Genomic DNA, 68,724 nt, shown 5'->3' with positions numbered 1-68,724 from the left:
TCAACAAAGACAAGCTAACAACAATATAACTTATAAGATCAAAACCTCGATTATTTATATGATTTTATATCATAATTTGTTTGTTTTCTTGCTTTTGGTATATAATTCGGACCAATATTTAATCCAACTGCCTCTAAAATGTCTATTTCCTAGCCTTTGCTCAGCAATTTCAATTTTCAAGTCCAAATCTAACACCAAACTTGTTACTAGCATTAGTGTATAAATATATGAGAAAATCTCCATTTTTATTTTTATTTCGGTCTATGTAACAAGAACTAGATACCTAACCATGCATAACTCATGTGATTCATAACTTTCAAACCTATACATTCTAGTATAAAAATATGATTAAGTTCATGATCATGACCTTTCATCTGATAAGATCTCAATTTAATTTTTTGTAAAATTAAGAGTGATAATTAATGTTTTGGAACAATTTAATAAGCGTGGAAGCAATCAACACGTCGAGAACGATCCATATCAATCAAGATTATCAATCTCTAATGAAAAAGAAAGAGAAAAAGTGATTTAATATTTAAATTTCTAGAGAATACTATAATATTTGAATTATTTGTGAAGTGCGTTTCCAAAAGTAGCAGAAAAACCCCGTTTATTTAGATCTCTATCGATGTGGAAACCACTGTTTAGACTGAAGACAAAGTCGAAGCCTTACAGGCGAAGGCACGAGCAACACTATTCACCCAACGGCTACGAAATAAAAAATTACAAGAAAGAAAAACCCTATGCAAGTTCTGGGAGCTGTTTCTAGAGTCAACCTAACATGACTGCTTCGTTCCAACGGCTAACCCGATTAACGTCTACTTAACCTGACGCCATCACCCTATTGAAATTTCGCTGCTGCCACACATTGCATTAAGTATTAGTTTTCTTCTTCGAAGGAAAAAAAAAAAAGGGGAAAGCTTTTTGCAATGTTAAATGCTGACTCTGTCGCAGTCAGGTCAGGCTCTTCCTAGAGCTGCATGCCTGCCCCGAAGTTGCACTCTCCTATTTATTGAGGTTTCATAAAGTTGACCAAATTTAAATTAATGCATTACGCCTTTTTGTTGCCTTGCCCCGTTTCGCTTTGCCACTGTTAGGTTTGGAGGTGGCTCTCCTCATCCACCATTCATGCATTTTTCTACTCTGCCTCTTAAGCTTATTGATCAATAAAAGTTCAGAACAGTTGACCCAACGTAAAATCAGAAAAATACTTGTCTATTTCTATTGAGCTTTACTTATACAAGATTGCCCCCTTTAAACAAACAGAACACTTTATTGCTGCAGTCAAAGCTTCTTATTGCTTTCGAACCCATGACCTTCATGACAAGGATGTCTGCATATGGCCATCAAGACCCAGGGAATGCAATGATACGTTGTATCTAATAATAGCATGAATTTGCGTGTTAGATAAATAAATTTAGAATTATGAAGCCTGTTAGATGTATGAAATTTAAGTCAAAAGTCCCCGTGGAATAAGTTCCCAAACAAAATAAAAAAAGAATATTGTCACGCCGACCCATGCCATATACATACTGTTACAAGCCTTGGCTTAAAGCTATGTGTTTCCATGTGAATGACGTATTTAAGCTTCCAAGTTATAAATTATGTACAGTTGGTGAGATGTGTAGTACGCATATTACAGGGGCGTGATGAAAGGGAACAGGACTTCCAACTCTAATTGGTCACATTTTCAAGTCATTATCCTATTGGTAACCTTTCCAACAAGGGACTGTTCCAGGAAAAATGTGTTCCATAAATGTCAGTTGAGAAAGGTTGCAAGCAACTCAAATGAGTCGGATTGAGCCCAAATAGATTTGTACCTGCAGCACATTTATTAGGTTACCCGTTGTTATGATGACAATACAAATATCTACTTTTTCCTCCCATTAAAGCCTTTGCTAACGAGCTTTCATATTTGCTAAAATTAAATACTTAGTTTAATTTTTTTAACTTAAATGTTATTATGAATTTTTTATAAAAAATAAATTTTAAAATTAAATTAAAATTGTTTGATTAGTTGTTTGACAAAATAAATTATATAAATTCTAATTTTAGTTAAAATCATCATAAAAATATTCATGTTATCTTCAATCACCTAATAAATAGGAACAAAACAAATATGTTTCAAGTTTATATAAAATTTTAATAATTAAAATAAAAAAAAACTATAAAAAGATTGAACATCTCTTAAACTTGTATAATAGTAATAATATTAGATAAAGAGAGATAATTTTTAAATAGTATTTAAATGTAACTTTAAATTTTAAGTTTTTTTTTTCTCTTAATCTTTGTAAAAATAAAAAAAATTTAAATTTTGCTATTCTGTTACTAGATTTTTTGTTTTTTTATTGCTTTTTTAATAATTTTTAAATTAAAAGATAAAGAAAAAGGAGATTATGATTTTGTATTTAAAAATAATTATTTGCAGAAGCGAGGAGAGAAGATAGAGATTGATTGAGAGAGAAAAAAGTATTTTTTGAAAAGTCGATATGTTTTTAAAATAAGAGAAGAGAAAGTTCGTTTCTTTAAGTTTTTTTTTAATTTTGTTTTTTAAAAATTTATTTTTTAAAAAGCTTTTCAAAAATATTGTTTAAATTAACTTATGCTTTTAAAAAATAAATAAATTGAAAAAAATGTTAAACCAACCAGACACTTAATATTAACAAATATCCTTCTCTCATTGGAAATAATATTTTACCCACGTGTTGAGTAAGATGAAGAATATAATACAATAAAATGAGATAAGAAAGTATATTAATTGGATTAAATAATATCATCTTATCAAATGCTCAAAGATTGAAATGAATATGTGATATTCTTATGTTTGTTAAGAAAAAGATTAAGGGTTGGATAAAATAATTTCTCACAACGGATCAAACTTATCCTTTCTTTCATTGTCAGTATAAACGTTATTCTTAAGGATTAAATAGAAAACATGAAAATAAAGGTATCTAACATATCATCTTATCTTATAGGATTAAAATAATATACACTTTTTTTTTGTACGACTGAGTGGAGTCCTTCTATATTAGGACAATATCTCGTTATATTTCTCATCATATTTTTCTTTCAAAATGTATATCCAAAATAGGATAGGACAAATTTTATCTTACTTTATCCACCATCCTGCATATCAAATTGTTATTTGAGTTTGCAAAATGGATAAAAGTAAAATAAGATTGAAATGGAGAATTTAAATTATCATTAAAGTGCCTTCTTCTAAATTGTGAAATTATAATTTTTAAACATATTTTTGAAACTTTTAATTTTAGAATATCGCTTGGACTTGAACATTAATTTAGTGAATGAGATTGGGATAAAATTTTAAGTATTTTATGATCAAGTAGTTATTCTCGTCGTGTGGTTACATGTTCAAGTTAGTATTTGGTTAATGATAGTGAATAGAAACAGGAGCAGAAGCATGGACATCCTTTTATCTCCTTTTGTTTATAAAATAACCAATTAGTAATTAGAGGCTTGGTGAAAATGTTACCCCATTTTCATACAAAGGTGGGCCCACGCCTGACACATGTCTATTATTGCAGTTTTATTTTAATCTTTGATTGATAGACTAAGTTAGTCTACTCCCACTACATCATAAACCTAGCAACCAACGGGTATGGGTGCAGGTTGATATTTGAATCCGTATGTTTGGAAACCCCACCCTCATATGATTCTTGTGGTGAAGTTAAAGTGGACTCCAGGCTGGAGAAAGTAAAGGAGTGTTGAAAGAGTTAGGTTGTACGGAGTGCCGATGAGCTCACCGAGGAACACGCTTCACAAGGCGTCATTAATCATGATGAATTGCGTTTGGCACAGCTGCGGTGGGCAGTGCCGTACCCGGTACCTCCCCCTGGCACCGGCGCACCTATGACGTGGACTTGACCTCACTGTGCTTTCGGTCAATCCACGTGGCTGTATGCCGTTGGTCTTAATCGGACTCTGCTAAGCTCTGCTCTCAGCCCATGGGGTCTCTGGTGTTTTCTGAGGGGCGGGGGGGTCAGAGCACACTGGATTTTGCTTGCTCATCTTCGGCTTTTTAACCAGCTCGGTTTTCGTGTAACATTTAGAGTTTTAAATCTACGTGTTAAGTGTGGGACTAAAGGACAAAGAATAGTCGTATGGGGTCCACATATTCGGCGGGACCCGGTCCATGAAGGACAGTTTTGTCAATTAACATATAATTAGTGCTCCAGTCTTGTCAATAAAATATCCGTAATTGTTAATTAAAGAAACCACCCTGATATCAAATTTTGAGAAAATTCTTGTATTGGCAAGGTTTAGGGTTGATGATTTTGTTTTTATCCTTTTTTTTTTCTTGGTTGGGGGGACAAATTAAAAGGCAAAACTGTGGGGGGACATGCATTGCTGTAGCAATAATTCTGATCATGGTTAAGGATGGGAAAGATTTGTCACATGGGTTGAAGGGCCTTTTTATGAACTTGATGACTTGATTGCATCTTAATTAAGTATGTTTCTACAAACTGTTAAATCAATACAGGCAGTTAATGTTTTGAAATCTTATATATGGTACTACAACCGTACATGCCTCTTTCATCATTAAAAAAAAAAAGGGTGAAAATTATACTTTATTCGGTGAATGTATTTTTATTTCTTTTAAAGAAATAATACTTGTAGGACAGTCTAATTTCTCATAAATTTGGTGTAAACGTAATTAAAACACTAATAAATTTGTAGATATTTAACTTTTGTGATTAGTAGAAAAATCAGTCATTTTAACATTATTCATTATTTGAAGTATGTACTTTTTTTAATTATTGAACAAAAATGGAAACTGTTATTGGTTATTAAAATAAATTTTTTCCTCCAGATTCTCAGAAATTATTCTACTGTGAATCCTGGAGTGGTGAAACAAAGTGTTAGTGACTTGTTATCAGTTCCAGCAGAAAAAGATATCAAATAAACGTAAACCAGAAATTCAATTACATAGCACAGTCAACAATTTTAGTTTGTTCCAATAGCAGATTAGGTCCTGAAGGGAATTCAGTAACCATACTAATTGTTTTCCTGAATAAGACAAACTCTTTCTCAATCAGGACAGCTGCCATTACTTGTGATATATGTTATATATATGGTCACTAATCCTTATCAGTAACATCCTAATATCTTTACATCAATCCCACATCAAAACACAACAAGTTTTGATACTACCAAGATTCTCTTTTCTCTCTGGCCGATAATTACCATTGCATCTAAACTACTAGGCACATTTTATCGCCACGATCTCACTAAGCCAAATTCAACTCCAACATAAAAAATAATAATTGCATGCCTCTCAATAGATAAAAATGGGATCGTAAACAAGCATCAGGACATTGATTGTTTGTATGTTTTAGCAAAAATTTTCCCTTTTTTACTCTAAAAGCAAGTCCAGGTCACAGGAAGTCTGTGCATGGTCAGTGTTCACTTGTTCTAGGTGTAAACACAATCATGGCTAGGCCAAATCGAAAAAACCTTTCTCTGTTAAGTTAAGATGATGTGATCCATCGCCCCACTTTTTGAAGGGAAGGAAAAAGGAAAAAGGAGTGGGGCTGAGGGTAAGGATGTGAACCAATCGGGTTATAAAAGCAACGGTAACCGGGTGGGCTCGGACAATACCCAGCCACACTTGCATTTGGGTTAGTCTTTTTATTATTGACGTTAAAACTGAATAGTAGTAAAACACTGATCGAACACCAACAAAAAAGGCCATGAGTGACGTGTACAACTATCCAAGTGTACAAAATGTACGTGTAGGTTAGGGGATAAAATTGTCATTCTAGTAGAAGACAAGGACAGCTGGTTGCCTTCCCTCTTCGAAGCTTTGCCGGTGTATATATTACTCCTTTATAAGCAATAAATCTTTTACATTTTCTAAATAGAGTTTTTTTTTTCCAAATTTAATTACTCTGTTAGTGTTATTAGATATATACTCTGTACCCTAAAAATTATAATTATGTTTGGCCGTGGATTTCTATGGTGGAAATCGCGAAGCTAAGAAACAATAAAAGAAAAAAAAGCTGTTCATCTCACCTCCATCGTTCTCTCTCTCTCTCTCTCTTGTCTCTGCCTCTTATCTCTGTTCTGCTACCCATCAGCTTCTCCCAAAGAGAAAGAGGACGGGACGGAGAGGGGGAGAAGTGAAGGGCGTGAAAGCGTTACTCCGGCGGCGCACGGTAGCACCGTGCCCCTTTTCCAACGCCGTAGTTCATTTTCCACCGATTCCTTTGTACTATTTCTTTCCTAACAGAGGTCGCTTCCTTCCCACGGCAAATTCCTCTTTGACACAGAGCCAAGAAAGAAATCGATTCTGTACTTGGCTTCTTACTCCATATTTGTTCATTTTACCCTTTTGAACTCTGGCGGACCTAAAAGGAACCCTATCGTTCCTTCGATCCTCCCTCTCTATAATCTTAGCAGATCGCTTCGATTTCAAATCTAAAAAAAAGAAGAGGAGAGGGATTTACGGTATTAAGATGCTTTGGATAATGCGATTTTCAGGGTTCTTTTCCGCTGCAATGGTGATGATTGTTCTTTCTCCTTCACTCCAGTCATTTCCTCCAGCTGAAGCCATTAGATCCTCTCACCTCGACAGCTACCTCCGGTTACCGTCATATCAGTTGTCCACTTCACCACACTCACTGGAGGACCGCTTCTCTTTTCGAAAAGCCTCCGAATTTCGCAATGCGGATGAATGTGGCTTCACCGGCCACAAAATCACCGGCGTTTGCGATCCTTCTTTAGTCCATGTGGCTATTACGCTCGATGTCGAGTACCTCCGTGGCTCAATCGCCGCCGTGCACTCCATTCTCCAGCATTCTTTGTGTCCGGAGAACATTTTCTTCCATTTCCTTGTCTCAGAGACCAATCTGGAAACCCTGGTTCGATCCACGTTCCCTCAATTGAAGTTCAAGGTTTATTATTTCGATCCTGAGATTGTACGGAACTTAATATCTTCTTCCGTTAGGCAAGCGCTTGAACAGCCGTTAAATTATGCTAGAAATTACTTAGCCGATCTGCTGGAGCCGTGCGTACGGAGAGTGATTTATTTGGACTCTGATCTAGTCGTTGTTGACGATATCTCTAAGCTGTGGAGTACCAACTTGGGTTCACGAACAATCGGGGCACCGGAATACTGCCACGCCAACTTCACAAAATATTTCACGGGCGGTTTCTGGTCGGACCAACGGCTTTCGGGGACGTTCAATGGTAGGAAGCCGTGCTATTTTAACACGGGGGTGATGGTGATAGATCTGGTTAAGTGGAGGCGGGTCGGGTACACGAAGCGGATCGAGAGGTGGATGGAGATCCAGAAAAGTGACCGGATCTACGAGCTTGGCTCGTTGCCGCCGTTCTTGTTGGTTTTTGCGGGACGCGTGGCACCCATCGAGCATAGATGGAACCAGCATGGGCTGGGTGGGGACAATGTGAGGGGAAGTTGTCGGGACTTGCACCCCGGTCCAGTTAGCCTCTTGCATTGGTCCGGTAGCGGTAAGCCGTGGCTTAGACTGGATTCGAAAAAGCCGTGTCCACTCGACGCTTTATGGGCGCCTTATGACTTGTACGGACACTCAGAATGAAATCACAGCAGGCATAGTCGCCGGTAAATTTCCACAGGACTGCTATTTTTTGTCATTTATTTTGTTATTTTCATTTCTTATTTTGCCATTTTCTCTTCATTATTTTTGTGTCTTCTTTTTTACTATGATGACCTACTCATTCTTCTTGTTTACTTTTTTTTTTAATTATTTTCTTAACTCATTTCTCAGTCCATCTGTATTCTACTGTTCCTGCTTCTGAAAATAAAGAAAAGAGAGAGAGAGAGAGAGAGAGAGAGAGAGAGAGAGAAAAGGAGATACTCAATTAATACAATTGCATACTGAACTCTTTTTGGAGTGAATGGAGTTGTGTTGTAGTTTTAGAGTTTCAGTTGGTATATAGGTCCAAACGGAATCAAGCTACCAAAGTCTATCCTTTCCGTGGAGAAAGCAGTCCACGTGGTAATAGTGGCAACAAGGTGGAAAATATGAAAATGACCAAATTGTACTTGTAAATTTTTGTTGTATATTGTGTTTACTACTAGCATCTGGCAAGAAACATAACTTAGATTAATGGCGTCCTGGCCGGTGTGTCGGCCTACTTGTTCGATTCTTTGGGATAATCTTTCATCTATGTTTCCTTAAATGCCCTTGTGCTAGGTTATAGTGGAGGGCGATCGCTGGATCACATGGATTTTTCTTTCTTAGACAGGATGGTACGGTGGTAGGCCATTTTGGCAAAAATATGGTGCAGTGTTATAGGTAGGGTAAAAAGGCGGTCATAGCTCTATGACCATGAATATGTGCACGCTTGCTTGTTGCTTTTATAATTATACACACCACCTCACTTATCAAATTGAAGTTAAGAGAGACGAAAATTCAGAAATGAATCAGCCAAATTTTGCATGTTCTTGTAGGTGGAGTGCCATGAGCAAAGAAGTGGACTTGGAAGGGGGCATGTGAGCTTTAATTGCCAGTTGGTTGTCCATTTACAAAATATGGCCAAAAGGGACCGAATTTAGGGGGTGCGGTACCGGCTGGAGAAGTAATTTAGACATTGGAAGAATCTAAAAGAGTTTTGGATTGCCACTTACTTCATTGGGACTGTAAATTCTTTTGTTTTTTTTTTGGTGGCATTGTGCTTGGTGGCAGCGGCGGAAGACTTGTGAGCTACCTCCCCACACTGTCCCTTGCGCACTTGGGTGGCAATCACATATTCTCCCTTTGGCGTCAGATTTGTGTGTTGCAATTTCCTGGTAATTTTTATTATTTTTTAATACTTCAAATAAAAGGATACATACATACTTCTATTATTATAATAATTGTATTATCCACCGAATAAATTTATGGCAATGATTAGTGGCAACTCGAGCAATCAAAATAAAATGGTGGCATCGAAAGAGGGACCCAGATTGTCATTGTAGCGTAGGAAATGTCCAAAGTAGGAATGGGGACCGATTCCTTTTGCCCTGGCATCACACGTGGCCAGTTGTTTGGATCTTTGTAGAATCAACGAGTCATCTACGATCACTCAGCGCCATCTGATTTGTTCCTTTTAGTCTTGATCCAAATTAAAAATATGGCTATGTGGCATCAGCCTGCAAGCGGCTGTTCTACTTGGTGGCTGGTTTATGCTTTAACTATGACAATTTTTTTTATATAATTTAGTTAATTAAAATATGACCTGGACATAGTAGCAGCTGCTTCTGGGCCTACATATGCTTTGGTGTTGAAATCATAAAAGAGCGGTCTGACGCTGACAGCTTTTTATCTCAATTATTCTAATAATATTCTAATCCAGTTGTTTTTAATCATTTGGTTGGGTTTGGGTGATTCTTGAAGGAGAGGCCGGCATGGCAGGGTGATTGCACTACCTGACCTTGATTCCATATAGAAAATCCTTGACTTAGTATAATAAAAATCCTCTCCAATCCAAGTATTATTACCCAAAAATATAGGTGAAAAAGGCTGTTGCTAATTGATTTTTCGTCCGTACGGACGAGCTTCCTTTTTGTACCTTGGTTTTTGGAGTTGGTTATTCATGTGGATGGAATTGCTGGCTTATATTGTGATCAAGAGGAGGTTTTTCACGTGGAATGCCTGAAGATTACAAGGCTTTACAAATGTACAAGATAGTAGCCGGACCCATAAACCATCGCATTCAACTTGGTCCCCAGTAGGAGTCTGTGCATTTCTTTCTTATGCACTAATTTGGTTTACACCCTCTTGCGCTTAAATCTGCAGATAAACCGTAAAATAAATTGGATCTTTACCAGAAACCGAAAGCTCTTCCTCGATTGTTTGGGCATAATGCCATTGTCCAAGATGCCTGGCATCTTAACTAGTGTATGGAAGGATCTGTTGGGAACGACACGAAACAATTTATTGACATGAGCTTGTCTAAGAAACCTCCAAACACGTTGCGTGGTCTTCTTTGTGTTGCTACAAATCTGTCCCCTTTATTCCATGTGCACATAGACACACCAAGTTTGTATTGAATGTGGACAGTGATTTTCATGGCTGCCCTGATACTAGTAGCTCTGGCATTTGGAATCATGTTAGCAAAGATCAAATCAAGTTCTAGTTTCGCTGTTGAAGGCAGAATAAATTTGGTCTCTTGCAAAGCTTCTATTCTTTCCCGGTGGAGAGGTTAAAGCACAGAGACATGTTCGGTTTCTGGTTCTCTAAAACTATTTCAGTCGACTGTGGCATGTGAGGAAAGGCACAAAAGAGGAAAAAAGCTAGGTGTAAAATGAGTGTTGAAGGGCTTGAGAACTTTTACAGCTAGAAACAGCCACTGGGTTAATATAAGGTAAAGAGGGGACCATCAAGTATCAACAATCATTGGTCCACACCGCCACCCCCAGTGCCACATTTACAAGCTTTCCTGCCTAATCTCCAATCAAAGGCTCCTGCTTCATTTCAAATTAAGTGGGGCATATTTACGAGCTGTGTTTTGCACCCAAACATCATATGCGAATCCAACGGAGGAATAAACTTGAAGAACTAGCTCCTCTTACGGTACCTCATAAGAGACGAGAGGAGCTTTATTTAGACTTATTGAGGATTAAGCGTGCAAGGGATCAAACTATTCGTGAACTATTAGAGTTAATTCAATAAATACTCGAATTTAACTTATTTCTTATTGAATAGAGGTCGATTTGGAGCTATTCAAATAGTTAGACTAGTCAAATTCGTTTTTTGTAATACTCAATTTAAGTGATTTACGAATCTTATCAAATTTTTAAAATTTAAAATACTATATTAATAAAAAATAATATTTACTAATATATTTTAAAATTAAAATTTTATTTTTATTTCGAATTTAAATTCAGATTGAGTCGGATTTCGAATTTTTTATATAAGTTAGTAATGATAATCCTCAATTATTTTTCAAATCAAGTCGGAGTAAAAAATGTAGCTGGATGGAGCCTTTCACTGTATTGACCCGACTTATTGCACCCCTACTGACGACTGAAAGCAAGGTTGTTTGGGTCCCAAAAAAGCAACAAACAACCCCAAGAACGGAGTGGCATTGACTGGGATAGCAATTTCAACCACATATTTTGATATTTATTCCCCTGTGAAAATTTTTAGAGTGGCACCGACAAAGGCACCAAAACACAAGTCAGACTTTATTTATTTATTTATTTATTTATTTATTTATTTTGTTTTAGTTTTCCCAGAGTAGGAAGGAAAGTATTAAGCTCAAATCTAAGATCTTTATCGAAGTGACCTCTAATCATTTTCTCTACCTCATGGACTACAGAAATTTGTAATGACTGAGGCCGGAGCAAACAGCTCAAGGGAGTTTCTTTGACTTGGATTTTAATGATTAGCATTATACTAATATTAGATTCAAGTTTAAAGTTAAAGGGTCGTCTTTTTCTCCAAAAAGCAACCATGGCATAGCTTATCTAGCTGTTACAATGCCATATTCTTTAGTACTTCAAATTTTCACTTCCACCACACCATGCTGGATTCGCCTCCTTTTTTAGAATAATTTTGTCGACTTCTATAAAATTATTCCATGGATTTATAAATATTCAGACTCAATGAACTAGTGATGGTAATTATGAGTAATTAAGTTAGTTCATTATTTGCCATGTTACAGCAGAGATGATCATTATTTGCATATGATGGCAAATCTCCAAATGATTTTTTACCCAAACATATTTTTAAATAGCTAAGAATTGTTGACTTGTTAGGGAGAGAGACACCAATTATTGAAGCACAAAGCAATCAATTCCGCCTCCCCTCAGTAGTCCCCAACGCACAGGTGACAGGACCTTGGTGACACGTCATACAAAAGACTAATGGAAACTAGAAATTCCATGATCAAAAGTTTGATCAAGTTCCATCTTATAGTATTCAAGGAGAATCATGTACTTTCAAGAGCAAGAAGGAATTGACATATAAAATAGGAATGACAGGAACGTTTTAAAACTGGCTGCTAAAAATTGCAAGTGACCCAAGATTGAGGGCTGTAGCCTATAGCTGCAAGTAGAGAGGCTAAAGTGGGACAGATTACACATGAATGCCCTTGCCGCTCCTACATACATTATAACGATGTTTTCTACCACGACTATGATCCATAGGACCACTTGAAAACTCTGCCAAAGGAAATGTAGCTTTGACTTTGATGGGACTATTGGCAAGGCGCGCAGCTTCAGAATTTATTGTGTCTATATCTCTATACATGTGCAACGGGGAGATAGCTAAGTTAGCGAGCCGGATTGCCTTTACTCAGATTGTACATTGTAGGGCGCTAACAGCCGCTTCCGTGTGGGCATACACCTTGCATTATCAAATTAAATTAAGTGGGGCATTACAGGCTTGTTTCACAGTATATCAATGTGCAATTCATGTAATGGCAAGAAATATTCCATGAAAAGCCTATACTTTGTCATGAAATGGAGAGCAAAACACCAATTGGGCAATTGGAAATTGTTCACTTTCTAGAAGAGGATGGTTGGATCCACCATTCCGTCGTCATGGAGTGGGCTAAAGATTCATTCCATTGGAGTGCCTCGTTCTGCCATGTGGATTCAGCCAAGCCATGGGAGTTCTCAAAACTTTGTGGAACCATTGAGAAACATCGACACGGCGCATTAAAACAGAAGATAGGACAGCGGTTAGACTAGATTCTTGTGGGCAAGCATACAATACTAAGAAATCTTATAGTAGGATGAATGGAAGATGATGCCGAACTTCATATTCGAACAAATTTATGTGGAGCTGGGCATTCATTGAACAATGGTGTGGGGTATCAAGAAAATTCCTCGGAGGAAGATCAACCAATCTGTAATATTTTAAATCAGGATGCACCCCAGTAACTGAAAAGGCTCTCAGGTTGAACAATCGAAGTTGTGTCATCAATCAGGATTTCACCCTAAGAATGGATTTTGTCTGCTTAAATGTTGTGTCATCAACTGTGGAATAATCGAAGTTGCCTGCTTGTATATACTCACAAACAAGTTCCGTAGTTTGATTAACCGAACTTTATATTTGACAGCAGATTTTGTACAAAGTCGATTCATAATGCTGCACAACATTAAAGCCAACATTAAGCTACCACCTAATCTTAAAATTCTTAACACTTTGAACAAACATCAAAGCTATACTTGGAATTTAGATACATTACATTTCATATGAATAAAAAAGTATCAAAAGTAACAAATCACAAACCAAATTACATTCAACATGAAAAGGCAGAGAAAATAAAAGCTACAAAATGAAGTTGAGAAACTTCACGCCTTTTGTGTTGCTGCATTTGCACAACTGCGGCTATAACAGAAATACATCAAGGAAACTGGAACTTCATGTAATCCTGCCTTCCAGATGGAGGACTTATGTACACCCAAAGCAAGGAAATAATGATGGAGAGCAAGCCAGACCACACAAAAACAATGGTTGGAACTTTTCCCCTCCTTCCCATCAAACCCTTTGCAAATGGATAGAGATGGCTCAGGACCCAGAAGCTGAAGAACACCCCTCCAAAAAGCTTGCTCCACTGTGGAAAGGGGCTGTACATGGTTCTTGCTACACCCACTGCGATTGCAATCGAGTTTACCATCATTATTGTGACCGGAGGAACCATTAGGAAGCTCCATTTTACAACATATAGCTCGGCAAATTCATCATCTCCATCATCTGGGGTGGCTGATTTAGAAGTTAATGTAAAGGAGATGTCAACTCCTGCTATAACCTTTAAGAGTCCTTGTAGCACAGCTGCAGGATGGGCACTGGTTCCACCAATCAACCAAAACTGTTCATTTCGCCACCAATCATGAAGAGTGATTCCTGACCATTTGATTTCAAGGATAGCAAGCAGGCATAATGTGATTGTGATGGTCAACAAGAATATCAGGAAGGTCACGCTGAGAGATTGCACTATGAACTGCCCAGAGAATAGAGAAACTGCAGGTAGAATGCAATAGACTAGGAGAAACATAGAGGTGAAAGGGTACATTCCCACATTGAAATATGCTATTCTTTGCAAGAATTTCATTCGACGACTAGCAAATAGTGCATTGTTCCTCGAGAAGAATATCTCAACAGAACCAGTTGCCCAGCGAAGAACTTGGTGCAGCCTGTCTGTTAAATTGATTGGAGCAGTCCCTCGGAATGCATCCCTCTTGGTTACACAGTAGACTGATCTCCAACCACGATTGTGCATTCTATAACCAGTCACCACATCTTCTGTGACAGAACCATATATCCATCCTACTCGTTTTCCCCACTCAGTTCTATCCTCATAGAAGCAAGAGATAACACTTATTGCCTCTGCAACAGTTGCAGCATCTAAAGGCTCACGTGGAACTGCAAGAGAACCTGCTGGCCTGCCTTGGTTTCCCTTTCCTTGCAAATCCTGAAGCAGCCTTCCTTGGTATTCAGCAACTGGGATTGATGCAGCAAGAGAAGTAGAGTTTCCAAACCTTTTCGGAAGAAGCAAAGATTCAATATCTGCATCATCATCATCATTGTGTTCCCCATTAATAGGCAATACTATCTCATCTTCTGCTTTCTTTGTCACCTTGGGTTTCCTTAAAAATAACTTGATTTTCCTTCTACCAAACCACCCATAATGTTCAGTGGCTCTAGGAGGACTAAACCCGTAGAGAGCAGTTCTCCTGAAAACGCAGCCTGTGCCCACATACATTGGACCTTGCAACCCATCAAGAGCTCTCATGCTCACATCAAAGAACACGGTATTATGATTTGCATATCGGTCATTTGGGTCAATCCCCTCAAACCTTTGTGGGAATTGAACATAACAGATCCTGTCACCACCTCTATCAAGCATAAAGCACATACCTTCCCTTAGAGCCAAAGAATTGTAAATGTAGTGATCACAGTCAAGATTGAGGATGAATGGCCCATTTGACATTATAGCACTGGTTCGAACCAGCGCATTCATGGCTCCTGCTTTCTTGTTGTGATCATAACCTGGCCTTTTTTCACGAGACACATAAACGAGCATAGGCAACCTTGTATCAACTTCTGTTGTGTCAATCAAGTTATCTCCATCTGCTTCTGAACCATAAACTGGTTCTGCATTTGGTGGGGCGAGCATTGCCTGCGGAGAAGACTATGTTTCAGCACTTGGAAATTACACAAATTCAATAACCATTAATTCCATAAGTTTAATTGTGAAATATACCTGAATAATCCCAGCATGATCTCCCTTTGAATGGTCTGGCTCTGCAGAAGCCCAAGTTCCAGGCCAGTGAGAACCGTCTGACATCCAAGTGGCCTTAGGAAGTTTCATAGGGTCTGAAAGATTGCCTCCCATTTCCATCTGTTTCTTTTTAGCTCGAAGCTCTTCATGGGCATTGTAAGCGTCTGATCTCCTCCTAATCGACTCAGGCAATGAGTTAATCCTCACCTTAAATTCATCATATTCTCTCTTCACCCTCCTTCTCTCCCTAACGAAATCAAGCCTCACTTTGTTCTTCAGAAAATCACGCTTCTGTCCAAAATATGCCTCAGGATTTCGAGGTTCTATATTATGTTTCCGGCAAAAAGGAACCCAAATTCTGGCGAAGCTAGCAGTCTCAGCTAAAGCTTCAAATGTCAGAAGAGATCCACCATCATCTGAGAGATAACAAGCAAGCTTTTCTACTGGATAGTCAACAGCTAGGATTGAAAGGATGGTGTTTGCTGTGACCAGAGGGGGTTCCTTTTCAGGGTCAGCCGTGGAAACAAAAACATCAATACCTGGAAGGTCTGATCTTCCTTTTGGGTTACGAAGGTTTGGAGACTCAAAACGCTCCTTCAGAACAGAGAGGTCAGTTAATCTGTTTACAGGACAGAGCTTAGGAAGCTGATCTAGAAGCCATGAAAAGGCAAACCAGAGCTCACAGGTTATGGACATTCCCCATAGCCACATTGCATCACGGTTAGGGTGCCTAATTCTCCATGTAAGAAAGAAACCCAGGGCAACAAGACGTAGTATAATAAGCAGTCTGCATACAAACAAATGTAATTCATGATATAGATGACTAATCTTCAACATAGGATAGCACAAACTATTGAATTTCAGTTTTCACTTAACCAGACTATGTTTGGGAATATAGGATAGCAAAAAATAAGAATCATTATATTTGAAATTAGTTTCTTACTGTTAACACGCATATGATTTACAATGCAAGAAATATCAGTTTCATATTCCAGCAACCTTACTAGAGAAAATTTTTCGGATTTAGCATCACAAAGAATGACCAACGTTCAAAAGTAAATGTTAATCAAATTGACAGAAATTGAAGGCAGATAAGAGCTCTTGATTTAAAATCTGAAATTTACCTGTATGGACTGAGAATTGCTGCAGAAACTCCAACCTTCCTAGTCAAAGGCCTCTTACTTCTCTCTCCAAAATCAGGTGGATGCTCGAACCCATTAGCACCTGATCCAACCCCATATCCATCTTTAGGCCACACCGCATTTCCATACCCGTAAGTCCCTTTAGTCTCAAACAACCACCTCGTGTGATCAAAATCAGGTGGATGATTCTGCCCTTTAAATGATTTCACAAGTGAAAGCCTTTTATCCAACTTGAAATCAGCCATTGAAGGCAAAGGCAAAGCCTGATCTTCTGCTTCAGACCTAACCTCATCTTCATCATCATCACCATCACTAGCATCCTTGTAAGGCTCTTTACACCCAGGACAATGACCTCCACCACTCCCCACACAATCCAAGTAACAGTCTCTACAAATTTTAAACCCACATTCACATTTTCCTTGAATTGCTTTCTCATCACACCCTTTCATTCCACAAACCAAGCCCGATTTCACTGTCTCAGGTCTTTCCAAGGAACAATCAATGACATGGCCACGAGTGACCGAATTGTACCCTCCTGTGAAAATAGTACCCGAAATGAAACTCCTGTCAGGCTTCAGCTTCAGCCCATCTTTCCCATCTTCACTAAGGCTTGTTTGAGAGGCTGAGATGGATTGGTGATCAGGAGTTGGAGGTATGTGGACAGTGTAGCTAACGAATTCTGAATTTATCTCTTCAATGGGTTCATCTTTCGACATCGAACAATATCTTCCTCCACTTGAAGCCCTTCTATTTCCTCTACTACCGAGAGGACTAGGCGAATTTGGGTTGTTCGCAATTGAAGCACGTGGAACTGGGCTAGTCAAGCCCATGCTTCTACTCCCAGTTTCTTTGCCTCCTGACGAAACCGTTATCGTCACCGGCGAAGAAGTTGGAGAAGCGGCCGTTTTCACCATCTTTACAAATAAAATTTGGCTTCTCAAAAAAAGACCCTCAAAATTTGAAGGAAAAGATATTAGAAAGAGAGAAACACGCCGATGAAGAAAAAACTCAAAGAATCTAAAGAAAGATGAAAATTTTTTGAAAAGAGAAATGAATGTGGTGCATTTCTAAGCAAAGGTTGCATTTGAATTTTGAAGTCGGAAGGAATTTCTTCTACTAGGAGCCTAAAAGGTTTACAGTAACGGTCGACTAACGTGGTCCGTGGATCTAATAGGATCGGACGGTTACTCTTTCACTAGAAACGGTCGATGTTGTCGTAGGGGGGCCAGGACGAAGAGAAAAGTTAAAAAGCGAAGGGCTTTCTTTAACTTCCAAGTCCAACGGTCGACTTATCTTAACGGTGTAAAATATTGGGTTACTCAATTAAATAATGTCATAATTTATGTGGGGTCATTGTTCAAAATTTTGCCCCTTCATGCATATAATTCCTTGGGATCTGGGTTTCCACTCTACGAGTATTACTTTATTACACCAAATCTTGGTGGCAGAAGAAAGAAAAAAGAAAGATTTTGAAACCATACTCTTCTATTATATTAATCCGACCACTCATTGTTTTAAATTTTGGGATGATTTTTTTCCCTATGAAACATAAGAGTTCCATCTCTACTTAAATTGTAATGTCTTAAGCACTAGATACAAGTCAGAACAGCTCAACTGAGTTATCAAAGGTTCGATTAACCTTAAAACTTTCGGTCACTTAGAACTTGGAAGCTTGGGCAAGGCAAGTTCGAAAGAAGATTGAGTTCAAGTCAAAAACGAGGCCCCAGTCCTTGAATTGGCTGTACGAACAAGTTGGCCAAGTAGCTAAGCACAAGTATGTTTTGTAGTACTACCTCGGATGTTGCCCTTGCTCATCACGAACAAGCCAAGACCCTTGCACATATCTCTCTCGGGCCCCTTATAAATGAAAACCATTGACATTTTGCAAGAGATAAGAGAGAGAGCATTGAGTATATATTATGCAGGCAAGAAGTTCTTATGGAATTAATAATTAAACCTAGCTTAGGATTATTAAAATAATAATCAATAAAGTTGATGACCTAGTAACACGAATAAAGACGTAGTAGTATATCTGTATACAACTAGTGTTACATTTATTAATAACCAAAACTAAAAAAAAAAAAAAAAGGAGAAGAGACTTTTAAATATAAGACATGCACTTCCAAACAATACTATGACTTTGAACTGAAGGAAAAAAATAGCTATATAATGAAAATTTTCCAATTTAATTGGACATGTACGATAATTCAACCAAACTAGCTTTTTTTTTTGAAAAAAGAATGTGTGGAATAACAAGAAGTGGACTAATTATTTTTCAAGTTTCTATGTTATATGTTCACGCTTTCAATTTATAAAATATACTTATTAAGTGGAAGAAAGATTTTATTTATAAATTCAAAATCCATTTCATCTCTTACTGATTTAAGATTTGTAATATTTACGAATTACGAATTGTAATAATATATAGAAGTATGGCACAAATTAATTGTAATAGTTTTCTTTACCCCATAACGCATGCTAATATATATCAATATGATGATTAGGATCACCATAGTATTAATTAAGTTACTTCATTTTTTTTAATTGTTAGTGATAACTACTCATATTTCATACGATCAACATACAAATTAATAGAATTGAAAATTTAAAATGGTATAATATAAAATGGTTACTTTTGTTTTTTAAATAGCTTTTTGTCAATGAATTGTTTATTATAGAATTTACAAATTGTTTAACATTAATTTAGACATGAAGTTTTTAATTATTTTTGTTTTGAAAAATGAAATGTATGAATTTAAATATTTAATATTGACATGAATGAATTTATAAATTTAACACTAGTATTGGACTGAGTTTGCCCTGGATAATCGATTTAAGTTTGAATTTTAGTATGTAACTGAAATGAAGTTGAAATAAAATTCGAATCTTACCTACCTCTTGAATTTGAACATATTTAGATTTAGATGTTTGAATCTTTAATGACCAACATAATAATTCCGGGTGGGAAGGCTGAAGCGATAAATTAGGAAAAGGCAAGACATGGAACCGAGGAAGACAACAGGTATAGACAAAGGCACTGTATTTCTATAACTTCCTTTTCTGGTAAGAAAAGTTTAAATGGGCTTTGAGGAAATGGGAGGAAAAAGGCTGAAAGGGCCCACAAATTCAAGAGAATGAGTCACCAAACGGGAGGGAAGCGTCACGTCAAGGGTCCCCACGTCTCCGCTGTTCGAACTTTACCTGGTCTCTTCTCCGGTTTAAAATGTCAAACAACGAAATATATTTCTTTTGCATGACTTTGATGGAATTATAAACATATATACTATAAAAATAAAAGAAGGTAAACTAGTATTTCTTTATGTTATTTGATAACTTTCATTTTCCAAATTCAAATTTAAATCTCCAAATTAAATTTTCGATCAATAGAAAAAGAGTCAAGACATGTAAAACCTACGCTTTTGAAAATAGAGGGAAATAAATAAATAAAAATAAATGTAGAAGAAAAATGAAAGAAGAGAGCCAAGACCAGTTCGCTCTTTGCTTGGCTGATGCCAGCAAAGTTGCAATGAAGAAGAAAAGAACCAGAGCCGGCACTCCACAAACATTCACCATTTCCATTTCTTTAAGCCCATCCCCTGACCAAAACCAACTCCCTCTTTGAATTCCTACAGCAATTCATTTCTCTCTAAAGTTTCTCTGACAAGACCATGGCTAATAAGAAACTCCATCGCATCATCTTCACCTTCTTTTTCATTTCAGTTTCTCTCCTCAACACATCGCTTTCTCAAACCCAAACTCCAACTCCAGCTCCAGCTCCTGCTCCAGCTTCCGACTCATGCAACGGCATATTCTTATCCTACACCTACACCGCAGGCCATCCCATCCCTCCCACCGACCCGAGCAACCAGGCGTACCGTTTCGAGTCCACTTTAACTGTTCTCAACAACGGACGTCACGAGCTCAAGTCTTGGAGAGTGTTTGTCGGGTTTCAGCACAAGGAGCTTTTGGTCTCTGCCTCTAACGCTGTTTTGGCTGATGGGAATTCGCTCCCTGCTGAGGTTGGTAACGGCACCGTTTTCGCCGGGTTCCCTATGAGTGACCTTAAATCGGCTGTGGAGACTGCTGGAGACATGACACAAATGGAGGTTCGGGTCGGGTTGGTGGGTACCCAGTTTGGTGTTGGAGCTCCGAATGTTCCCATGCCGCTTAATATTAGTCTTGTTAATGATGGGTATTCTTGTCATAATCTCACCAAGCAAGGTTTGGTTACTTAATCAATTTTTTAATGCATAATTTTTTGTTAAATTTGGTTTTATAAGATTAATTTGGGAGATAGTAGGTCTAATAATCTATGTTTCAATAGTAGAAAAGGAGAAACAAGAAGGAAATTTGCATTTTCTTTTAATTAATAACTTGAAAATGATGTACGGCTTCAATTCATGAATCTTCTCAACTTCGACCTGTTTTATAGTAAACGCTAATGATTTTGACCGGGAATATTCCATAATTTATCCTCAGAATTAATATTTTTGAAAAGTCTAATGAAAAAAAAAGATTGTAATCAATAATATATGTTGAAATGTGAAACTTTTCCATTTTACTTTCCTGTTAGGCATCTGATCTGTTTTAGGAATTTAAAAGTTGGAAAACTATGTGCATTCTATTGATTAATGAGTTGATTTTTGTGGTTTTCACTAGGGAACAATGAGATGCATGTATGCTGCATTCAAGATATAAACTCTGGTTCAAACAATGCGCCAAATGATGAATTCTTGCCCAGGCAAGAAGGTGATCTTATAATCATGTATGATGTGATCAAGGCATCTGATGATAATTACTGGGCACAGGTTTCAATCTCGAACCATAACCCTCTCGGTCGCCTTGATAATTGGCAATTGAGCTTTGATTGGATGAGGGAGGAATTCATCCATACCATGAAAGGGGCTTACCCTTTTGTTGTTGATACAACAGACTGTATTTTCGGCCCGCAAGGTCAGCACTACAAGGCTATGGATTTTTCACAGGTATTGAATTGTGAGAGAAGGCCTACGATTATTGACCTTCCCCCAACAAGGGCAAATGACTCGATTCTTGGGAGCATTCCCTTCTGCTGCCGAAATGGGACAATTCTGCCACCTTTAATGGATCCAAGCAAGTCTAAATCATCTTTTCAAATGCAAGTTTTCAAGATGCCCCCAGACTTGAATAGGACAGAGCTAACTCCACCCCAGAACTGGAAGATCCATGGCACTATGAATCCAGATTATGAATGCGGGAACCCAGTGCAAGTAAGCCCAAGTCAATTCCCTGATCCAAGTGGTTTGCCTTCAGAAACAGCAGCAATTGCCAGTTGGCAAGTAGTTTGCAATATAACACACTCCAAGGAGGCAATTCCAAAATGTTGTGTCTCGTACTCAGCATTTTTCAATGATTCTGCTATTCCATGCAACACATGTGCTTGTGGCTGCAATGGCAACCCAAGCCAGACCTGCAGTGCCACAGAGCCAGCTCTACTTCTACGACCCGATGCTCTTCTTATACCTTTTGACAACAGAACTGTTGAAGCTCTGAAGTGGGCTGAGATAAAGCGACGAACAGTTCCAAATCCATTGCCATGTGGAGATAACTGTGGAGTTAGCATCAACTGGCACTTATTATCAGATTACAGAGGTGGATGGAGTGCAAGAATCACTATTTTTAACTGGGGTGAAACTAGCTTTGAAGATTGGTTCGCAGCCGTTCAATTTGACAAAGCAGTACTAGGCTTTGAAGAAGTCTACACCTTCAATGGAACTGTGCTGCTTGGTTCCAATAATACGATATTCATGCAAGGTCGTCCGGGGTTGAATTATCTTCTGGCAGAAACAGATGGAGCCAATCCAAAAAAGGATCCCCGTGTTCCTGGTACACAGCAATCAGTTATCTCATTCACCAAGAAGTCTACACCTGGTATTAATGTGGCAAAAGGGGATGGTTTTCCATCTAAAGTCTTGTTCAACGGAGAAGAGTGTGCGCTTCCCACTATACTTCCAACTAACAAAGCTGCCAGGATCAGTGCAGCAACCAGCACTTTTGGCTTTCTAACTCTTGCCCTTTTCTTGCTAATGCAGTGATAGCTGCTCAATCGCCTTAGTTGGATGAATTTGTTATTACGGCTGCTCCAAATTCTTTATTCCGTCTTCAGTTGCCCTTCTTGAGGCCAATACATGTTTGGCCTCCTGTTAGAGGTGGATTTTTTAGCATTGAACTATTATTCTATTCTCACTGCATATACAAAAGTTATATAGTTTAGTTAAATGTTTTAACTTTTAAGATGTACTAGCATTTTACTGCATATATTCAATTATTAATCCATTTCTTGGCCATTTGGTGAGATATTTAACGTTTGTTTGCTGCATAATCCTCCGAATTTCCGACGACTTGTGTTTTGATGGTTTGACAGCAATTTGGTAAACAAGTGATTTAGTTCATAATGACTCAGGATATTAATTCCAATTACTGGAGCAAGCTCCTACTCTTTGGAAATCTTAATCTTCTTTTGGTATATTAAAAACACAAGGAAATTGTTTTCACAAGATAAGAAGAAAGAAATGGTAAAAAGAAAAAGTTATCTGTCAAGGAGTTTTCAATAAAAGTAAATGAAAATAAAATTTCAGCATAGAGAAAAACCTGCCATGACTAGCTCCAGTCTCCAGAGCTTCCAAATTTCGATAAAAAAAAAAATTGAAAACTCATTCAAGAAAACCTACTCGCTGCATATATGTTCCAATTTAAAGGAACAATAAAATGTACCTTTGAAAGAAAATTTGGAATCTAATCTTCTGGCTGACTAAAACAAGAGAGAACTGCACGAGAAGTACATGAGAGAGAGAGATACAGAGAGATTACTAGGATGATCTTCTACGAAGAAGAAACTATTATGGCTAGCCGTCAGGGTTGGACTGATATAAGATATCCAATGACCGCAACCTTTTGCTACAAAAGACCATAATGAACGTAAATAAGAATTAACTATTGCTTTGATTAGATTCATAATCACCAAAAATAACTAGTGGAAGTACTGAATGTTTAAAGCTAACCTATACAAATGGTCCACGAAAGATGTCTTCCTGATCAAATTGTCTGACCAGAAAGGAGGGCTCATAGATCAACTCATCTACAGCTGGAGGTGGGTTTGAAAGCTCAGTCACGTTTCCTCCGTTTCTGTAAAAGTATTCTTCATTCGAGATGGCAACACCACCAGCAAAATCTTTATGGTATAACAAGTTTGCTCGAGAGAGATCATGCGAGGAGAATTCAGTTGGGAGACAGCGACTCGAGTCTGAAAACATTGTGTCAAAAATATTGCTCCCTTGATGATCATTTGGACCTGTACTATAATTTTCATTTGCTCTCTCAAATCTGCATGACTGTGGAGCCATGAGATTTTGCAGTGGAAGTTGATGGCATGAAGCGACAGTGGGTTGTGCTTGTAGGTTGCGCTGGTGAATTGAAGAAGCTTGCTCAAAAAAAGCATTGAGATCTCTGTTCTCAGTCGAGGGTTCACCTACCTTTTGAAGATGCATCCGGTACTTCTGCCCCATGTAATTTATATTACGAGCATGGTTTTTGTCACAAAAGAAAAAGGCAATTCACTCAGTTTTAATTCTCGAATAATCCAGAACCTGTTAAAGGAATTTCATGAAAATAGAACGTTACCTGAAGATGACTGGCAATATTTGCTCTTGTAAGACCAGTAACATTCATGGCTTGCATACGCTCCAAAATTTTCTTAGGAACAGCCTCTGCAATAACATGATCATCAGATGCGAAGAATTAACTATGCAAAAATAGACTGAAGAATTAACTATGCAATAGAGTGTTCATACTGTCACGTCCTAGTTGATTTACAGCAGCAACAAACATATCATGGAGCTCTTGGGTCCAAATCATCCTCGGCTTCTTCGTAGTTGTCACTTCATCAGAGAATTCTCCATCATCTTCATCTTCATCTTCATCTTCCCTTGTCCGTTTCAAGCTTTGCAGGCTTCCTTTATCTCTCGCGGGCATTTGATCAGCATCCTTAGCTTGTTCTAATTTCAATAACCTGTCATTGACATTGTTCCCTGGCTGCTGAAACTCTCCCAAGCTACGTCTTTTCCTACGAACCACATGCTGCCATATGAATCTAATCGAGTCTAAGCGAACTGGTTTTACCAAATAATCACAAGCTCCATGGATTATACCCTTCATAATAACTCCTCTTTTATCATCTGCAGACATCACTGTGATAACGTAAACAGAATTGGGATCAAATTAATATAGTCGATAAAAATCATTAAAAGGAATATCCAAAAGCGTGGGGATTTCTTTTGAAGAAAAAATTATTTACTTACTAACAACCGGCAAGTCCATTTCTAATCCTATGATATCAAGAAGCTTAAGTCCATCCATTTCAGGCATATGTAAATCGCATATGACGATATCAAATCTTTCATTGTCTTCTCGAAGCAAAGCAAGGGCATCCTTCGCTAGCCGACACGTGGTAACTGAAAATCACAACGTCAAATTAGAAAACCATTATAGAAAACAGGAGCAAATCACGCATAATCATCGTCAAAGTGTTTTCAGATGATCAATTTGCAGCATTCAAACGTAAACGTAATTCATCATCTCAAGAAAAAGTGAAAAAAAAATTCAGAAATTAAAGAAAAAGGAGTGTTAATATTGAAAGGGAAAAAGAAAAAGGAATTACAGCTAGCAATGATCATAAAATCAAAACCAAACTAACAACACCAATATACCTTCATATAAAAGCTTTCGAAGCATTATCTCTAATACTAGGAGACATGTTCTAGAATCATCAACTATGAGAATCTTCAAACCAGCCGGAAATTCACCAACAACACTGTTGTTAACTTTATCTGCACAACCGTTCTTCAAAAGGGATATTTGAATATTCTGTTCATCCATTAATCGAAACAACTATCCAATAATAAACTTATGGGAATAAAAAAACAGAAATAGACACTGTAAATGTAAACTAGTAACAAGAAGCCGGTGACCAAACTTTGTTCACTCTACATCTCGGATAAGTGTATCTGCGTAATAATCTCCATTGTTTTTTCCTTAAAACTTTCTTCTGATATATACTGGGGTGGTTGAATAATTTTGTTTGCTTTTCCCCCTGAACCATTGAATGAGGCAATCAGGATAGCGTCTGTTTAGGGTTTGTTTGGTTTGTTAAACAAGGCGAGGATGAAATCTAGACATTTCTAACCCTATATTCAACTTTCAAATAGAAGATATCCGGTATTTCCTCCAAGGAGGTAGCAAAAAAATCTAGGGTCCTTCATTTTATTAACATTCATATCAGTTATAAAAAAAAACATTTATTATAGATAAATATTTATAATATGTAGAACTATGACACAAATTAATTGTGATAGTTTTCTTTACTCCAAAACACATGCTAATATATATTATCAATATGATAATCATGATCACCATAGTATTAATTAAGTTACTTCATTGTTTTTAAAAAAAATAAATTGTTAGTGTTAACTACTCACATTTCATACGATCAACATACAAATTAATAAAACTGAAAATTTCAAATGGCGTAATATAAAATGGTTACTTTTGTTTTTGAATAGCCTATTGTTAATGAATTGTTTATTATAGAATTTACAAACTATTTAACATTAATTTAGACTTTAAGTTTTTAATTACTTTTGTTTTGAAAAATGAAATGTATGAGTTTAAATATTTAATATTGACTTGAATAAATGTATAAATTTAACACCAGTGTTGGGTCAAGTTTGTTTTTTAATAATTTGGATAATTGGTTTAAGTTTGAATTTCAGTATGTAATTGATATGAAGTTGGAATAAAATTCGAATCTTAACTACCTCTTCAATTCAATTTGAACAAATTTAGATTTAGATATTTGAATGTTAATGACCCAATTTAAAAATAACGGATGGGAAGGATGAAGCGATAAATTAGGAAAAGGCAGGACATGCAACCGCAAGAAGACAACAAGTATAGACAAAGTCACTGTATTTCTATAATTTCCTTTTCTGGTAAAAAAATTTAAATGGGCTTTGCGGAAATGGAAGGAAAAAGGCTGAAAGGCCCACAAATTCAAGAGAATGAGTCACCAACCGGGCGGGAAGGGTCATGGGTCCACACGTCTCCGCTGTTCGAACTTTGACTGGTCTCTTCTCTTGTTTACAATGTCAAACAACCAGATATATTTCTTTTGCATATACTATAAGAATAAAAGAAAGGTAAACTAGTATTTCTTTATGTTATTTCGTAACTTTCATTTTCCAAATTCGAATTTAAATCTCCAAATTAAATCTTTGATCATTAGAAGAAGAGTCAAGACATGTAAAACCTACTCTTTTGAAAATAAAGGGAAATAAATAAATAAAAATAAATGTAGAAGAAGAGAAATGAAAGAAGAAAGCCAAGACCAGTTCGCTCTTTGCTTGGCTGATGCCAGCACAGTTGCAAGGAAGAAGAAAAGAAACAGAGCCGGCACTCCACAAACATTCATCATTTCCATTTCTTTAAGCCCATCCCCTGACCAAAGCCAACTCCCTCTTTGAATTCCTACAGCAATTCATTTCTCTCTGAAGTTTCTCTGACAATACCATGGCTGATAAGAAACTCCATCGCATCATCTTCACCTTCTTTTTCATTTCAGTTTCTCTCCTCAACACATCACTTTCTCAACCCCAAACTCCAACTCCAGCCCCAGCTCCTGCACAAGAAGAAAATTTGGAATCTAATCTTCTGGCTGACTAAAACAAGAGAGAACTGCACGACAAGTACATGAGAGAGAGAGAGAGATAGAGAGAGAGAGATTACTAGGATGATCTTCTATGGAGAAGAAACTTTTACGGCTAGCTGTCAGGGTTGGACTGATATAAGATATCCAATGACTGCAACCTTTTGCTACAAAAGACCATAATAAACGTAAATAAGTATTATTAACTATTGCTTTGAATAGATTCATAATCACCAAAAAGAACTAGTGGAAGTACTGAATGTTAAAAGCTAACCTATACAAATGGTCCACGAAAGATGTCTTCCTGATCAAATTGTCTGACCAGAAAGGAGGGCTCATATATCAACTCATCTACAGCTCGAGGATGGTTTGAAAGCTCAATCACGTTTTCCTCCGTTTCTGTAAAAGTATTCTTCATTCGAGATGGCAACACAGCCAGCAAAATCTTTATGGTATAACAAGTTTGTTCGAGACAGATCATGCGAGGAGAATTCAGTTGGGAGACAGCGACTTGAGTCTGAAACCATTGTGTCAAAAATATTGCTCCCTTGATGATCATTTGGACCTGTACTAAAATTTTCATTTGCTCTCCCAAATCTACATTACTGTGGTGCCATGAGATTTTGCAGTGGAAGTTGATGACACGAAGCGACAGTGGGTTGTACTGGTGAATTGAAGAAGCTTGCTCAAAAAAGGCAAAAGTTTTAAGGACGCCCTTGCTTTGCTTCGAGAAGACAAAGAAAGATTTGATATTGTCATATGCGATTTACATATGCCTGAATTGGATGGACTTAAGCTTCTTGATATCATAGGATTAGAGATGGACTTGCCAGTTGTTAGTAAGTAAAGAATCTTTTCTTCAAAAAAATCCCCACGCTTTTCGACACTTATTATAGATAAATATCTATAATTTCTGGAGTAATGATCACAAGCGTGTTTTCTACATATTATTCATTTATTTATGATAAATTCAATGAGCATATGTTTATACTATTTATTATTTTCCATATTACTCTTCGTAAATATTCATTTACTATTAATAATGACGAATATATATATATATATACACATATATATTTAAACATGATCGTTACAGTGGAACTGTGGTCATAAAATATTTACCCGTTGTATTTATGCTTTAGCAGTTAAGCAAATCATGCCTTTTATAGTTAGGATTCTTGTACTTTTTGTAGACAATGAAGATAGAACTTGACAGTTTATATTATTTTATTAATTAAAACGGAGATGAACTTGACAGTTTTATTTGTCGAACCTTAGGGCGTGACAGTGAAATGTTCACTTAGTTGTCTTACATATATATAAGCTTAAGCTTTTCAACTAAAACTTGAAAAGACCCCAATATAGACCTCTGCTCAAGCTAAAACAGAAAATTTCCTGACCAAGTCCCACATACCAGTACATCTACCATATCGTAGAATCATGCTTCCATACTAGAATACGCACGGATAGAGGTGGACGCCTAAGAGGGCCTGGCTCAGGAGCAATTTGGTCTGTTAACAGGCTTCAGTCCAAAAATATAATACAAAAACTTTTTCCATGTTTATGCTACCCATAGGTAAATATTAATCCTATTCTAGAAACATGTAGTTCTGCCTCAAATATGGGAGGGAGAGCAGAATCGTGCCACTAGAATATCAAGAGTTCATAACAACCCCTGTATGCCTTCTGCTTTTCATTACTTTGAGATATCCACACAAATTTGTCTTGTTACACGTAAAAATCACCTCATTACAATGTGAAAGGAACTTTTGACAATCTAATTCCCAGGCACCTATTTGAAAAAGTTCTCTAGAATGACCTCTACACAAACTTCTGAGAAAAAAGTGTGATACAAAACTATGTACAAATTCCCCACAACCAAGGTTAGTTTATGAGTCCTATCAGGATCATTCTCAAGAAAATCATTGGTGGTTCCCCGATCTGAATATATACCTGATGAATCATGTCAAACTAGGATGCTAAGCTGCTGTCAGTACTGTATGATAATATGATCACAAGAATAACTCTTTGAGGATCAAAAGGACTATCATGATGAAGCATAAAATTACAAGCACTGTTGCACACATCACCATTCCTCCCTTCTTCTGTGTTCGCTCAGCCTGCAATTTCAAATACTCAACATGATTGTCTTAAACCTAATTCCGAAGCCAAAATCACAATAACCTAAGGACTGCCACAGCAACTAATGCACACGCCACATACATTAAGTTCAAAAGAAATCTTATACCAAATGAGGACAGGTGGTCTGTGATATCCAGGGGTTTTGGAAGGGGAAATGGTTCATAAAATATCTCCTGAAATATAAGTGATGAGTTTGTCTGTGTGTGTGTGTAATGAATGGGTGAGTGAATGAGACGAAGAAATAGAGAACCTTCTGGAGCTGTTTGAAGCCCTCCTCGACAGATGTAGCTACGTTTTGGATATTGTAGTCTATCCGATCGACAATCGTGCCCTGATAGAAGATATTAGATACCAATCAGCCAGTATCAATCAACCACAATTAATAGCATAATACTAGGATGCGTCTCAAACCTGGTCTATCACAAGGACTGAGAGATCTTTCATAATTTGAGCAAGCTCATTTACTGACTTGACAACCTACAAAATGACCATATTCATCAGAAGAGAACTACCATTGAAACAATAAACAACATGCATCTAGATACCTGAGTGATTTCTCTCTCCCTTTCTAGGGTTGAAAACTCACTCTGCTTCAGCTTGCTCATTTGGTGCTCATTAAAACCCTGCATTAGTCAACCATCATATTATATATACTAGACCATAGAACTGGTTGCATTGAATCATAAATGATTCAGGCCTTGCAATCTATTATATGCCATAACATTTACAAAACAGGTGAACTTTGTTCAAGCATACTCCAATTCCAAAAGTATCCACCATAAATTATGCTTCAGTTGAGTTTGGCATCCTTCCAATCTACATTTCTACACCACATCACCCACTTTGCAGCATAAATTGAAATCCCTTAACACCTAAATCCTAATTATAGAAATCAATTCACCTAAAGAAATAGTTCCAATCGAAAGTACAAATAAGAAAATGACATTACCACGTCACTGAATTCACTATCTTCTAATCTATTTCTGTTCTCATTCAAGTTCAACTCCAAGTCAACACCATCCTGTCCCTACACAACAAAACAAATATACATACAAAGTTAAGTAGTGCATAAAAAAACAGAGTAACAGAAAGCTTCATAGAGATTAACAAACTAACCAAATATCAATCAAAACAAACCTCTTTTTGCTGCTGCAGCCGTCTCAAATAAGTTGACTGTTTTCGCCGCAAGTCCATGGACAGGCTCTGAAGGTCAGTCGCAAGTGAACGCTGCTCACAAGAGGAATTTTAGAATAATACGGATTAGATATAGAGAAGGAACTCAATTAATAAATAACCAGAAATTTAATTAAACCAAATTCACATTATCTAAATTTGAAGCTATAAATAATCAACATTGTTCGAGAACAATAGAATTATCGTTAATTACCTGCACATTTTTTCTGAGATTGGAATCCTCGGACGATCCGTTGCTCGACAGCTTTTGCAATCTCTTTTCTGATTTCCTTAATAGATCTGTAATTTCTTTGGTTAAACCCTCAATCGCGCGTTGATCTTCTTTGCCGTCTCCAAATGAAGGCATTAAAGCCTTGGAATGAGCTTTGACTAACTCCGCCATCTTGACCTTAGCTCGTTGAATATTTGCCGCTATTTCTTCCGAATCGTCAATCCAAACCGGCGGCAAACCTATCGTAAAGGCACCACTACTGCAACAAATAAAAAAACAAAAGAAAATTTATAATTATTGAGGAAACATAGAAATAAATTCAACAGGAAAAAAAAGAGAAAAGAAAAGAAAAGGAGAGGTAGTTACCTTGAAGGACCAGGGTCTTCTTCGGTGCTGAGAGGAGTGTAAGAGGGACGATTGGAGCGAAGGAAAGAAGCGTTAACCATTTCAATAACCGGACCACCGGAACCGGACGCTGAGGAAGAGAGAGGAGCTCGAACGCTCTTTAATGCGTCTCTGTGCTTTTTGTACTGGACGGTCCGGTTTCTAGTTGCCATTGGGGAAAAAAAAGAATGCTAACGGTTTTTGTTGGGAAATCGGAAAAGAAATGAACGTGAAAGAGGACGATTTAGAAGGAAATTGGGAATTCTTTTAAGGGATGAGAAAGTGAGAGAGGGAACGGTTGAAGATGGTAAAAGCTTTGAATTGAATTACAGATCCCTCTCCAGAATCAGTTTGCTGGGACAAATGGACGCTACTTTCCTCGTTCCGTACACCTGGGCCAACTGGTTACTGGACGGCACCCAAACAAACAGATCATCAAATTAAAAGGGCCAAGGTCCAGTAGTTGGGCCGTTGTTTGGATAGACTTTGGGTTTTGTTTGGGCTTACCGGTGGATCCAGGTATTAGTTAAAAAATAATATAACAAAATAATATTTACTTTTAGACTTAATTTGACTTAAATTATCAAATTCATTAACCAAATTTCTTATTAATTAGGTAAGTTATATGTCATGTGAGCATAAAATGTTCACTAACAATGAATTTAACACGGTTAAATTTATATTAGAGTTAAGAAATTATTTGAGTACAAATTAAAGTTTAAGAGCTCTTTTTGTTGTAATAAAAGACGAGTACATAGGTTTTTTTAGTATTTGAGATATTATTTTATTTATACTATCATTTCAATTTTTTTTCAATTCTTGCACTTTTTTTTATTATTTGTTTAAAGCTTACTTTTTGTTATTTTTGTTTATATATTTTTCGATTTGTTAGAAGTTGCATTGGACCTTATAATTGATTAATGAAGAGGTGTATTTGACTATTTGAGGTAATTTTAGATAGTATGAATATATGCATTTAGAAAATATTTAATTTGTTTTAATCTAAAATTTATACTAATTAGAATTTTTCTTTTTTAACATGTTAAGGGAATGTGTGTAAAGCTATGGAAGGTCCATCTTTGAAGAATGTTGTTGAAATGCAATTCCTATGAGAAGTTTTATGAAAGACTTTATGTTCTTTCCTTTAAGCTAGCTTATTTTTATTAAGCTGGCTTGTATTATATATTGTGTTGAAATGTTATGTTGTGTTTATTTCATTATCCGGTACTCCATGTCAGTTGGTGGGATATACTTTTTTCCTATTTACATGTTAAAACTCTCTGTAGGTTAAATTTATTTTGATTAAATTATGGACATGAATAGCTCTACTTATCTTTTTCTTCAATAACGTTATCTAAAGTTGTTGAGAAAAATGTTGAAAATAGTTATAATGGACCGTATTGTGTTAATTTCGAGTATTATCAATTTAAATTTCTTTTTATAAAAAATTAATTAATTTAATTTTCAGAATTTTCGATCCGAATCATTTGAACCAATCAAATCAACTAAATTTTCACCCATCTCCAATCAAATCAACATTCTTTTGCTATTCTTTCAGTAAAACGAAAATAGTACAAGGAAATGACTTTTTTTTTAGGTAGTGTTTGGTACTTTACAATTCAATGCAATTACAGATAATGTGGTTGTAAGTAATATGATTGCAAGCAACGTGATTCCAAGGAAAATAACGTTACAGTGTTTGGTATACAAGTAAAATAATGATTAAAATGCAGAAAAATAACATTGCAGCGTTTAGTTTACAAGTATTTTACTGAGAATGTAATGTTAATTTTTAAAATTATCCCTATTTATTAAAATGTAAGTTTAATATACTTGTGTTTTTAATTTTTAATTTTTATATAATATCATCTCTTAAATATATTTTTAATATCATATATTTTATTTTTATTTCTTATTATAATTTTATATTTTTTAATATAATTTTGTATATTATATATTTTATTTTAATTTCTTTTACCTATTTTATATAAATTTTAATTTCTTATATTTTATTTTATTTTAATTTTTTATTTTTATATTATATATTTTATTTTAATTATAACGTTACAAAATATTTTTAACAAGATAATAAAATTGAAAGGTAAAAGTGTTTTTAAGAACATTACAGAGTACAATATAATGTGATTACATTGATTTTGAACTGCAATTATATTACATCTCTTGATTATAATATGATTGTAATACAATCTTACGTTATAGTGTTCTGTTACAAAATAAATATTATAATATAATTTAATTAAATACATTATAAAAAATATGATCTCACTTATCCGTATCAAACACTATCTTAAGGAAAAGCAAGGAACAAAAGAGACGTGAAAAAGACAAGAAAAGCCCAGGTCGGTACCCGCATTTCCATAAAACGGATCTGAATTTGACAGTTCCGTAAAAACCTCAAACTTTAACGGACAAAAATGTAATTAAAATACTTAATCCGGAAGGGTGCTTTTACAAGAAGGTTGTTGAGTGTAGTTCCTGATAAATACGCGGGAGTTGCTGGTCATTTCAGAAGTCGGAATTCGTGTTCGCTAAGAATCCAGCTCTCTTTACAACCTTGAAAAGGGCAAACGAAAAGTTTCCCAGTTTGTTCCCCGAACTTCACTTCCTCCCCTCTTTAACTCGCTCTTTGCCCCTAGCCAGAAAGCAAGAAGGAAATCTAAGAAGCACCCGTGTTCCAAGATACTTTTGCTTTTACAAACAAAAGGCAGCTGCAGTTTTAGACAGTGATCTAATTTCAATGGAGGATGATACTTGGAGCTTTGGTTTCTCAGCTTCATCAAGGAGCTATCAATCCACTCTTAAATCCCAAAGTGGTTAGTTTTTATTTAATTAAAAAAAAACAGTTTCTTTCTTTCTTTCTTTTTCCTTTTACTTCTTTTGTTTTCATTGTGGGGCGTTTTTTTTTTTTCTGGATTTGGGATGGTTAGTGAAATGGGGTGTTGTTCTTTTTGGAAGCAGATCGTTGTAATGATTTTGAAGAGATTGAAGAAGACGATGAATTGAAAACAGAATATCCCTGCCCATATTGTTCTGAGGATTTTGATTTACTTGGATTGTGCTGCCATATTGACGAGGAGCATCATCTTGAAGCTAACTATGGGGTACGTACTTCCCTTCTGAATTTCTTGTTTGGCATAAAAGTTTGTTATTTTTGGAAAGATTGTTAGAATTGATACTTAAAGTATGTTTTTGCTCTTCCTGGACATGCTTTACTTTAGTAATTGTGAATAATAGTTAGATATGAAGGAATCTTTTACTAGCAGTGCATAAGTTGACTCAGCACAAGAATGCCTTGAATCTCAGCTATATGAACTTCGACTGTACTGATCCTTCTTTTAATGCTATGTGTTTGCCACTTGGGGGGAAGATGAAAGGCATTTGAAGTTGTTTGGTAATCAACCTGGAAAGCTTGGATTGATGAACACATGCTATCATAACTGGAATTCTCAAATCTTTTCCCACCCTTCTTTTCAGCATTACCACTCTTTTGTGTATCATTTTATGAACTTGTTATTTTCTTTATGTGCAATATTTTCCACCATCTTGCATTTTTGTCTGGCTCAAAGTGTTCTTGTTTACACAGTCTGACTCACATACGCTTGAGAAGTGTGTATTGACTTTATCCAGATTGCTCAATTATATGGCTTGTATTTTCTTCTGTCACGGTATTGTATGGATGATTGCTAGGGCTACTGGATAAAATTTGTTTTTGGCTTCACTGGATTCTGTTTTTACTATTATGCACAGTTTCTTTTACGAAACTGACATTCATTCTTAATATTCTAGAGCTCCTTTTGTTTTCCCTTCTTTGGTTTCATTGATTGAAGTTAAAGTGTCAGAGCATATTCTCTCTCTCCCTCTCTCATTGTGTGTGAGTTTGCCTATTGGCGGGAATTGGGGCTTTATACGTTGTCAGGGTATATTCTAGCTTATAGAACGTTTCCTAAATATGCCTCATTACATAATATGTGGTCTTTTGTTTAAGAAGAGCAAATGCAATGTGAAACTCACCAAAAGGAAGTATTCTTATCGAATCTCAGAATAATTCTAGATAGCTTGATTTTAATTGCACTTTAGAGGCAAATGATGTTTAAAATAAGTAATTCGATGTTGCTTATAATTGCGCAGGTATGTCCTGTCTGTACTTTGAGGGTAGGGATGAACATGGTTGACCACATAACAACACAGCATGGGAATCCTTTCAAGATATCCTTTTATTTCATATGAGTTGAAGATGTCACTTCTCTTTTTTATTTTCTTTCTTTTTTAACTCATTTTCCTATTGTAGGTTATGTCATTGTGTGTGAAAGGTTTCTCACCTCCACTACTTTCTTCTAAGGAATCTCTCAAAAAGTCCCTTTAATTTGTAATTTTGTTTGTGTGACCATGATGATGCTTTGAGGTTTATGACCTGTGTCCCTTGACCAGTGATTACAGCAACCACAAATTAAAATTTTGTAAAGGCGACTCGTATTCAACTCTTTCCTTGAGAAAGGAGTTGCATGATGCACATTATCAATCTCTTCTTGCCAGGTCATGGTCTTCACTTTCTTCCTCCAATACAGCACCCGACCCAGTGCTTTCATTTCTTTCGTACGTACCTCCAGCTTATTCGTCTGAAAGTGTAAAGTCTGCCTCTTCTACTGAAGCAACCTTGGAAGAGAAAGGCTCAGATGTGAATATGTTAGAAAAGTAAGTTATTCTATCATGTGTTTAAGGTATTGTGTTCATGATTCATGTTCCTAGCCCTCTTCCATGTGGTTGAGCTAATGCTAAATCTTTTGGAAACTGAGCTATAACAGCATGATTATGCTATTTATTTTAAATGGTAAAGATGTGTAGTACATGTGAAAATAATCATGAAAAAATAAGAATGACAAAGAAAATTTTTGTTTTTATAAGTTTTGTAGCTTAAACAAATGACTACACACTTTAATCACATTGACTGGACAAGAAAAAGAACCAACAACAGTTGGTGGGAAACAAGAATGGAAATGATGTTTTTTTGAGGTTTTGCTTCCATTTTATCTGACTTAATGCAAGGCTGATAGCAAGTTTTAAGTGTATTATTTTCTAACTGATTTCGCTTGCTTCATAACTTTTGAGACATATAAGAATGCTTTGCCTTCTGCTTTAAATGATATCAGGATATGGTTTTACTTTTTCTTTCTCCTTTTTATCCATGATAGTCTTCCGGTGGACAGAGATGTTCAACCACCCCCTCTGTCAGATAAGGAGCACTTGGAGAAGGCAAAGAGGTGCGAGTTTGTACAAGGACTATTGTTGTCCACCATCTTTGATGGTGCCTTATGAGCAAGACAGCGTAGATGGTCCTCTACTTCAAATTTTATCAAACGTGCCATCATCGATGTTTTCTTGTGTTGAACATGCTGATACTTTGATAGAGAAAGCTAGGATAGATTTATGAATGTAATGTAATTTATCTTACAGGTCCATGTTATCAATTTGGCCACAAAAGAGTTAAGACTCTTGTATTTTTCCTGTCTTTAGTGCATAATGCCAGTATCAGCTTTGTTTACTTCCTCTTCCATTCTTGCATTTGCAAGTTCATCTGATTGTAAAGCTTCGTAGGCACTACCAACTTAGAACAATGTTTTATGTTTTTTCAAATTTGTGATTCAAAGGCTATCTATGACTGATTGTGGTTCTAATAGGATCTATGCTCCTTTTTGGAGTTTCCTTAATAACCTTAAAATATAAGCATTTTGAATACAAGTAAAACAAACAAATTCTGGATGTTGATGGAACATATGAAGTATGGAACTGTTGGAATATATAACATCTAAGCCATTTTCACAAGAATATTGAAACTTGCTGAATGTTAATGGTGCCAATTTGCTTATAAACAACTCTATTCAACTAACTGAAATTTACATTTGCTGTGACACAAATCTAACTTCCTGTCTGGCTCGTAGCCTAATCAGCTAAGAATAAAATTAAACTCGGTTAAACTCACTGCTGAGGACGAAGCTTCCTTAACAACCACTTCTTTCTTAGTTTGGCATCCAGCGCCAGAAATGTTTTTGCTTTGATTTCATCCTCCAGTAAATCACATGCATCTAATATAAGGTCTTCATCCAGGTCTGGTAATGCCTGTACAGCTATAATTACATTCTCTATTGAAATGGGGTTTGAGCTACCGTCATCCTTCTTCTCTGTTAATGAAGTAACAGCAGTTGCCATCTCTCGGAGAGCACTGGCCATACTGTCATCTTCACCTCGTGACTTTTTTGAATGTGCAGAATTTAACTGGTTTTCTAATTGACGTTTGTACTTAAGTTTAGACCCAATTGTCTTTGAACCAATATGTGCTGGCTCCAGCACATTACCAATTTCATCTTCACTGGAAACTGATGCTGCAAGCGACTGAGAATTCTTAGCTTCTCGCCTGGGCTTCACTTCTTGGACTGTATTTTGTGGTTCCAAACAATGAAGGGAAAAGCAGTCACTTTCATCAGGATCTGGATCATTGCATATCAAACACAAGTCTTTATAGTATGGCACTGGCCGCGTCATGAATTGCCGAGCATCCTTTTGGCCCTGTATGTTAGCCATCAAAACTTTTAAAATCTCATCGAATGAAATGAGTGTTAAAATATGCATCAGAAGGTTCCATTACTTCTCAAAAGGCTTAATAGTTAACCATACAAAAATATGAATAAAATGAAGAAAGAATGTAACAATGAGCACCGTTTTCCACTTCACCTCTTGACCCTAACAAAATAAAATGACACCACTAATTCTTGATGGTGGATATTGTCTCTGCCTAAGTCCTAAGGTACATGTGACACACTGACACTGATCCTATGTGGCTTCCAAGTAGATTATCTAAGCTTCAGGTATGATAAAAAATATTCAAACGTATTATGGACAACATGGCCTAGATTAGAGGAACTGGTGCAGAAGGAACGTGTAAGAGGACTTAACTATTTTGCTATTAAGATGAAGTTTGAGTTTACACATAGAACATACCTTGATGTAGTCTTGCCATACACTATCATCAGCTGTCACCATTTGACGAGCATCATCCCAGGCGAATCCATCCAGTTGAAGAATATTCTTTATGAGATTATATTGCCTTCTCAGAGTTTTATACCGATTCTTTAGTATGTCCATGTCATAGTTAAAACCAAATTTAGCATTAAATGAAGCAATCATCTCCACCCATGCCTGCTTGCGGAATACACCATCAACCTGGTTCCCTTTGTGCACTTGCTCAAGCATAAGATCAATGAAAGAACGGTCCATTGGTGGATGCCAATTTGTCCTAGTACGACTATACAGTGGGGTTGTTGTTACATTTGGCATAGTCTCTGGCGTGTCCTTCACTTCTTGTGACACAGAGATACAATCTTCATCCGCTGCAATTTCATGAACAGCCTTCAAAGCTCCCTCATTGGCACATTCTGGCTGAGCGGCTGAACCTGTTTCATCCTCACCCAAGTGTGATGATGTCTCAGACACATTATCACCTGGTAAACAATCATCAGCATTCAGCAAGGTAGAAGCACATACGAAACCTTCCAACAATTAGATACACCAGGCTAAAACTTAGTACTACCAAGGATAGAATTATTACCCTTTTCCCCAGCTCTCCTATCTCCATATATAAAACACAAATCATTATAGTACGGGACAGTTTTTACTCTGTAAGGACGCACATCTGGGTTTACCTGTGAATAAACCCTGTAAGACCCTATAATGTAATAAATACTTTTAAGTTATCACATAATTAAGCATTGCACCTTGATGTATTCATCCCAGACTTTACCGTCAGCGATCACCATTTGTCGCGTTGCATCCCAGGTAAAACCCTTCTGGTTTAAGAGATTCTTAACACCTTTGTACAGATTTCTCAGCGTTTTGTGCCGATTTTTTAGAACATCTTTGTCGTACTCAAAGTTGAACCTTTCATTGAACATTGAAATCATGTTCTTCCATGCTGTTTTGCTGAACACATGATCATCAAACCTATTACCATTGTTCACCTGTTCCAACATTAGATCAATGAAATATCGGTCCATTTCAGGAGTCCATATCGTCCTTAGGCGATCCAAATTGCCTCGGCCCCGGATACCCATGCTTGAACAATGTAAAGACAAGACATTATCCGAAACATCAAATATTCAAAAATGAGACATGGTGAAACCAAATGCAAGAATTAGGAACGTATTAATAATTTCAATACAAAAAATCGGGCACAATAAAACCAGAATAGAAAGTACCCAGAAAGGAAAAGAGAATGTTTAATTGGTAAGAAGGAAGAGAAGAATCAGATTCGTTGAGTAAAAGTTTGTACCTTGCATTCGTACTGTGTTAAGGTGGGGGGAGGGATTCTGGGTTTCTGCAAGTTTGGGGATAAGGTTTTCCAGGATAGTGTTGCGATTGCTGCGTGGCAGGAATAAGACGCTAACCTCGATCGTAACAACTGACAAACTTTCAACCCTGATTGGGTTTATCCCGACTCTGGAGTTATCGCAATTTCTAGGGATAAGGTTGTGCTAGATTTCCTTCTTATAGTTATAGATTAGTGACAGCCCATCATTTAAACATCCTGTTTCAGAGGCCCAAACTCAAAACATGCCAGTGCATGGCCTTCAGCCATCGGGCCTACCCGGTTAGGAGCTCGGGTGATTGCCTGATTGGGAACAAACCGAAGCTCTCTTCTATTACCTTTTTTTATCCCAAATTTTCCGATGCCTCATCACCGTTTCCATATATAAAATTTATTTATAAATTATGAAAATTATACTTAGAAGTGAAAATTATAAATATTTTTATCCCGTATTTTCTAATACATCTTTAACATTATCTTTATGTATAAAACTTACTTATAAATTATGAAAATTATATAAATAATAATTAAAAGTGCGAGCATATTACAAATAAATAAGAATGGCTGAACCCAGAAGGCGTCATGCAACGGCTAATATGCATCATCTATTTGGTTCCCTTGTCCCTTGTACAAATCGCAAAGCAACAAATAGCAGGGATTCCAGTGCAGAACCGAAAATAAAATACCATTTTGTGAGTCCAACCTCTTTCGATCAAGTTTCCTTCGTCACTAGTAACTTTCAAGCTTTAACCAAAGCTTTGGACTTGATTTCCGTTCCACTGTTGCCGCTTCCTGCAATTGAGCAAGTCACTTCCACACTGCTAATTCTGATTTTTAGTTTGAGGAAGAAAACGATGGTCCAAACACAATAGAGCAGCAACCAGTGGGCCACCAGCGGTGTAGTTCGTAAGTTTTGGTCCAGAGACCCTAACGAGGTGAGCAATACTGAAGGTTCATCAGTAACTTTGCTACAAAGAATCTGCTCGACAAACTGTGAAATGCTAATAACTTGGTTGCTGCTGGGACTAGGAACAGCAATCACCAGCAATCCAGAATCACAAAACTAAAGAAACATTTAGGAACACCCTGATAAGTTATGAGTATTGCCTTTTCTGAAAAGTACAGGTGTGGGAATATATGTGCAGATAAGGCACAGCCATTCAGACGTTCATCAACATTTCCAAACGTTTATCAAAGAATCAGGTGATGCAGACAAGGAAGCTGCTTGGTCAGTGATTCACAAGCATAGCAAGATCATAGAATTTGAACCAGCCACACGGCAAAATAATTGAGTTGTGATCTAGATTCCAATGAGCTGAACTTAGTTTTCTAGGACCCTGCCTGGAAATGACAGAACAGCTGCCTTGTACCCATCAGTGCTGACACCTGGCAACTTCAATAAAACACAATCTAGTTGCAAATACCTCCTTTTCCCTTATGGCGCCTCACTGAAACACAAGCATTCTGTTCTCTTGTGCACACTGCTGCTTAATGAGGGAACTTATGGAATCATACGAATGACAAGGCTTAAAACCAAGCCGTTTCGTAGCAGAGTTTTAAGCAAACTATCTCATCTTTCACTAAATATCACTCCAAAACTGAGACTTTGGACTCCCGCACCTACTTGAAAGAGTGGTTATAGAAAATTAATACCTTGTTATCTCCACTGTGAATTATGTGAAACAAAGAACTGGAAATCAGGAAGATGGACTTGTAAACCGCGCAGCCAATTGTCAGCAGCTTGTAACAGTGAGCTTGCTTGCTGCCATTCTTGGGATCCATTGGGAGTCAAAATTGAACCTCTCAACTTATAGGAAGCAACACCGAAAACAGGGAGAGAGATCTTTGAAGATGCATCAACACCAGAGACTTTCCTACTGCTAGAGGCAGGATACTGCAGCGGACTTTTACCTGTACCAGCCGTAAAGTAAATTACAAAATCAACTCAACAAGGCACGTTTATGCCCCATGATTGTAAATGAGAGAGAGAAGGATATACTTCTAAAATGTGTTGACAAAGAATGGAAGGTCAAGAAAGATGCGTCCAGATTTTGTAGTGTTGGGCCCATAGGTATTCTGTATATTGGGTACCTGGACCAAAATTGACATCACCAAACACACATAGCAGAATAAGTTTAAGAGAAGAAAGACTTGGTCACAAATCCATCATCCATCCTTAGAAGTAAGTATGAGATGTCCTACCAAGCCACAGAAATCCAACTTGCAGGCAATAGATCACAGCTCCTGTACATCCGGATATCTGGAAATTGAGATGCAAGACTTGAAATCTGTTGGGTCAGACAACAATCCAAGTCAGGACAAACCAAAATTTGAAGAGAAAGAGCTTAACATTCTAAATCTCCTCTAACATGAACTTGCCTTGTCATATAAAGGTTTCCGATGATGTGGTTGTTCTTGTTCAAAGTATTCAAAAACCAGCAGCCCAGGTGACTTGCCAACCTCCACTTCATCGCTAGATGAACTGATAGGAGGTCTACTCATCCTCTGGGAGTTGGGCTGATCCCATGCTCCATCAACACCACCTTTCACTCTCCTGTCTGTTTCACAGTCACTACTTCCAGCACTACTAGTTTCCCTTGAAGACTCAGCATCACTATCCTCACTAGGCCTCCTGATAGTACAATACATTGGCGGATTTCCAGAATTAACAGTAAGCCAACTGGAAAGAACCAGGTATGCAGCAAAACACTTGGCCAACACCCAGAATAAGATTTAACAAACCCAGTACCCATTATTCACAGAATTAGTGACTGGACACAGCTGATCATTTATTTGCATAAAAGCCAAAGAACATGTCTACCAAGCTTACTGTCATACACACGATTCTATCAAACAATTATGTCATAATGGAAGCGTGAGCCCAAAGCAAAACTGTGGTCATTATGCATACTAGATGTAGCATCATAAATAAAGAGTTTAAAAATCAAGGAACCATTATTTCAAGTGAACATGTGCGTGCGTGCGTGCGTGTGTATGTGTAAAGTATAAATTTTCAAGATTCACTAGAAATCAAGTATGGGAAGTAAATTCCCTTCTAGATGACATAGCAACTAGAGAGCATGTAAAATTAACATTAAAATCTGTAAGCCTGGAATATTTTAACAAAATATAGGCACAAAACAAACAGATGCATCTAATTTAGGAAAGCCAACCAACCATGATCAGAACGGTTAGGTTGTTTGAAGAATGCATTCAAGGTTTCACGTTGCCAGACAAAATGGAAAAAATTGATTTATATATATATCAACAATGAAAAAGACAATATTTAAGCAACTAAATCATTGCAATATCTAAAGGAAGCATAAGAACCTCAATGTATAAAAACCTAGAATCTTCTCAGCTTCTGTGCGGTTAAAAGAGCAATCTGGCACAATAATAAGCATCCAATCCAACTCTATCATATTTATAGGGCATTATGAGTTGGGAAGAGGAAATAAGTTAGGAAAATATAGTAGTATGAAGCTCACCTCAGCCTATGTGGATCTACATATAATTGTATGCCTGACAAAGAAGGAACATAGTATTGCTTAACATAATCGCTACCATTCAACAAGAGCGGCACTTCAACTCCATATACACTCCACTCACTAAAACATTCCCATAGATCACCAAGACAATAATGCGGGTGTACATCCGATTCACGAGTTCTCCGTCCCCTCCTTTTTTCCTGTCAACCCAAAAAGAAAAGAAACGAAAACCATAGAGTCATATTAACAAGACTCCTAAGGTCTAACAGATTGCCAAGAGAGAATTTAAGGCATCTTCTTTCAAACTCTCCCTTAAATGTAGCTTGAGAAAATAAGAACACCATTTCTACTATTCTACTTTTAATAATTAATTTAGAACATAAATAGCTTAGAATTTAAAAAAAATTAATTCTTTTGTTTCCATGAACAAGCATTTAAACTATAAATCTAAGTCTTCTTATAAATTAGGACCACAAGAATGCAAGTCATAGTAAAACTCACACACCATTAACTAGCACCAATAAAGCCAATTCTCTACAAGTTGGAACTTCTAACAAACTAAGCATGATATTTCTAATAAATAATTAAAAATAAGCATTTCCATTACATTCCTAAAATAACGCTTATCTGTTATCTCAGCTAAATCTCATGTAGCCCCAAACAAAAACAGTATTAATTAGCTCTCCAAAACTTTGCCTCCTTTTCTCTCAGCAACCAAACAGACTAAAGAAAAATTAAAATGTAATTCTCAGAACTTATATTTAGTTATAACAAAAAAGTCAAAAAAACTTATTTCCCTTCCACAATACCTCAGAGAAGCACTGAGCCGGAACAAAAGGAGTGACCGATTCCATGAGCCGATCCAAATTGGTCAAATTAGCAATCTTCGGCGAAGACGGCGAAGCGGAGCACACCGAGTTAGGTCTCGACAATGTAGACTCGTCGGAATCCGTCCGAGCCTCAGCCATTGAATCGACCAAGTTGACTCGGCTCTCCTTCTTTGACAGTCTCTGTAGCTCCTTCTGCAACGGTCTCTGCAGCTGCTGCCTCTGCAACTGCTGCTGTTGTAATAACTGCTGCTGCCGCCTCACCGCCGGCGGGTTGTAGAATCGGTCCCCCGTGTGAGCTCGGGTCACCGCGAACCCGCCCGAGTTTGACATTCAACTAGTAATCTTCTTTTTCAAAAAGTAAAATTACTAAAAATAAACTTTGGCAGCTTTTGCTGGATTAATGAAATCGAAGGGATAAAGAGGGGATTAAGGGGTTTGGGGGGGGTTTTAAGAGGTAAAATTTTGAGGACTAGAGTGAAAGGGAAGGGCCATTAGCGTTTTTTGTTTGCGTTGCTTTTCTGGTGGATTTGTACTGTCGACGATTTTTTTTTTTTTTTTTGCGTAGGTTTGCCCTTTTTGTTTAAGGTTTGGAGGAGGAAACAAATAAAGCCGCTTGACTGAGCGAATGGAGAGAGAGGGTGGTGATGGAAAATTGAAAAGACCTTTTCGTTCTGAATTCTTCTTTCTCCCTTTTATTATTTATGGCTTTCGTAAACACACTTGCGACCTTCGCAACTCCCCCTGGCTTTCAACAATTATACTAGCAGCACTCCAAAATAATAAAATGACGATACTGACCTCTTCGCTTGAATTGACACATCTAGCCTTCCATCTTCATCTTACTGTAGTAGTAGCATATGAAAAATGCTACTGTTAATACAAGGAATGCCCAAATACATAATGAATGAAAAGAAAATAAAGATCATGAAAGTGGGTATCAAGCGAGTATTTTCATGTTTTCTAATAAAAGCATAAAAAAGATATGATTTTACTTGTTTAAATAGATAGAGAATTTTAAAATATTTATCACATTCACATGTACAAATAATAACATCATAATCATATAAATATAAATATTTGTGTAAACTTGTGCACGTAAATGAATCAAAAAGTTTATGTAGTTACAATGTTAGAATCAATTTTTTTCCTTCTGTGGTAGAAACAGAATTAATTCCTTATTATCATTTAAATTGTAATCAACTTGGTTGATCACTAATCATTTTTTATAGTTCAAACATTCATTATTATAAAACGCATAAGTAATGCAATGCATGAGTTATAAAACATGATAAACATCTTAAAAACAAAGCCATTTCATTTAACAATGGATGCGATGTCTCCGGACTTCGTTGGGCAGTACTAGATATTAATTTTCTTTGCTTAGATCGTGAAAGCTTGGATTATTTAACCATAATATGATGAAAGGGTGGCAATGAGCCAACGTGGAATATTGATCGAGGGTATTTTGAGAAAAACAAACAATCCGCCAAAATGGAAAATAGACAAATTGAAGACATCCGCCGGTAGCAATGATTTAAGAAGAAACGACTCGCCTCGCACTGGTCATTAGTTAGGCCAACTAGCTGCAGCCGAGCCCACAGGTTTTTTTCTGCTCTGACCGAACTGCCCACCAGCTTAAGCGACAAAGTTTTCGGTGTCGCGAGGAAAAGTGCATCACCGAACCCAGAAAAGGCCAACTAATTAAGAGAAAAATGTTGCTGAACATTGAAAATATTACGCGAACTACAAATGTAAGTCGCAGGAACTTGTCTGCAAGTGAAAGTACAAACTTTCTTTTGTTATACACTGAAAACGCTACATGTATCAAATTTAGAAGAGATTCACTTCCAGGAATCTCCAAACTCGTGATCTTCATTCTTCAAAATAGGAAGTGAAATCACGTGTTCAATCTTATTTTATTTAAATATTTATTGAGGATTAAAGTCTTGGAAGAAAATAGTTAGATGAAAATTTCCAGTCAAGTGGGGACGCTTCCAAATAGAAGAATTCATGCTGTTCTGGTGGCCATGAATCGGGTTACCCACCCGGCCCATGAATCCGACTTGATTTTGAATTTGGTTCCGTTGAGTATATTATTATATTAATAATTTTTTTATTTCATATATTATAAATATAACTAAAAATATAAAATACTAATATAAGTTTTTTTATTGCAATAAATGAGTCAAATCAAATTTAAATTTTAAAATAAATCCGATCCCATCTATACGCACTTTTATTTACATATGATGGTTTCTCTTTAATTAAAAATAATAACCATGTTCGTGAACAGTGTGGAGGAGGTAGCACCATCAGTTTGACTTTTGGACTTGATGACCGAGAGCGATATTGTTACTTATTTTCAGTAGGGTAGCTTGCTATTTATCATATAAGTGACTCTTTTCTAAGGGAAATATATGGCATTTAGCTGATTTCTTTTTTTGTTCTTGTTTTCGCCTTGGATGCATTGAATAATGTGTCAGCCTGTTTTTTTTTTTTAAATTGGTTCTAAATTCAAATAATTATTGTGTAATTAATAAAAAAAATTAATATTTAAATATTTAATTTATTAATTAATGTATGATTTTTTATTTAATTAATAAAATTCAAATTATTCATCTTTCAATTAAAATAATTAAAAAAATTAATTAAACAGGAAAACAAGACGGTAAAGTTATTAATGTTACATTATCAAGTAGTAGTTATGAATTTTTTGTAAATCAACATGTAGACCAAGTCTTACGTTTTGTCTCTTAATTGAAAGCCCAAGTTGTTATTCTTGTGAACTGAATTTGTACCAAGAATTGTACAAGCATTAAACAGTTAAACTTATTGCTAATAAAGCCATGGTGCCTCCTAGTTGGTGATTATTAGTAGTATTAAACCTCGAGTTCCTGGTTTATTTGAGGATAAGAAGGTGTCATCGTGGGCTGATGTTTGATGGGATTGGGACCAGACCAGGGTCCCAGCTCGGATCCATCAAAGGCTGTCCCAAGGCCTACAAAGCAGGTGGGTGTGGCTCATTATTAAAGTGGCCATGTGGTTCACTCCGGCATTGCTGATTTGCCAACTGTTGATACAGCGAACTCAGAACGTGGTACAGTAGTAACAGAACCACCACTCCACTCTGATTTCTGCCACAGCTCTCCCTCTCTCTCTCTCGTGGCATTTGTTTTATGCCCCAAAAAACAAAGAAAAGAAACGTAAAACACGCCTTCCAATTAGCTTCCAAACTGGCTCTTATATCTTGATATCTCATTTATTGTTACCAGAGTTGATCCCCTGCTTTGCAGCGAGCTTATTGTTTTATAGATTTCGTTCGGTAATAGTAAAATTATTTGTCCAAAAAATTTTTTTATGAAAATATTTTATTAAAAATTTTAATATTTTGTACTATTTGGTGTAAACTATTGAATATATCTTCAAATATTTTGATCATTTTGATCTTGTAAAAAATATTTTCTATCATGATCTAACTTCAATAATTTTTTATTATAGCACCATACAAATATTAACATTAATTAATTATGCAATGCATCTGGAACAATTTTTTTATATTAAAAATATGATATATAAATAATATTTAATTCTTATTTATTTATTTCTCATCATATTGTTATACTAGTTAGTTTGTTAAGTCAATAGGGATGAGCAAAATTAGATTGGACCAATGACCTCGAACTAAATGTGATTTGAATAAAACAGTTCAGTCTAATTGGTCCATTAAGTCTATTGATTCAAAAAGTTTGGTCTAATTGATTTATTTGGTGGATTATTGATTTTAAAATTTTTAGACCAAATTGAGTAAAAGACAAAATTAATACTATATATTATTTTTAAATTTATATACAAATATATATTTATTATTAATTTTCATTTCATGTTTTATAATTATTAATGAATTTTATAAATTTTAATATTGTAATTTGTGAAAAATAAAATAAAATTTTGATCTTTTTGGTCCAAAATTGAACCGACCATATTAATTCGATGTTCGACTGATTTGATCCTCTTTTTTGTTTGATCAATTTTCTAAAAATATTTGATCTATTTGATTTTTAGATATAATTGATTGAATTAACCGAACTGTCCAATTGCTCACCCTTAAAGTCAATAAATTATAATGTAAAAATGAAAAGAAAAAAGATTTTCAAGTGTGAAAATTTATTTTTTATTTTATATAATTTTTTAATTGATCTTAGTTATTCTATATTATATTAAAAATTTTAGTATCTTAGTTAAAATAATTATAATTATTCCTATGAAATAATCGAATAAAATAATTAATAATTCTTTGTTGAGAAAAATAATAATAAATAAAAAGATGAAAACAAAAAAGGAAAATAATGATATTTTGTTATTGTTTGTGCAAATGGGATTATTTGGAATTTAAAAAAGAACTAACAAAATGGACTTCAAGGTATGTATCTTTAGGACTTATTTTACACTCACCACTTGGTGTATGAAAGTGGAATTATGTGAATAGTTTTATAGATACAATAAACCTAATGTTTAACATTTGTTTGCACTTACGATCAGTGGCGAAGGTAGTCTCAGTTTCTAATTTTTTTTATTTATATGGGTATAAAATTATAAATATATAAGTTTGCCACCCTTATTTAATTCAAGTGAATTGGTTTGGCATATTGTTAAGTCATTTATGTTAAATTTTAGAGGCTTGGGTTCAATTCCTTTGAAATCCAAAATTTGAAATTATTTTTCTTTTTTCCTTATAGAGCAAACTCAAATTTTGAAATTATTTTTCTTATTTATCTTTTTTTCTTATAGAGTAATAGATGCATTGTTCAACTAGAAGAGTAAACTCAAATTTTGAAATTAGTTTTCTTTTTTTTCTTTTTTTCTTTTAAAGTAAAATATGCATTGCTTAACTTTGTCTAAAATGTATAATTGTCTAAAGAGTATAATTTTTTACTTTGACTTTTCTCACAATCTGTTGATTCAATTTAAACACTTATATAATATGTACTTTTCTTAAAAACCCTTAATTTTTTTACCGTAACTTTACTAGAATATTTTGTAGTATAGTATAAAATACATTATAGTCCTATGGAGTAAAAGATACATTGTTTAATTACCTGAAGAGTATAATTTTTTACTTTGATTTTTTTTACAATTTGTTGATTTGATTTAAACAATTATACAATATGTTTTACGTTAATATAAAAAACTGAACAAGAATGTGATTAAAATATTAAAAAATTTTCAATAATTTTATTTTACTTTTTCAAATTAAATAAGTATAAAGTGATTGCTATAAACATTAGCACGAATTTAGTTATTAATGGATTTGAAAGTATGAAAGCACATTGAACATAACTTACAATGTCTAATATGAAAATTTAATATTAATTTTTCTTATTATTTTATATCTATTTATATTGATGAATTTGAAAACTTATATTCAAATTGTTAATGAAATTTTAAGTTATAATTTAATTTTATTTTAAAAATGATTAATTTTTTACTCCGAATCGAATCATGGACCTGATCTATGACTTTTTATGATTGTTCTTTAGCCACCCTTCATACAATATCCTGAATTCGCTACTGCTTACAATACTAAACCACTAGACATATTCAAAAATTGTAAAGTTGTTTAACTTTAGAGTCTACTTTTTATAGTAAGTAAATTATACGAAATTTGGATACTTTTAGTACATGAAGGGAACTCAAAGTGTTTTTGTCTTTTATTGAATTTTCATTTAGTTATTCTCACTGCTCAATTTATTTTCCCTGTCATTTCCATGTCTCAAAATAGATACCAATAAGTCCTTTATATAGACTTACACGTGTATTTTCTTTCAAGACACAATCGTTTCATTAAGGCATATTTTTGTTTTAAACATACCTTTACATATTACAAGACATAACCTTTGGATAAAGATAATTTTTCAATAGTTATCTTATAAAAAGACAACCTTTTATAGTAAAAGACAACCTTTCATACTATTAGACAAAATCTTTAAATCACAAGACAAATTTTAATATCATAATCTTTGAGTGGTAGTGTTTTTCAATGGTCTCCTAATTTTTGAATTTAGAGGTATTTTTTTAAATATAACTTTATCAAGAGACATAATTTTTTATATGAAAAACTGCCAACAATCAAATAATCATATTATGTGATATAACTTTTTAATTTTAAAAATGCACTAATTATTATTTTATTGATTTGTGGGATTTGATCTCACAATAAGGATAGGGTAATATTTTCGAAGTGAGATCAATCCCGAAGGGAGGATAAAACATTATTCTTGAAAGTTTTCTCCATTCTAAATGAAGGAAAAGAATAAAAACTTTTTATGGAAAAATTTTTTACCAGGTCAAATCATTGTTATTATAGGTGTTTAAATTTGCAAGTAAAAGTTACATCAAACTATGAAGATAAAATTCTTCTACAGTTTCAAAAAAGTTTTTTGGTTTTTTGTTTTCAAAGTTGGATGCAACTTCTTTTTCTAAATTAAACCACATGTCTGAAAATAACCCACCAAACTTATCCTTTACGAGAAAGAAAATTTGCTAAAGTACCACCACTAATTTGAAAGGGAACACTCAATTTTGCAGTATTTAGTTACATCTAGGTAAAATTAGATTTGGTAATTTTGTACAAGACACAACAACATGACATAGGTTTAAGCAGATTTTAATTTAAGCTAATTTTATTTTGTGTATTAATCGTGTATTTGTATAACCTGTTATTCATTTATTACGTTAATTATATGTTCACGTGTCATGTAAACATGTTTAGTACACGGTTAAGACTCATTTGTTAATTTTTTTTGTTTTGGAAACTTGGATGGGCTTGGTGAGACTTATTTATTGATTTATATAAATATTAATATTTTTATAATGAGTAAAATTTGTTGATATTGAATTTTATTATATATAATATATATTATAATATTTATTAAATTTTGTTGTAAATTTGAATAACAAAATCATATTTTACTTGTACATATTTCAATTTAATTATTTTAATCGCGTTAACCATATAAATTATGTATTAATTGTATTAATTCTGTAAACAAGTCATAAGTCATATAAATTTTAATCGTATTAATTGTATCGTATAAAATTTAAATCAACACGTTAAATAAATGTGTTAGTCATGTTGTGGTACACGTTTCTTAAATATATCCGTATACATGTTTAAAATTTTAACACAATTAATTGATTGTGTTGAGTTTGTGTTTATCTGTATAACTATTAATATTTTATATTTACACGATACGATTAAAATACGAATATACGAATTGCTAGATCTAACTAAAATGATTATAGGAAAAAAGAACATAAAATCATAATCAGCCCATACGTGGACATCCGTTATTTTCCAAAATAAATTATTGGACAAATTTAGCTCATTTGGATTAGAATTACCTTGTGGGGGAGGTAATTGACATTGTCAAAAATTCTTTTATTTTTCCTTGTCAAAATTGAACAACAGTTCCCCCACCCTATGTCATATGGCAGAAAAAGTTTTCTAATTCAAATAATAAATTCCAAAATGTAAATGGTCATATTGACTTCAGTTTTTGACTTGGAGTGGGTGGCTCGTAGCAACCAGACAGTCATGCAGAGCCTGCTTGAGGTTAGGTGCGGTACCCAATTTGGTCAAGGACCAAACCCCAGGCCCAGGGTGCCAAAAATTGTAAAAATGTCGAGGCTGTTACCCGTTTCGTGCAAAAGAGGCCTTTATTTATTATTATTTAACTCAGAATCCGTCTTTTAATTCAATCGGGTCCAATGTGTGGCGAATCGTCCGGCTGAGTACTGATAGGGTGATGATAGCCAAACAAAAGCCTCACGTTTTTTAAATCCAAACTGGAATAAAACTCTCTTATTTCCCAAATCTCATGGCGATTTCTCGATCTCATGGAACGACGCCCAAACTCTGGAGCCAATCCTCTCCGTAAGAGTTCTCTTTTTTTGGCCCTCCCCCGTATATATAAGAGAAAACAGACGAGAATCGAACCCTAACTCAGGCGATTCGACTCGATTATTCCCAAGCTAACGCAACTCACACCAAAGAATATATCCTCTGGCAATGCGACTCTGGTTGTCGACGGTATCCCTCTCGAGAGAGGACTCCTTTTCTTTGGCTAAAATCTTCGCCTTTTTTCAGATTGATTTAAAAAGTACAAGACATGTCCAACGATTCTCATGCCCCTAATTCCAGGGGTCTCCTTTGCAATGCTGGTGCCGGCGCAGCCGCTGGTATGTCGAATACTTCCTTCCCTTTCCCTAAGCCGTTATGTCAATAACTGAATTTCGACCTCTCTTTGCACGTGCAGGTGTTATCGCTGCATCATTCGTTTGTCCTTTAGATGTTATAAAGACAAGATTTCAGGTTCATGGGCTGCCAAAGCTCGGTAACGGAGCCGTTAAAGGTATGCAGATCCGATTTACTTTCTTTTGAGGAAAACAGAAAGATGAGCTGTTTAAAGTTTTTTAATTCTAACTTTTTGTTTAATTATTTGGTCAGGTAGTCTTATAGTAGGTAGCTTAGAACAAATATTTCGGAAGGAAGGCTTGCGTGGCATGTATCGTGGGCTTTCTCCCACTGTGCTCGCTTTACTTCCAAATTGGGCAGTAAGTCGTTCTTTCCCTGTTTCTATTTCTAAGTTGTTCCAATCCCGTTTATAAACTCTCGATGAGTTTTTTAATTTGGATGTTATTATGTAATGGGGAAAGTCAAAGTTTGTTAATTTAATGGTTTGCAAAGACTGTAGTGGATTATTAGTCGGCTTGTGTTGATCATAAAGGTTATATCTTGGTAACAATACCTTGTGTAATTCTGCAAGGATCCAGGAATTTGGGAAAGAAATATGGTTATATGTTTTGATGCTTTGTTTCATGATCAGTTGGATATTTAACTTAAAGAAACAACCCGTTGCATGTTTCAGTTAGTACAAGGTCAGCTCTTATTTATTTGGATCCTTTTCTTGCCCCTACTCCCTGACTTGATATGAAATAAAAATATTTAGGTTCCTCTGCAGTTAAGTTTCCTGAATTTTCCATCCTCAATTACAGCAATGGTAAATTCACATTTTGCATATACACACGAAACAAACTAAGCCCTTTCCTACAACAGGAGTTCTATTGTGCAGTTATGCTGTATTTAGGAATGTAGCCCAAGTATTTCATGAAAAGCAAGGATCTTTTTTTTATGGTTTCTACTCACATTTTCTTCGTTTGTCACCTCCACTGTAAACTATAGCATATATGCCAGATGTAATTGACAGTAAATTTTCGCTTATAATTACCCAAAGTACACAGGGATAGCCCAACACGGATTTAAAATCAGCAATTCCGTTTTATAATCTTTTTTAACTCTGGATAGCATAAAATTTGAGGTGTCCATTTGAATATTTCAAGTAAATTATCCAAACAAGCATTGGCGTTACAGCAGTTGTTTAGTTTAATTGAGTAATTGAGCTAAATTGAAGCTTGTAGAGCAAAATTTTTATATGCTATTGAAGAGTTAGGTGATTTATTCACAAGGTTGAACTACAAATGTAAAAATCTGGCTTCTTTCTCATTGCATACTTTTGATTTGCCATGCAACATAATAATTATTATACTTGCTATTTCCTATCCCAACTATGCATAATTCTGTTCTTCAGAAGTTTAGACTCAATTTTTTTGGATTTTATGATTGAAGTAATTAAAACATGAAGCCTATCTACCTGTTTGTTTAGATTTCCATATAAGGTTTTTGTTATAGCATAGTATTATTCTCTTTGATGCTGATGTGCTTCACTTCCTTAATTATTGAGTAGAAGTCATTTTTATTTTTCTTCTCCCTCTGACTGTCTCTTGTTTTGGTACTTGCTGAATTTGACGCAATCCTTTCCTTTTGCAGGTATACTTTACAATGTATGAGCAGCTCAAAGACTTTCTTTGTTCTAATAGTCAGTTCCTAGCCCATAAGATTCACACTTCTGTTTTGATTTTTTTCTATACTTATCATCTTGCACATTTTCTTTTTAATTTCGGACTTACTATTCCTGGGTTCATGTGTAGATGAGAATCACCATCTCTCGATAGGTGCAAACATGCTAGCTGCATCTGGTGCTGGAGCGGCGACAACCATTTTCACAAATCCTCTTTGGGTTGTGAAGACAAGACTTCAAGTGCGTCTACCAAATTTATACTTTATTATTTTATTATGTAATGACATATGATGAAAGAAATCAAAACTCTTGATAGTGTGGCATATATTAATTTTCTTAGTTATTTTGCCTGTTATTTCATTCCAATTATAATTTGTTAATGGATATAGTAACTTTTGTCCCTATTGTCTTTTTTGTTGCTTTTGATAATTGCCTATGTTCCTCTTGCCAATCAACCCTCAAAAAATGAAAAAGAAACTAGGAAGCCTATACCAGAGGAAAGTAACAACCCTTTAGAAGGAAGACGAGTACAGTTTGGGAAAAAATGATAGAAGAGAGTCAAGAAAAATCAATGCCTGCATTGAAAGGGTGGACGACTGATTAGTGTTATTTAGGCTGTTCGATTTGGCTTTATAGGATTGTTTTATGGTAAATTCTGGTATTTATAATCTAGTGTACATGGTTTGATGTTTTTATTTTAATTGTATTATGCTGCTGTTTAAATACAATAGCTTTAGAGTTGTGGACTTTTTTATGCATTGACATCTGTCCCATTTCTTTTATCTAGACTCAAGGAATGAGAGTGGGAGTGGTTCCTTATAGGAGTACTCTTTCTGCTTTGAGGAGAATAGCTCATGAGGAGGGTATTAGGGGTCTATACAGGTTTTTTTCTCGGTCAATAAGAAATTGATGACTTCTATTTTTTAAAGTTGTTTTTAACTGCTCTGAATTAAGAAATGATGGTGTCTGATATTTTCCATGATGAACAGTGGTCTCGTGCCTGCATTAGCTGGTATCAGTCACGTTGCCATTCAGTTTCCAACATACGAGAAGATCAAATTATACTTAGCTGATAAAGGTTAATAATCTGCTTGTTTTAAGTTTTATATATTCATTGAATATATTTTAACTGAATGGGGTCTTGGCAGATAACACTACAATGGATAAACTCAGTGCACGTGATGTTGCTGTTGCCTCATCAGTTTCCAAAATATTTGCATCCACATTGACTTACCCACATGAGGTATGATGAATGAATGTTTACAACTCGTTTTGGTTAAGTATGTTAAAACCTCTCACGTACTTTAAACTGAAAAAGATTGCATTGCACTTTCAAGGTAAAAAAGAAGAGGGATGTCAGTATCATGTTTTAATTGCCTTAGCCTATGTTTAATAGCTGCATTTATCTCTTTCTTTCTAACTATTGCCTGTTTAATTATGTAAGCTGATGAAAATAAAAAAGGTTATGTTTTATTCTTGCACAATATAGGTGGTACGCTCAAGGCTTCAGGAACAGGGACATCACTCTGAGAAACGTTATTCTGGTGTGGTTGATTGCATTAGGAAAGTATTTCAGCAAGAAGGTGTTGCTGGATTCTACCGTGGGTGTGCAACAAATCTTATCAGGACCACACCTGCAGCTGTTATCACATTCACTAGCTTTGAGATGATTCATCGGTTTCTTGTCAAATATTTTCCCTCCTGATCCACAGCCTCACGCATTGTGAGGGTGCGTCATGCTCAAACAAAGATATAGCACTGTCACCTGGCATATGACCAGGCAGTAATACATCATCTTGGTAGTGATACAGTTTCACAGTTGTTTATGTAGTGTATTCTTCTGGTAGATTTTACCAACATTGATTTGATCCTCATCTCCTCGTGTTTGATCCTGTAAGAAGAAAGCTTCCTGAGGAAGGTGTGGACATGATATACTGACAAATGATAATGACGAAAATAGTACATTGTGAGCTTAAATTAATACATTCTTAAAGCATTGGTAGATAATTACAGTAATTGATCTTTGTTTCAATGTACTTGCTTTGCTGGTTGTCCCTATTTTCATTCTCTCTCTATTCTCAACTTTCAAATTATATAAAACTTAAGTAAAATTGAACGTAGATGGTTGCGGGAAAGGTAAATTGGGTTGTGCAGGTGCAATGGCTGGGGGAGACTGGGCTTGCTGAATCAGTTGGATACAACTTTTTGAATCGGATTCGATCTGAACTTGATTGAGCCCCGTTTGGTCATCTTGTGAAAATGCGATAGCTGGTATCACAAGATTGGGAGTTGGGGCTACAAAATTCTTCCTTGTGCTGTGTGTTTTTTTTTTTGGGATTCCTGAGGGTTTAGGTCCTTCCTTGTTCACGTGGTGAACCTTCAGGCTTAGCCTGCTATGTGTGCTCATACATGCCATGTAGCGAAAATCCTGCTTCTTTTCTCCTTTGGGCTACATCTGGCAGTTCGCCACCGTGCTGACAATCTGAATTGCCTAGGATTGGTGATTGTGTTCCCTTCCAATTGCCTTTAGGTAGGACTCCAGTCCAATTCTGTAGCTTTGGGCTTTTGTTTTGGATTAAATTTAGCTACCCAAGGTCCCAAACTTCCTTTCTATACAAGCACCCCCACAAATGGTATATGGCATTCAATCACGCTAAGCATACCAACACGTTTGCTTTGGGAGCAAGTATATGGCATTTTGGATGGGGATTTGCCAGGATAGGAGTTGTTGGGACAGGGATTTTCCGATAGAACAACACACTTGTAATCTGTTACGAAATCACAAACGAGCTTAACTGTTTTTGGTTATACTGTTTATATGTCTACCCTCCAAGTCCAACAAAGCACAACAGTAAATGCTTGGCTTTTATTAATAAGCTTGTCCCTAGATCATGTGGTCGGAGGATGAGAGTGAGAGTTTCAAGTAGAGATCATAAACTTGAGACAATACCGTAAACTTATCTCCAAAAAAGCCTAGTTTATTTAAGTTAGAGAAATTTGATCAAAATTTGTTTAATCACTCAAAAAATAATATCATTTATTGATCTCTGATAGGATACTTGAATTATTTTTTATAAATATATTTAAATTAAAATAAATAATTTTAAAAATTATAGAATGGATCGTATGCTTTTTAAAATATACTCCACTAAAAAACTTTAGGTCTACATGAGAATGTGCTTGATTAGAAAATTCCTCTTACATCTCCATCACAACGCCAGTTATAAGTGTAGCAAGAAACGAGAAAGTGGGCATAATTTGACAACTCATTAGCCTTATAAAGGGAATCCTAAGAGCTTCATCTTATCATCGGAAGACTATGACAACTTAGAGGCCCCTCAGTGCCTCTCTTGACATTCTTTAAGGGCATTCTTTACACTTATTTTTGGTGGTCAATTATGTTTATATATGAAAAGAATGAAGACGATTCCTTTTATGCATTGGATGTGATTAACAGTTCATAACATCACATTAACACATGGAGGTTGAGTTCAAAAGAAAAAGACATTCCCCAAATCCCAAGTAGAAGGTACTGGAATAAATTAGAAACCCTGATAGCTTCTATAGGACATTTATTTCACATTCCTCCTGCTCAATGGTCTAAGCTTTTATTTCCTTTTATGTCCTCTGTCAGGTTTGTGGGGGATGGGGAGTAGGCTTGGAAACTTTTGAGTCATGGAAGTAGAAAAAATCTCGCCAATAACTTTTCCTCTTTGACATTATTGCGATGTTGTTGCTGAAATAACAACAGAAAAATGTTGCAGCAAGTACCACTACCAGAGTATAATTAGAGGGCACGGAGAGGGGAGGGGAGGGGAGGGAAGGGAATGAGAGAGGACAATAGGACTGCCCTTTCACCTCCCATCATGGTCTTGTTCGATCAAAAAGTATAGGGCCATTAAAAAGATACAGGAGTGCAATGCTCTCATGATTTTTTGAGACTGCTGGCTGCCCCACCCCCACACATTGAGAAAAAAAAGGGGACAACCTGTGAATGCGATGAGCTTTCTGCTCGTTATTTTAATTTTTCTTTCTGCCTTTCCTTCTTCGATTGATTAAGGTGAAACCAAACATTCCAACAACAAGCCACTTCTTCAAAATTTTTAGGCCTTCACCACCACCTACTGCCAAGGTTTGGCCTGTTAACAAACCTCCTTTTCTTGAAAATAAAGTCTTCTTTTCTATCCACCCACCTGAGATTAAGCTTTGCCCTGGAGTTTTAACTGTTATGTGTGTGGTTAGAAATTGGGCTGGCGTTTGCTTTCCAGATGGGATTCGGATCCAAAATTCCCTTCAAAGGACTTTTTAAAATCCAGGCCAGCCAACAACAATAATTATCATGATGATGGATACTTTTTAACTTTTCCAAGATAACATGGGGACTATTTATTCGTTTACTATATGGACATAATCCTTAAATGTGATAATGGGAATACCCTAAAGTTTACCCCTTCTAAAGTAACTGTTATTATTGGGGCTGCAAGTGGCGGTTTTTATAGCTTTCAGGGCAATAGATATTGAAGAAATTAACGAGCCCAGATGGAAAAATTCCACACTTTTTCTGCAGAAGATGATCGTGAGAAAAGAAAAATCTTTCATTTGAATATGGCATGCATTTTTTATCCCTCAGGACCCCATGTGATAATAGAGGGTGCCAAAATCATGTTTGCACTAAGAACACGTGTAATCAAATTTGTGAAGAGGTCCACTACTTGTCTGTGAGGTTCCTTTGATCAAATTTCAATACATGATTCCATATCATCAAACCAGCGGTTTGGAATTTAAGATTTTAAATGAACAGTAATTAGAAACATAATAATATTTATATATAAAATTTTATATTTATAATAATAAAAAAATTAAAATTTAAGAAATGACAACAGTTATCACACATTACTTCCTTGACTTCGCCCCTATATTAAATTGTAAGCAAATCCGGATAGTAATTTTTACTCGATTTCCCTGTTTTGTCTTTGCATTGGAAAAGTTGGGATTTCTCTTGCTTTTGGGTCCTAATTCTTGCCCTAAAAAATCCTATGAGTTCATTTTGTACACCACTGATCCTGCATGTCAAACATCTTCTTCTACCCAATCCGAAAACTTATAACGACCAAAAAACCAAATTACAAGGGAAAAAATATTGGGCAGTTTAGGATTTCAGGATAAGGTGACCCATGTGGATGCATTATATGATGTGGCTTCCCATCTTCACAACATGAACCTGCACATTCCTGCACCAGACAGTGATGCCCACCTTACATTGTAATCCATGAATATAATCATGGCTTTAGTTGCCAGCGTCAACATAGTTGGGTTCACTTAACATGTGAATGTGAAGGTGTTAAAGAGAAAAAGGGCATTCATCCCAAATGATAACTTCAGCCTCCCTAATATTAACTGTAAAGATCACCAGCTTTCTCGCTCTAATTAGTATTGTAATTATAGTTTAACAATTAAACAACAATATTCCTTTTATGTATAATTAGGAATGATTAATCATTTGTTTATGCATCATTAGAATAAAGCTTGCTTCGGGAATTGCGTAATTAATCTCACATTTGTCCAAAAATATGGGCTCTGATTCACTCAGAAATAGTATACCATTGCTTTCACTCCATTGATGAATGTTTCTCTTTTTCTCTCTCTTCTTTCTTCTTATTATCAAGTCCTATTTCGTTGTCTAGAATTAATAATATTAAGTAATTTGAAGGGCACAAATTTCTGTCAAAGGCATGATGGACCTTTTCTTTCCTCCTTGTAGTGGATGCACATTAATGGTTCTCTTTTGTGGTGATTGAACGAAACAGTGTCAGAGATTTGGATTGTGGAAAATTTGCTTCAGTTTTGTGCAATTCCAGCTAGACTATTCCAATTTGGCTGCAATGATAAACATGGAGTCCCCCTACTGGCGTTATTCCTCGACTGTAGCTTATTTCTGTCTGTCCATTTTGGGATAAGCTTTTCCCTTCTTTTTGATTTTGCCATTTTCTAAATAGTTATTGTTCTGCCTTGATTGCTAAGCTATAAGGTAATCGGGCAATTCTCTGCTTGGCTACTACTTGAGAGGCTTATGCCAACCGACAAGTAACTCTATAAAAAAAGTCAAACAAATACATATGCCTACATTTTCCTCTTTTTACATTATATATATATATTTAAGTGCAATACTTACTTTTATTGTATTAAGTAAAATGAAATTGATATTTGAGCCGTCCTTGGGATATACTTTAAATCTTGAATAGCATTGGCTATTCTCAATGATCGAGCCGTCCCCCCCCCCCCGTCCGAGTCGATAAGAAATGATCATCGCACGCGCTCAAAGCTGCGGGTGGGTCTGTGAATGACTCGATTTAGCTAGAAAGCTAAAGCTTGAAACTTTAACACGTGGCAGGAGAATAAAGTAACTCGCTAAGTCTGTAAATCTGTCATCAGGATCATGCCACGTAGCTACTAGGAGGTTTGATTATGCTAGACTGCGACGTCTGATTTGCCTGTCTTAAGACAATGCTAATGTACTAGTCATTGAAACAGGGTCCCCATGCCCCCCTCCTTTAAAAACAAATATATATGAAGGCCTGCAGATGCCCCGTGAAGTGGGACCCGACAAGGCCGCGCTAGGTGGGCCTCGCTCGTATCCGGACCTGGTCGATTTGGTACCGAACCAGGGATTTGAAATTTTTGAACGTTGAAGCGAAAGTCTGCTTTTCTGCTACTATTTTATTTTATCGTATTTTATATGGGCCATTTTCCTTTTTTTTTTTTCTTCCCTGTCTGTATCTTTCTATATATATATAAAAGCCGTTCAATTCAATGGGTATTTTAAATAGTTTTGATTTTCAAATATTGTGGCTGTTATTATCTACCTAAAAATGTTGACATGGCTAAAGTTTTTCCTTTTATGTTTGTTTGGATTGCCCTTTTTTTTTCCCTAAATAAGTATTTGTTTTTTTATGTAAATTTTTCTAATGGATTTCCCCAAATAATGTCATTGCTTTTGCCAACATTTTATAGACAGACTTCGTATTTTTCATATTATCCACGTTATTAAGGGAGTTTAGATTTTAGATAGGGTTCTCTAATATCTCAACCACTTTGATTGAATTAGTCTATTAATCTAACAAACGATCATAAATTGCTGTAACCAAAAACACTGATGATATATTAGTACAAATCTCTCACTAATCTATTTGAAATGCATGTGGTGTGGGGTTTACGACTACTTTTGTGAATAATTCCTTCAAGAGTTTGCCACCTTTCCAGTGATAACAAAAAGGTGTAGGGGAGTTTGTGGTAATGGTAAATCAACATACAAAGCAAAATCATTTGAAATTCTTCCCAACCCTAGTAAAAGACTTGTTTGATTCATTCAATTTGCAAAAAGAAAAGAATAAAAAAGGCACAGCGAAATCCAAGACGAAAGAGATAAGTTTCCACTTTTCCTTTACTTAGGCCTCAAGATCATTACGCCCAGCACTGATAGTGGCATTTGGTTAATGCTTTCATTACCTCCTAGATGACCCAAAGTTCATTTGATAACTGTTTTCAACCACCATTTCCATCACCGAAAGGTGCATGTTGCCTACCCATTGGGGTGGGCCATTTTTCACGTAAGTATATTGGTTTTATTAGAAAAAAATTTTGAAATTGCTTTGGCTTTCAAACTTTTTAACTAGCGCATGCAAGACACATTGCTGGTATGCTTAAGATTACATATATAAATAATGTGGCAAAGTGCTATTTATTTTCGTGGCTTTGAAACTCAACCAAGACGCTCCAGCGTGGTTAAATTAAAGTGCTTTTTAACCACCAAGTGGTTGGTTCTATAGGTAAGTGTCATGGCACTAATCAGTAGTTTTGAGTTTGACTATTGATTTATTTTAATATTTGATCATTTCATTTGACACTATGGAAGAATTAAATATTGAATTAAATTTTTACACTTATGTGCTTGAGTATAATTTTTATTATATATATATAAGTATAAAGTATTCAAATTTCATTTAAAAAAATAACTCAATAAGTCTAATTAATTAAATATCACTTGTCTTAATATTCCATAAAATACAATAATTGATTATGTTTAAAATTAAAACTAATTGTACTTATTGTTATACTTTTAAATATATTTTGTTTATAATTAGTCATTAATAATCAACAATATTCTTAATGCATTTTTATTTTATTAATAAATCATAAAAAATTAATTAAATTAAATAATTCACTTTGTGACCTGTTCCTCCTTTTTTTTCTCTATAAAAATTGAAATATAATTAAAAGTATAGAAAGAAATAAAAAATAATAATAATAACAAAGTGGAAGACAAATGAAAGGAAAAAAATACCCTCCCAAAAGTTTCTCCATTTCCAATTTCTCAAATGATTATAAGGCAATTAAAATATTCAAGTGTCAAATTAATAATATCATCTTTTAGAATTAATTATTGAAATAATAAGGGTAGCATAAATAATATTTAATATTCATATATATTTAGTGTGTCTTAAATTAGGTTTGTAATTCAATTCAAATATTCAATATTGAAAAAACATTAAAAATACAATATTTATATAATTATATAATAATTATAAATAATAGTATTCTTTTAAAAATATAAAATTTTATTAAAAAAAAGTTTATCACTTGTTCATTATCACAGTTTGAACAAAATCATTTTATTACCATTCAAGTCTTTACGAGTCATAAATTTAAATTTTTATAAGTTTCAGATTAGATCTATTTTGGATTTGATTTTTACGGATTTGGTTCATGTGAAGTTCGAACTATTTCGAGTTCGAATCATTTCAAGTTCAAATTTTGTAAACTTTTTCAGTAAAACTGGATTCGATCAAACTTAGTTTCTCATCAATTTAAATGAATTTTCTAATTTGATGAGATTTTCTCATCTCTAGGTTTGAGTTTTAAGGATGATCATAATAGTTAATTTCGTATGCAGGATTGTTATAAGATACGAAATATTTTACCTTGATTTGATAAGAATAATTTAGATTTTTGTAACAGAAAAGAATTAATAGTTTTCAAATCCTTGTTAATTTTCCTCATATTCCCACCAATTCCAAACTTATGTTTAATGAACCTAATCAAACAGTAAACAAAGTTAGGCTCCTCAAAACAATGTGGCTAAACGCGGAAGCAAGGTAGGTGGTAAGTCGTCTTTTGCTGATAGCATTTTGAGCTTTGCAACAAAGAATCCATTTTGTGTGGATTTGTCAGTATGAGAGATCCAACTGAATGAGCTTCAAAAGACGCGTTGAGATAACATTTTGGTAGCACCCAACCATTCTTTAATTTTGAAAATGAGAGATTAGAAAAAGACCCACTAAATTCAACCACATTTTTGAACTTTGCCAAGTAATTTTTGTGAAAGGAAGTCATCAGATTGCAAGTTGATCTTCTTGTGACGTTCGTTTTCTGGCTCAAGAGCATCAAACGAAACCGACAAAACAAAGACCATTATCCACCCAAATTTTTGAATGTTCAAATGTTTCTTTAAACTGGGTTGGAGGGATTTTCTTTAAAAGCTAAGCTTGTTATTAAACAAATCAAGAGCAATTGAGGAAAAAGGAAAAATCTGGGAAGATCAGTCCACAAATGTGAGAAGCTTCAAATGCGGCAGTATGTGGAAGAACATAGGAACATATAACGTATCGATCAAGCTTGATATATTTCCAGCTGTATGCATATGTACTTCCTTGCTGACGACTGTCCTTTCTATTCCTTTTTCTTTTGGGGTTGTTGGCAGGAAAGACGGTGAAATGGGCTGTGTTGGTTTCTTTGATAGAATGAAATATTGAAATGGGTTGCTTTTAATTACTTCATCGTAGATTTATATAGAAAGTTGCTTTGCTTTGCATTGCAAATGGACTTAAAGGCCAAAGGGACATAGTAACATCTATCTAATGAAATGATTATGATTATGATCACTTTTTAGAGGATGCGATTACCTTTCCTTATAACTGCTATCATCAGAGGAAGAAGTCCTTTGGTAATTAAAGAGAAACAAAAGATAAAAATGGAAAACCTTAATTAAATTGTACTAAACGTTCGTATGGCTGTAGAAAAACAAATTATGTTCCACTAATTGCTGAACGTCGACCTTTCTTTTTTAGAATATACGGTAGATTTTCTTTTAACCCAATTTATTTATTTATTTTTCTCAAATAAATTGTAATTTGTAAAGCAAATAAAGGCTAAAGTAATGAGATTGTTAGCTTCGGCTGGTCTCCGGACGTGAGAGTCTAAAAGCTTTCAAGTTGTTGATGAGCCACGCCGGGGTTTACTTTTATGGGGGCCATTGGCCAACCCAACCAAACTTCCGCGATTTGCAAAATTTAATTACTTAATACTTACCTTAATCATACTTGTCCTTTCCTTAATCATGCTTTGAACCCCACGCGCCAAGGGAGCACCTGAACACCGTCCTACGTATTTGTATACAACAAATAGAAGAAAAAAAAAAAGGAAAGAGCTCGCTTCTGAAGGCGGGAGGTTCGGAATGAGGCTCGGAGTAAGAGGAGCCGTGGGGGAAAAGAGAGATTCAAAGAAGACTGAGAGTATAAAGCAGAATTAGCTTTCTTTTCTACTTTGTATAGAGAAAAAAAGGGCCATGGAGAATGTGATTTGTGTTGTAGAAGTTCTGTGTTAATATCATAAAGGAACTTCAACTCCCACTCCAACTTCCCCACAAAAAAATCACAGGAGGAAAAAAAAGAAAAAAACCCCACCAAACTTTTTTTTATTTTCTCTTTCTATATATGGTTTCTTTTGTTTCTTCCTTGTTTGATCTCTCATTTCAAGCTACATTTTGATGGTGGAGTTGTGATAATTTTTCTTTTCTTCTTGGAATAATTTGTGGAGAGAAAATGGCGGCAGAAGGAACGTTGTCGTTTTCAGTAGCTTCAGTTGTGGAGGATGTATTGCAACAGCATGGCAATCGCTCCAAAGATCTTGATTTGGAGTCTAGGAAAGCTGAGGAAGCTGGTAATTTTTTCTTTTTTGCTCTTTCATTTCTCTCTCTTTTTTTTTTTTGGTTTTAGCCTTTGGCTTTTTCTCTCAGCATCTGGATTTTGTTGATGAATTTTCTAATAAAAACAATGATTTCTTCTATACTTTAAACTAGTCACAACGATCGATTTCCATGAAAAATCGCTGAAGATTACTCTGTTTTCTCCCAATTCCTTCTCTGATCCCCTCCACCTTGTTTCTTTCTTATGCATCATGCATTAAACCGCATATTGAAATAGAAAACAAAAACCCTTTTACTTGAAACTCTTATGGATTCTTTGGATGCTCTTCATTGATTTTCTGTGGTTTCATGTCATCTGTTAAAGACTGATCCTTGATCATTTACACTCTTTTAAAATTTAGATAGATGAATTGTGCCATGTTTGTAAGTAAAAGTTAAATGAGATAATTTAATTGTGAATTTAAAAAAAAAAAAAAGAAAGAAAGAAAAGAAGCTGAATGTGATGATATCTTGTATGGTAGCATCAAGGAGGTATGAAGCGGCTGGATGGCTAAGGAAGATGGTTGGAGTAGTGGCGGCTAAAGATTTGCCGGCAGAGCCATCAGAGGAAGAATTTAGGCTTGGTTTGAGGAGTGGAATAATCCTCTGCAATGTTCTCAATAAAGTTCAACCAGGAGCTGTGCCTAAGGTAAAACCTTTCTAATTTTGGATTTTCAAATTGATTCTATACTTTTAATTACGGTTTATTTCATTGTAATTGCTTTTTAGGTGGTGGAAAGTCCATGTGATGCGGTTCTCATACCTGATGGAGCTGCATTGTCAGCATTTCAGTACTTTGAAAATGTAAGGAATTTCTTAGTAGCTGGGCAAGAATTGGGGCTTCCTACTTTTGAGGCATCTGACCTAGAACAAGTATGTTTTCCAAGTAATTTTTTTTTTTTTACAACTCTTTCGTTTTAAACAAACTTTTTTTTGAGTAATTTATTTATTTATTTTTAATTTGCCTAAAATTGTTAGGGAGGCAAATCTGCAAGGGTTGTGAATTGTGTTCTAGCACTTAAGTCCTATAATGAATGGAAGCTCACAGGCGGAAATGGAGTGTGGAAATTTGGTGGAAATGTAAAACCTGCCACCACCACACTAGGAAAGGCATTTGTAAGAAAAAATTCAGAGCCTTTCATGAACTCCTTGCAAAGGACCTCGTCCGTGAATGAGAAATTATTGAATGGTCAATCCAATGAAATTGATCCTAATAAAATGGTTGGTAAGCTTTAACTGTTTAAAGTGTTCACTTGTTTTATATTCTACTTCAATGAGAATGAATGCTGTAAGTTTTTCTTGTACAAGCAGGCCAGTTCTGGTTCGTTGAGTATGCTGGTTCGTGCCATTCTAATAGATAAAAAGCCTGAAGAAGTTCCAATGGTAAGTTTTCATTGGCTCATTACTGTCGATAAACGTATCAAACTTGTGTAGTACTTCTTTGCTTATCTAAGCTGGGATAGCAGAATGATCGCATTGTAGTAGTCATGTGTTAGTTTTGCCCTAAGCATAGGAGTGCAAATGCAGGGTTGTCTAATTAACATTCAGGTGCCTTGCACCTTGAGGATACCTTTCCTCAAGATTCCAATTTTCCTCACTTGTTGTGTGTTCACTACTAATAGTGCAACTGTTTCATGTCTGTGTGATATTCTTTTAGTTTTTGCACTCTCATTATTTATCACCACCGCTATCATAAAGGAAGATTATCCTTTTTGCTGTTTCTGTTACTTATTTGGGTCATCTTTGGTTGTCAATAGCTGGTTGAATCTGTGCTCAGTAAAGTTGTAGAGGAGTTTGAGCATCGGATTGCAAGCCAAAGTGAAATGGTATGTTAGTCTTCATCTTTGTGAAGTTTGCACTTCAAAATTTACAGAAGAATAAAAGTCATTCACTATATAATTATTATCTCAAGTAACTATCTGTTTATTATCTTTCTCAAATTTGAAAGATGAAAATGACATCAAAAGACATCACTGCTTCTCTTTGCAACAAGTCTCCACTAAAACCGACTCCTGGGGATAAAAAGGTATCTAATGATCCTTATCTACTACAGAGGTCACTAAATGACTTTACTTTGATGTCTTAGTGATGTAGTTCGAGTTTCTGAAACTTTTTCTTTTCCCGCAATTGTAATGATTTAGATTGAGGAAAAGAACATCAAAGTGTGGAGGAAAGAAGATTCCTTTCATAAAAACCTCATTGATGATGAGGAATTAAAAGGTCGATCTCAGAAACAGAAAATATTATTTGATCAACAGCAAAGAGATATTCAGGTGGGAGCTATTTGCGCCGAATCTTCTAATTTCTTGTCAATTTATGTACTTGACTAGAGCACTTATATGTTTTATAAATTTCTGTAGGAGCTAAAGCATACTATTAATGCCACAAAAGCTGGCATGCAATTCATACAAATGAAATTTCATGAAGAATTCAACAATCTTGGTACACTGACTTTGCTTTAATAGAAGAATCTATTTGTATTTCTTGTTGTTTTATAGAAGCGCTAAGCAAGGTATTTCTCTAATTTTAGTTAATGCATTTTTTTACAGGTATGCATATTCATGGTCTAGCTCATGCTGCTTCTGGTTACCATAGGGTTCTAGAAGAAAATCGCAAGCTATACAATCAAGTGCAGGACCTTAAAGGTAAGTTACCTACTTGTTTTTTGCATAAGTTCTAAACCTCATCATGCTTGTCCTTGTATTGTGTCCTCCAATTGATTATAAAGGGTTATCTGCTTTATCTAACCAGGAAGTATCCGTGTTTACTGCCGTGTGAGACCATTCTTGTCTGGACAGTCAAGCTATCTGAGCACTGTGGATCACATAGAAGAGGGAAACATCACCATCAACACCCCATCAAAGTATGGTAAAGGACGCAAGTCCTTCACCTTCAACAAAGTCTTTGGGCAATCTGCAACTCAAGGTTGCTTCACTAAGAGTGTAATTGCTTATTGATAATGTTTCTGTAATTTTCACATTCTTTACTTAGTTATATCTTATTGTATTGCAGCGGAGGTTTTTTCTGATATGCAGCCACTGATTCGGTCGGTTCTTGATGGATACAATGTTTGCATTTTTGCATATGGCCAGACAGGGTCAGGAAAAACTTACACTATGGTAAGAGCTGGTTGGATTGTTTACTAGAAGTATGATAATTTGATGCATTAATATTTGTGTGATAAAATATAGCTTTTTCTTTTGAACTTATTGGTTTATTTGGTTTACATTTCCAGACTGGACCTAGAGACCTGACAGAGAAAAATGAAGGTGTTAATTATAGGGCATTAGGCGATTTGTTTCTTCTGGCAGAACAAAGAAAGGATACCTTCCGCTATGATGTTGCTGTTCAGATGATTGAAATATATAACGAGCAAGTCAGAGATCTCCTAGTTACAGATGGAAGTAACAAAAGATATCCTTTTTCAATTCATTTAGTTTTATTTCCCACAAGTTTATAAAATTAGATCATGTTATCTCAGTTAAAATCTGTGCAAAGTTGTTTTGTCAGATTGGTAACTTAGAAAAGCTGTCTTACTATTCTAATTTCATCTAGAACTAGATCAAAAGTTGGGTGATGCTCTGAAAATATAACGCTAAGAAATTTGAAATTGGTTTAAAAATGAAAATAAAATGTTAAGTCTCTCAGTTTCATATAAGTTTGAATGGTTGGTCCTTGCCAGTCAATTTTTGCTCCAGTCTTATCCTTAATCTATTAATACATTAGAAATTCGCAACAGTTCTCAGACAGGTCTCAATGTACCAGATGCAAACCTTGTGCCTGTTTCATCAACATCTGATGTTATTGATCTGATGAACCTAGGACACAGGAATCGTGCAGTTGGTGCAACAGCCCTAAATGACCGTAGTAGCCGTTCTCATAGGTAGCTTCTTTTGGCTTTACATTTCTACTGCCTGATCCTGAAATATTTCTTCCTTCTGAAAAGCTAAATTCTATTTTTATTACCTTGCAGCTGCTTGACTGTCCATGTTCAAGGAAGAGATTTAACATCTGGAAGTATTCTCCGTGGCTGCATGCATCTTGTTGATCTTGCAGGAAGTG

At 35.5% G+C, this 68,724-nt stretch overlaps 10 protein-coding genes across 13 annotated transcripts in view; 5 read left to right on the top strand and 5 right to left on the bottom strand.

The window, feature by feature from the left end:
- The first annotated feature begins 5,883 nt into the window (after positions 1-5,883).
- On the top strand, positions 5,884-8,771 carry LOC18613640 (putative galacturonosyltransferase-like 7). 2 transcript variants are annotated; one of them, XR_001926189.2, is made up of 3 exons: positions 5,884-7,603; positions 8,199-8,300; positions 8,456-8,771. XR_001926189.2 is itself a non-coding variant. In XM_007050975.3 (2 exons), the coding sequence occupies exon 1, from the start codon at positions 6,477-6,479 to the stop codon at positions 7,578-7,580; it is 1,104 nt and encodes a 367-aa protein (XP_007051037.1). In that variant the 5' UTR covers positions 5,885-6,476; the 3' UTR covers positions 7,581-7,603; positions 8,456-8,771. The 2 variants fall into 2 exon arrangements, 1 of the variants encoding a protein (XP_007051037.1); XM_007050975.3 differs by lacking the exon at positions 8,199-8,300 and having other exon boundaries at positions 5,885-7,603.
- A 4,224-nt stretch (positions 8,772-12,995) lies between these two features.
- Positions 12,996-17,387, bottom strand: CSLD5 (cellulose synthase-like D5). Its single transcript, XM_007050973.3, has 3 exons — positions 16,344-17,387; positions 15,202-16,006; positions 12,996-15,117 (listed from the first exon to the last, which is right to left on the bottom strand). Exons 1-3 carry the CDS (start codon positions 17,273-17,275, stop codon positions 13,342-13,344), a joined length of 3,513 nt encoding a protein of 1,170 aa, XP_007051035.2. The 5' UTR covers positions 17,276-17,387; the 3' UTR covers positions 12,996-13,341.
- A 2,420-nt stretch (positions 17,388-19,807) lies between these two features.
- LOC18613637 (COBRA-like protein 7) lies at positions 19,808-22,704 on the top strand. Its single transcript, XM_007050972.3, has 2 exons — positions 19,808-20,582; positions 21,021-22,704. Exons 1-2 carry the CDS (start codon positions 20,030-20,032, stop codon positions 22,433-22,435), a joined length of 1,968 nt encoding a protein of 655 aa, XP_007051034.3. The 5' UTR covers positions 19,808-20,029; the 3' UTR covers positions 22,436-22,704.
- A 697-nt stretch (positions 22,705-23,401) lies between these two features.
- LOC18613636 (two-component response regulator ARR1-like) lies at positions 23,402-25,274 on the bottom strand. Its single transcript, XM_088802590.1, has 5 exons — positions 25,106-25,274; positions 24,698-24,850; positions 24,191-24,586; positions 24,021-24,106; positions 23,402-23,896 (listed from the first exon to the last, which is right to left on the bottom strand). Exons 1-5 carry the CDS (start codon positions 25,272-25,274, stop codon positions 23,402-23,404), a joined length of 1,299 nt encoding a protein of 432 aa, XP_088658716.1.
- Positions 25,275-28,761: 3,487 nt separating this feature from the next.
- On the bottom strand, positions 28,762-31,375 carry LOC18613634 (tlg2p-like protein a). Its single transcript, XM_007050968.3, has 8 exons — positions 31,013-31,375; positions 30,629-30,905; positions 30,379-30,468; positions 30,191-30,268; positions 29,787-29,864; positions 29,653-29,718; positions 29,492-29,572; positions 28,762-29,219 (listed from the first exon to the last, which is right to left on the bottom strand). The coding sequence occupies exons 1-8, from the start codon at positions 31,201-31,203 to the stop codon at positions 29,112-29,114; spliced, it is 969 nt and encodes a 322-aa protein (XP_007051030.3). The 5' UTR covers positions 31,204-31,375; the 3' UTR covers positions 28,762-29,111.
- Positions 31,376-33,568: 2,193 nt separating this feature from the next.
- On the top strand, positions 33,569-36,590 carry LOC18613633 (protein DEHYDRATION-INDUCED 19 homolog 3-like). 2 transcript variants are annotated; one of them, XM_088804155.1, is made up of 5 exons: positions 33,569-33,864; positions 34,007-34,152; positions 35,180-35,258; positions 35,488-35,743; positions 36,241-36,590. In XM_088804155.1, exons 1-5 carry the CDS (start codon positions 33,789-33,791, stop codon positions 36,362-36,364), a joined length of 681 nt encoding a protein of 226 aa, XP_088660281.1. In that variant the 5' UTR covers positions 33,569-33,788; the 3' UTR covers positions 36,365-36,590. The 2 variants fall into 2 exon arrangements, with proteins under 2 accessions (XP_088660281.1, XP_088660279.1); XM_088804153.1 differs by having other exon boundaries at positions 33,631-33,864; positions 34,010-34,152.
- Positions 36,591-36,828: 238 nt separating this feature from the next.
- LOC18613632 (Myb/SANT-like DNA-binding domain protein) lies at positions 36,829-39,553 on the bottom strand. 2 transcript variants are annotated; one of them, XM_007050963.3, is made up of 5 exons: positions 39,372-39,553; positions 38,818-39,154; positions 38,652-38,745; positions 38,045-38,544; positions 36,829-37,612 (listed from the first exon to the last, which is right to left on the bottom strand). In XM_007050963.3, the coding sequence occupies exons 2-5, from the start codon at positions 39,151-39,153 to the stop codon at positions 37,025-37,027; spliced, it is 1,518 nt and encodes a 505-aa protein (XP_007051025.3). In that variant the 5' UTR covers position 39,154; positions 39,372-39,553; the 3' UTR covers positions 36,829-37,024. The 2 variants fall into 2 exon arrangements, with proteins under 2 accessions (XP_007051025.3, XP_017981063.2); XM_018125574.2 differs by having other exon boundaries at positions 38,818-39,060; positions 39,372-39,551.
- Positions 39,554-39,899: 346 nt separating this feature from the next.
- On the bottom strand, positions 39,900-44,449 carry LOC18613631 (uncharacterized). Its single transcript, XM_018125570.2, has 6 exons — positions 43,705-44,449; positions 42,896-43,095; positions 41,787-42,039; positions 41,610-41,695; positions 41,407-41,498; positions 39,900-41,318 (listed from the first exon to the last, which is right to left on the bottom strand). The coding sequence occupies exons 1-6, from the start codon at positions 44,053-44,055 to the stop codon at positions 41,065-41,067; spliced, it is 1,236 nt and encodes a 411-aa protein (XP_017981059.2). The 5' UTR covers positions 44,056-44,449; the 3' UTR covers positions 39,900-41,064.
- A 7,075-nt stretch (positions 44,450-51,524) lies between these two features.
- LOC18613629 (nicotinamide adenine dinucleotide transporter 1, chloroplastic) lies at positions 51,525-55,516 on the top strand. The gene is given in 10 exon segments (XM_007050960.3): positions 51,525-51,963; positions 52,041-52,136; positions 52,232-52,338; positions 53,612-53,660; positions 53,773-53,882; positions 54,430-54,524; positions 54,632-54,720; positions 54,791-54,885; positions 55,132-55,329; positions 55,331-55,516. Coding segments are annotated over 10 exon segments (948 nt in total). The 5' UTR covers positions 51,525-51,893; the 3' UTR covers positions 55,370-55,516.
- An 8,690-nt stretch (positions 55,517-64,206) lies between these two features.
- The window catches only part of LOC18613628 (P-loop nucleoside triphosphate hydrolases superfamily protein with CH (Calponin Homology) domain-containing protein), a 6,624-nt gene continuing 2,106 nt past the window's right edge, over positions 64,207-68,724 (top strand). The window contains exons 1-15 of the mRNA XM_088809808.1: positions 64,207-64,637; positions 65,145-65,311; positions 65,392-65,535; positions 65,641-65,883; positions 65,974-66,045; positions 66,420-66,488; positions 66,611-66,688; positions 66,804-66,935; positions 67,023-67,104; positions 67,212-67,307; positions 67,414-67,587; positions 67,675-67,781; positions 67,898-68,078; positions 68,386-68,545; positions 68,636-68,724. The exon at positions 68,636-68,724 is cut by the window's right edge and continues 165 nt beyond it. Of these exons, the coding sequence (XP_088665934.1) occupies positions 64,520-64,637; positions 65,145-65,311; positions 65,392-65,535; positions 65,641-65,883; positions 65,974-66,045; positions 66,420-66,488; positions 66,611-66,688; positions 66,804-66,935; positions 67,023-67,104; positions 67,212-67,307; positions 67,414-67,587; positions 67,675-67,781; positions 67,898-68,078; positions 68,386-68,545; positions 68,636-68,724 (1,912 nt within the window). The 5' untranslated portion in view covers positions 64,207-64,519. The remainder of the gene's footprint in view (positions 64,638-65,144; positions 65,312-65,391; positions 65,536-65,640; positions 65,884-65,973; positions 66,046-66,419; positions 66,489-66,610; positions 66,689-66,803; positions 66,936-67,022; positions 67,105-67,211; positions 67,308-67,413; positions 67,588-67,674; positions 67,782-67,897; positions 68,079-68,385; positions 68,546-68,635) is intronic.

The sequence above is a fragment of the Theobroma cacao genome, chromosome 1, assembly GCF_053813885.1.
Source record: "Theobroma cacao isolate CCN51 chromosome 1, ASM5381388v1, whole genome shotgun sequence".
In the NCBI taxonomy this organism is placed as follows: Eukaryota; Viridiplantae; Streptophyta; class Magnoliopsida; order Malvales; family Malvaceae; genus Theobroma; species Theobroma cacao.
Note: the sequence above shows the minus strand (reverse complement) of the source record. Positions and strands in the feature narration are given on the sequence as shown.

Coding starts and splice junctions, on each gene's coding strand:
- LOC18613640 (XM_007050975.3), top strand. CDS start 6,477: ATGCTTTGGATAATGCGATTTTCAGGGTTCTTTTCCGCTGCAATGGTG.
- CSLD5 (XM_007050973.3), bottom strand. CDS start 17,275: ATGGTGAAAACGGCCGCTTCTCCAACTTCTTCGCCGGTGACGATAACG. Junction 16,007..16,343: donor GCAATTCTCAGTCCATACAG/GTAAATTTCAGA, acceptor GTTTGTATGCAG/ACTGCTTATTATACTACGTC. Junction 15,118..15,201: donor ATCATGCTGGGATTATTCAG/GTATATTTCACA, acceptor TCTTCTCCGCAG/GCAATGCTCGCCCCACCAAA.
- LOC18613637 (XM_007050972.3), top strand. CDS start 20,030: ATGGCTAATAAGAAACTCCATCGCATCATCTTCACCTTCTTTTTCATT. Junction 20,583..21,020: donor TCATAATCTCACCAAGCAAG/GTTTGGTTACTT, acceptor GGTTTTCACTAG/GGAACAATGAGATGCATGTA.
- LOC18613636 (XM_088802590.1), bottom strand. CDS start 25,274: ATGGATGAACAGAATATTCAAATATCCCTTTTGAAGAACGGTTGTGCA. Junction 24,587..24,697: donor AATGGACTTGCCGGTTGTTA/GTAAGTAAATAA, acceptor ACGTTATCACAG/TGATGTCTGCAGATGATAAA. Junction 23,897..24,020: donor ATATTGCCAGTCATCTTCAG/GTAACGTTCTAT, acceptor TACATGGGGCAG/AAGTACCGGATGCATCTTCA.
- LOC18613634 (XM_007050968.3), bottom strand. CDS start 31,203: ATGGCAACTAGAAACCGGACCGTCCAGTACAAAAAGCACAGAGACGCA. Junction 30,469..30,628: donor ATCTCAGAAAAAATGTGCAG/GTAATTAACGAT, acceptor TCTTGTGAGCAG/CGTTCACTTGCGACTGACCT. Junction 29,573..29,652: donor CAGTCCTTGTGATAGACCAG/GTTTGAGACGCA, acceptor ATCTTCTATCAG/GGCACGATTGTCGATCGGAT.
- LOC18613633 (XM_088804155.1), top strand. CDS start 33,789: ATGGAGGATGATACTTGGAGCTTTGGTTTCTCAGCTTCATCAAGGAGC. Junction 35,259..35,487: donor GCATGGGAATCCTTTCAAGA/TATCCTTTTATT, acceptor CCAGTGATTACA/GCAACCACAAATTAAAATTT. Junction 35,744..36,240: donor GATGTGAATATGTTAGAAAA/GTAAGTTATTCT, acceptor TATCCATGATAG/TCTTCCGGTGGACAGAGATG.
- LOC18613632 (XM_007050963.3), bottom strand. CDS start 39,153: ATGGGTATCCGGGGCCGAGGCAATTTGGATCGCCTAAGGACGATATGG. Junction 38,545..38,651: donor TAGGAGAGCTGGGGAAAAGG/GTAATAATTCTA, acceptor ATTGTTTACCAG/GTGATAATGTGTCTGAGACA. Junction 37,613..38,044: donor TATGGCAAGACTACATCAAG/GTATGTTCTATG, acceptor GCTAACATACAG/GGCCAAAAGGATGCTCGGCA.
- LOC18613631 (XM_018125570.2), bottom strand. CDS start 44,055: ATGTCAAACTCGGGCGGGTTCGCGGTGACCCGAGCTCACACGGGGGAC. Junction 43,096..43,704: donor CGGCTCAGTGCTTCTCTGAG/GTATTGTGGAAG, acceptor TTGGGTTGACAG/GAAAAAAGGAGGGGACGGAG. Junction 42,040..42,895: donor GTAGATCCACATAGGCTGAG/GTGAGCTTCATA, acceptor TTGTACTATCAG/GAGGCCTAGTGAGGATAGTG.